Genomic DNA, 72089 nt, shown 5'->3' with positions numbered 1-72089 from the left:
TATAAGCATGTGGAGAGTTTAGCATAGATTGCATCAAGGAAATACATTCAATCATAGAGCAAGTATCATAATTAAATTCCTAGAAATCCAAATTAGTAATTTCACCACTATTCAAAGTTTTGATATCCTCTACTCCACTTTTAGTATTTTTAGCATCAAGATGAATAGACTCCGAATCATTGGAGCGTTTCTCAACCAAAGTGGATTCACATCCAGCCCCATCATCATTAAGATTGACATTAGAAAACAAGGATTCAATAGGAGTCACACCAAGCACTTTAAGATCATCGTGATTCTCTTCACGAGAACACGCCTTTTTAAGCCATTCATGTCTAGCACGAATTTGGGCGGTTTTTTCTTTACTCTCATTCATGGAAACACGCATAGGTTTAAAAGTTTCATACATATTAATATTGGGAGGAACACATCTCAATTTCAAAGCATCAATATCAAGAGACATTCTATCAACAGTCCTAGCCAAGTCATCAATTTTAAGCAGTTTTTCTTCTATGGAAGCATTGAAAATCTTTGGCGAATTAATAAACTCTTTAATATTACTCTCAAGATCAGAGGGTATTTTATTATAATTTCCATGAGAATTGTTGTAGGAATTGCCAAAATTATTAGAGGGATTACTAGGAAAAGGCCTAGGATTAAAGTTACCTCTATAAGCATTGTTGTTACCAAAATTATTCCTACCAACAAAATTAACATCCAAATTTTCATTGCTATTGTCAATCAAGGAAGATAAAGGCATATCATTTGGATCTAGAGGAGCACTTTTACTAGCAAACAACTTCATTAACTCATCCATCTTAGCACTCAAAGAGTTAATTTCTTCTATAGCATGCACTTTTTTACTAGTAGGTGACCTTTCAGTGTGCCGTTGAGAATAATTTGTCATGATATTATCTAGGAGTTTTGTAGATTCTCCTAGTGTGATTTCCATAAAATTTCCACCACAGGCGGAATCCAAGATATTTCTAGAAGCAAAATTCAAACCAACATAGAAAATTTGTATAATCATCCAAATACTTAGGCCATGAGCGGGACAATTTCTAATCAGCAATTTCATTCTCTCCCAAGATTGTGCAACATGTTCATGATATAGTTGCTTAAAATTCATGATATCATTACGGAGAGAGATAATCTTAGCAGGTGGAAAATACTTGTAAATAAAGGCATCTTTACACTTGTTCCATGAATCAATACTATTTTTGGGTAAAGATGAAAACCAAGTTTTTGCTCGATCTCGTAATGAGAACAAAAATAGCTTCAATTTAATCATATCATTATACACATTTTTCTTCTTTTGCATATCACATAAGTCAATAAAGGTATTAAGATGGGATGCGGCATCTTCACTGAGAAGACCGGAAAATTGCTCTTTCATAACAAGATTCAACAAGGCAGCATTAATTTCATATGAATCCGCACTAGTGGCGGGAGCAATTGGAGTACTAATAAAATCATTGTTATTAGTATTAGAAAAGTCACACAATTTAGTGTTTTCAGACATAGTGACTTAGCAAGCAGACAAGCACACAAACAAACAGAAAGCAAGCAAAAAAAAGGGCGAACGAAAAAGGCAAAATAAAGAAAGGCAAATATTTTTGTAAATTTTGTTTTAGAAGTGGGGGAGAGGAAAACGAGAGGCAAATGGCAAATAATGTAAATGCAAGAGATGAGTTTGCGATAAGTACTTGGTAGATATGCTTCACTTGAATACTCCCCGGCAACGGCGCCAGAAATTCTTCCTGCTACTTCTTGAGCTTGCATTAGTTTTCACCTTGAAGAGAAAAGGGTGATGCAGCAAAGTAGAGATAAGTATTTCCCTCAGTTTGAGAACCAAGGTATCAATCCAGTAGGAGTATCAACATGAGGCACCAAGGCACATGCCCAAAGACAAACAAACTTGCACCCAACGCGATAAAGGGGTTGTCAATCCCTTTATGATTACTTGCAAAGTGAGATATGCTAGTGATAATCGGTAAATATAAATAAATAAATAAAAGTGCAGTAAGGTATTTTTGGTATTTTTGTATGTAGATCTGAATATATAAGGTGTAAAATAGACCCGGGGGCCATAGTGTTCACTAGAGGCTTCTCTCATGATAGCAAGTATTACGGTGGGTGAACGAATTACTGTCGAGCAATTAATAGAATCGCCGCAAAGTCATGATGATATCTAAGGCAATGATCATACATATAGGCATCACATCCGAGACAAGTAGACCAATACTTTCTGCATCTACTACTATTACTCCACACATCTACCGCTATCCAGCATGCATCTAGTGTATTAAGTTCATAACAAACAGAGTAACGCCTTAAGCAAGATGACATGATGTAGAGGGATAAATTCATGCAATATGATATAAACCCCATGTTTTTACCCTTGATGACAACAACATGATGCATGCCTCGCTACCCCTTCTGTCACTAGGTGAGGACACCGCACGGTATGAACCCAAAACCAAGCACTTCTCCCGTTGCAAGAATTATAGGTCAAGTTGGACAAACAAAACCCATAACTCGAAGAGAATTACAAGGATATGAAATCATGCATATAAGAAATCAGAGGAGACTCAAATAATATTCATAGATAATCTTATCATAAATCCACAATTCATCGGATCTCGACAAACACACCGCAAATGAAAGTTACATCGAATAGATCTCCATGAAGATCATGGAGAACTTTGTATTGAAGATCCAAGAGAGAGAAGAAGCCATCTAGCTACTAGCTATGGACCCAAAGGTCTGTGGTGAACTACTCACGCATCATTGGGGAGGCAATGGTGTTTATGAAGAAGCCCTCCGTGTCCGAATCCCCCTCTGGCAGGGCACGAGAACGGTCCCCACATGGGATCTCGCAAAAACAGAAGCTTGCAGTGGCGGAAAAGTAATTTCGTGGCTCTCTCTGTTGGTTTGAGGATTTTTAAGGAATTTATAGGCGAAATAGGTAGGGCAAAGGAGGCACGGGGGGCCCACGAGCCTGCTAGGCGCCCCCCCTGGGGCGAGCCTAGGGGGCTCGTGACCTCCCACGAGGCCCCCTGCCTTGGTTCTCAAGTCTTCTAGATCCCTTTTGTTATGGAAAAAATCATCCCGAAGGTTTTATTCTGTTTGGACTCCGTTTAATATTCTTATCTGAAAAAGGTCAAAAACACGAAAAAACACAAACTGGCATTGGGCACTGAGTTAATAGGTTAGTCCCAAAAATGATATAAAATAGCATAGAAATACATATAAAACATCCCAAGTTCATAATATAATAGCATGGAAAAATCAAAAATTATAGATACGTTGGAGACGTATCAGTACCATACATACCAAGACTTTCCAAGGAATTTATTATTGATAACAAAAAATAAATTTTCTTTGCATTTCAGGATTCGGAATCCCTATTACCACCATACTCTCGTGCAATGACAAGTGAATAAACATTCATCTTGAGAATAACCTATTTAACATGGAAGATACTGACCACCCATTGAGCTCCCTTGGTTCTCACATTTCCTTCTGGTCCAAAAAATCTCCAAAAAGTTTTGTGGCATTTGGGCTTCATCTGATATTGATTATCCCCGAAGGAAAAAACAAGCAAAAAATAGCAACTGGCACTAGGCACTGTGACAATAGGTTAGTCGCAAAAAATGATATAGAGTTTCTATAAAATGATTGTAGAACATCCAAGAATTATAATATAACAACATGGAAAAATAAAAAATCATAGATACGTTTGCGACGTATCATCAGGTTGAACCCACTACAATGCACCCCACTCACTCAAGAAATACCAAACTACTTGGCCAAAGCAATTTAATAGATCAGAGAGAATTATGAAGATATGATGATCATGCAAATAAGAATAATAAAACTCATAGAATACTCAAATACTTTTCATGAATAATCTGAACATAAACCCACAATTCATCGGGTCCCAACAAATACACCATACAAAAGAATTACACCGGATAAATCAAAGCGAAGATGCGATGATCGTTGTATTGAAGAACAAGAAAGAGAGAGAGAGAGAGAGAGAAAGATAGCCATCTAGATACTGACTACAGACCCGTAGGTGTGTGGTGAACTACTCACACACCATCACGAGGGCGGTAAGGTTGATGAAGAGGCCCTCTGTGATTGATCCCCCCTCCGGCAGTGTGTCGGAACGGAACTCCAGATGGGATCACCATAGAACACACACTTGTGGCGGCAAAAAAGTGTTTCTCTCTGATATTTAGGGTTTTTGGAACATATGTGAATTTATAGGGCTGAGATTGGAGGAATTGGGCCACCAGGGAGGGACAAGCCATCATGGCGCGCCCACCCCCTAGTCACGCCATGTTGGCTTGTGCCTCCCTCGTGAGGCTTTTCGGCTTCCTCCCGAAGCTTCCAGGTCTTATTTTGGTCCAAAAAATCATAAAATAGTTTTGGGGCAATTGGACTTTGCTTGGTACAGTAAACCTAAAAAGTAAAAAACATGCAAAAACGGCAACTGACACTTGGCATTAGGTCAATAGGTTAGTGCTAAAAAATAATATAAATTGGTGAACTATGATCCAAAAAGTATCCTAGGATGATAATATAATAGTATGGAACAATAAAAATTATAGATATGCTGGAGACGTATCAGTATGCTCATTGAGATGTGCAGGAATGGTGTTGAAATCCCATGCAAAATTCCTATAGAAACGAGTGAGGCCAAGAAAACTCCTGAATTTTGTGACCATTTTGGGCTACGGCCAACTCTCAATAGCTTCAATCTTGGATTTATCAACTTCAATTCCCCATGGTGTAATGATACGTCTCCAACGTATCTATAATTTTTGATGGTTCCATGCTATTATCTTGTCAAACTTTGGATGTTTTGTATGCATTTTATATCTTTTTTGGGACTAACTTATTAACTCAGTGACAAGTGCCAGTTCCTATTTTTTCTGTGTTTTTGACCTTTTTCAGAGGAGAATATCAAATGGAGTCCAAACGGAATAAAACCTCCGAAAAGATTTTTCCGGAACAAAAGATATGCAGGGAACTTGAGAACCAAGGCAAAGGCTCCCGGGGGAGGCCACAAGCCCCCTAGCTGCGGCCTCGGGGGCGCGCACCTAGTAGGCTTGTGGGGCCCCCGTGGCTCCTTTGCCCTACCTCTTATGCCTATAAATTCCCTAAAAATCTGAAACCACGGGGAGAGCCACAGAAATACTTTTCCGCCGCCGCAAGCTTCTGTCTCTGCAAGATCCCATCTGGGGCACGTTCTAGTGCCCTGCCGGAGGGGGGGATTCGGACACGGAGGGCTTCTTCATCAACACCATTTCCTCTCCGATGATGCGTGATCAGTTCATCACAGACCTCCGGGTCCATAGCTAGTAGCTAGATGGCTTCTTCTCTCTCTTGGATCTTCAATACAAAGTTCTCCATGATCTTCATGGATATCTATCCGTTGTAATCCTCATTTGCGGTGTGTTTGTGGAGATCCGATGAATTGTGGATTTATGATCAGATTATCTATGAATCTTATTTGAGTTTCCTCTGATCTCTTATATGCATGATTTCATATCCTTGTAATTCTCTTCGAGTTGTGGGTTTCATTTGGCCAACTTGATCTATAATTCTTGCAATGGGAGAAGTGCTTGGTTTTGGGTTCATACCGTGCGGTGACCTCACCCAGTGACAGAAGGGGTAGCGAGGCATGCATCATGTTGTTGCAATCAAGGGTAAAAAGATGGGGGTTATATCTATTGCATGAATTTATCCCTCTACATCATGTCATCTTGCTTAAGGCGTTACTCTGTTTGTTATGAACTCAATACACTAGATGCATGTTGGATAGCGGTCGACGTGTGGAGTAATAGTAGTAGATGCAAAAAGTATCGATCTACTTGACTCGGACGTGATGCCTATATGTATGATCATTGCCTTAGATATCATCATGACTTTGCGTGGTTCTATCAATTGCTCGACGGTAATTAGTTCACCCACCGTAATATTTGCTATCATGAGAGAAGCCTCTAGTGAACACTATGGCCCCCGGGTCTACTTCACATCATATTTTCAGCTCCACACTTTTACTTTGTTGCACTTTCCGCCGTCAGATCTCACCTTGCAATCAATCCTGAAGGGATTGACAACCCCTTTGTAGCGTCGGGTGCAAGTTTGTTGTTTTTGCGCACGTACCTTGGAGACTTGCCTTGATACTCCTACTGGATTGATACCTTGGTTCTCAAACTGAGGGAAATACGTACTGCTACTATGCTGCATCACCCTTTCCTCTTCAAGGGAAAAACCAACACAAGCTCAAGAGGTAGCAAGAAGAATTTCTGGCGCCGTTGCGAGGGAGGATCAAGTCAAGAATAGTCTCTCGTCAATGTGCCAATTTCTGGCGCCGTTGCTGGGGAGCATCAAGTCAAGAATAGTCTTCCTCCAACGTGTCAATTTCTGGCACCGGGGACTATTCTAAGCAAAGCTTATCCAAGTAACTGTCGCAAACTCATCTCTTTCATTTACTTTTTTGCCTCTTTCTTTCCTCTCCCCCACTTCTGAAAAAACAAAAATATTTGCCTTTTTCGTTCGCCCTTTTCTTTCGCTTGCTTTCTGTTCGCTTGTGTGCTTGTCTGCTTGCTGAAGTCGCCATGACTGAAAACACCAAACATTGTGACTTCTCGAATACTAATAATAATGATTTTATTAGTACGCCGATTGCTCCCACCACTAGTGCGGAATCATATGAAATCAATGTTGCTTTGCTGAATCTTGTTATGAAAGAGCAATTTTCTGGCCTTCCTAGTGAAGATGCCGCATCCCATCTTAATACCTTTATTGAGTTATGCGATATGCAAAAGAATAAAGATGTGGATAACAATGTGATTAAATTGAAGCTATTTCCGTTCTCATTGTGAGATCGAGCAAAAACTTGGTTTTCATCTTTGCCCAAAAATAGTATTGATTCTTGGAACAAGTGCAAAGATGCTTATATATCCAAGTATTTTCCACCGGCTAAGATTATCTCTCTCCGTAATGATATCATGAATTTTAAGCAACTAGATCATGAACATGTTGCACAATCTTGGGAGAGAATGAAATTGATGATTAGAAATTGTCCCGCTCATGGCTTGAGTCTTTGGATGATTATACAAATCTTCTATGTTGGTTTGAATTTTGCTTCTAGAAATATCCTTGATTCCGCTTCCGGTGGAACTTTCATGGAAATCACATTAGGAGAAGCCACAAAACTCCTAGACAATATCATGACAAACTATTCTCAATGGCACACTGAAAGGTCACCTACTAGTAAAAAAGTGCATGATATAGAAGAAATTAACTCTTTGAGTGCTAAGATGGATGAGTTAATGAAATTGTTTGCTAGTAAAGGTGCTCCTTTAGATCCAAATGATATGCCCTTGTCTTCCTTGATTGAGAGTAGCAATGAAAGCTTGGATTTTAATTTTGTTGGTAGGAATAATTTTGGCCACAACAATGCTTTTAGAGGTAACTATATTCCTAGGCCTTTTCCTAGTAATCCCTCTAATAACTTTGGCAATTCCTACAACAATGCTCATGGAAATTACAATAAATTACCCTATGATTTATAGAGTAATATTAAAGAGTTTATCAACTCGCAAAAGATTTTCAATGCGTCCATAGAAGAAAAGCTGCTCAAAATTGATGACTTGACTAGGACCGTTGATAGAATGTCTCTTGATATTGATGCTTTGAAATTGAGATGTGCTCCTCCCAAGAACAATATGGATGAAACTTTGAAAGCTATGCGTGTTTCCATGAATGAGAATAAAGAAAGAACCGCCCAAATTCGTGCTAGACATGAATGGCTTAAAAAGGTGTGTTCTCGTAATGAGAATCACGAAGATCTTAAAGTGCTTGGTGTGACTCCCATTGAATCCTTGTTTTTTAATGTCAAACCTAATGATGATGGGGCTGGATATGAATCCACTTTGGTTGAGAAACGCCCCAATGATTCGGAGTCTATCTACCTTGATGCTACAAGCATTGAAAGTGGAGTAGAGGATATCAAAACTTTGAGTAGTAATGAAATTACTACTTTGGATTTCAAGGAATTCAATTATGATAGTAGCTCTTTGATTGAATGTATTTCCTTGATGCAATCCATGCTAAACTCTCCACACGCTTATAGCCAAAACAAGGCCTTTACCGATCATATCGTCAATGCTATGATGAAATCTCTTAAAGAGAAACTTGAGTTGGAAGTTTCTATCCCTAGAAAACTTCATGATGAGTGGGAACCTACTATCAAAATAAATATCAGAAACTATGAATGCAATGCTTTGTGTGATTTGGGTGCTAGTGTTTCCGCTATTCCAAAGTCTTTATGTGATGTTCTAGGCTTCAATGAGATTGATGAGTGATCTCTTAATTTGTATGTTGCGGATTCTACTGTTAAGAAACCTATGGGAAGGATCAATGATGTTCTTATTATTGCAAATAGGAACTATGTACCCGTAGATTTCATTGTGCTTGATATTGATTGCAATCCTACATGTCCCATCATTCTTGGTAGACCTTTCCTAAGGACTATTGGCAATGTCATCGATATGAAGGAAGGGGATATTAGATTTCAATTTCCATTGAAGAAGGGCATGGAACATTTTCTTAGAAAGAAAATAAGATAGCCTTATGAATCCATGATGAGGGCTACTTATGGTTTGAGCACCAAAGACAACGATACGTGATTCTATCGCCTTATGCCTAGCTAAGGGCGTTAAACAATAGCGCTTGTTGGGAGGCAACCCAATGAATTAATCTTTTCTTTTTGCTTTCTGTTTTGTTGTGTCCACACCATCATAATTCTGTTATTATTGTGTTTTTTGTGTTTATTTTTGTGTTTGAGCCAAGTAAAACCTTTATGACCAGTTTTGGTGATGGTTGTTTGATCTTGCTGAAAAAGACAAAAACTTTGCACTCACGAAATTATTTTTCATTCCTATCCAGAAAGAGCTTTTGAGTTGATTATTTTTGCTGATGGTTTATAAGACAATTCCCCAAAGTTTCAAAAAAATCAGAATTTTTAAGATACCAGAAGTATACAAAGTATACAGATTGCTGCAAACTGGTCTGTTTTTGACAGATTCTGTTTTTGTTATGTTGATTGCTTATTTTGATGAAACTATGGATAGTATCGGGGGGTAGTAGCCATGGAAAAGTGAGAATACAGTAATATAACACCAATATAAATAGAAATCAATTTTTCTACAGTACCTAAAGAGGTGGTGGTTTGTTTTCTTATGCTAATGATATCACGAGTTTCTATTTAAGTTTCGTGTTGTGAAATATTCAAGTTTTGGGTGATGTTCTCATGGAAAATGGGGTAAAGAGTGGAAATAGATCAAGCTTGGGGATTCCCAAGGCATCCGAAGCCAAAGTCAAGGACACCAAAAACCCAAGATTGGGGATGCCCCGGGAAGGCATCCCCTCTTTCATCTTCAATCCATCGGTAACGTTACTTGGAGCTATATTTTTATTCACCACATGATATGTGTTTTGCTTGGAGCGTCGTGTATTATAGGAGTATTTTCTTTTTGTTGTGTCACAATCATCCTTGCTGCACACCTTTTGAGAGAGACATGCACTCATCGTGAATTTGCTAGAATACTCATTGAGCTTCACTTATATCTTTTGAGTTAGGCAATTTAGCTCGCATGTGCTTCACTTATATCTTTTGAGCTAGATAAATTTGCTATAGTGCTTCACCTAGATACTTTTAGAGCACGAAGGTGTCGTATTTTGGAGAAATAAGAACCCTCTATCTTCACTTAGATCTTTTTGAGAGTGCTCTCTTTGAGTAACTTGGTAGTTGGCTTGTGCTATGAAAGTAGTCCTAAAGATGATAGGCACCCAAAGAGGATGTAATAAAAACTTCCATATTCACGTGGATTGATTAGTAAAGAGAAGTTTGATTCCTATCAATTAGTTTTGAGATTTGGATATGGTAACATTAGAGTTATGTTAGTAGGGTGTTGTGAATCTAGAAATACTTGTGTTGAAGTTAGTGATTCCCGTAACATGCACGTATGGTGAACCGCTATATTAGGAAGTTGGAGCATAATTTATTTATTGATTGTCATCCTTTGTGTGGCGGTCGGGATCGTGCGATGGTTAACACCTACCAACCCTTCCCCTAGGAGTATGCGTTTAGCACTTTGTTTCTATTACTAATAAAACTTTCGCAATAAGTATATGAGTTCTTCATAACTAATGTGAGTCCATGGTATAGATGCACTTTCACCTTCCGCCGTTGCTAGCCTCTCTAGTGCCGCGCAACTTTCGCCGATGCACAAAACCACCATATACCTTCCACAAAACAGCCACCATATCTACCTATCATGGCCTTTTCATAGCCATTCTGAGATATATTGTCATGCAACTCCCACCGTTCCGTCTCATGACATGTGTCGTCACTTTCATATTGCCATTGCATGATCGTAAGATAGCTAGCGAGATGTTTCAACGTCATACACTAAGCTAGATCATTGCACATCCCGATACACTGCCGAAGGCATTCCCTATAGAGTCATCATTGCTCTAAGTGTTGAGTTGTGAGTAAATAAAAGTGTGATGATCATCATTATTAGAGCATTGTCCCATGTGAGGAAAAATGAAAAGAGGCCAAAGATGCCCACCAAAAAAATGAAAAAAATGAGGCCAAAGAGCCCAAACAAAAAAATGAGAGAAAAAGAGAGAAGGGACAATGCTACTATCTTTTTCCACACTTGTGCTTCATAATAGCACCATGTTCTTCATGATTCAGAGTGTCTTGTTTTGTCACCACCATATACTAGTGGGAATCTTCATTATATAACTTGGCTTGTATATTCGAATGATGGGCTTCCTCAAAATTGCCCTAGGTCTTCGTAAGCAAGCAAGTTGGATGCACACCCACTAGTTCTCCCTTTGAGCTTTCACACACTTATAGCTCTAAGTGCATCCGTTGCATGGTAAAACCTACTCATTCACATTGATATCTATTGATGGGCATCTCCATAGCCCGTCGATACACCGAGTCAATATGACCATCTCCTCCTTTTTGCCTCACAACCTTCACCACACTCTATTCCACCTATAGTGCTATATCCATGGCTCACACTCATACATTGCATGAGAGTTGAAAAAGGTTTGAGAAATTAAAAGTGCGCAAACAATTACTTGACCAATACCGGGGTTGTGCATGATTTAAATTCGTTGTGTGGGGATGATGGAGCATAGCCAGACTATATGATTTTGTAGGGATAACTTTCTTTGGCCTTGTTATTTCGAAAGTTCATGATTACCTTGCTAGTTTGCTTGAAGTATTATCGTTTTCATTTCAATAGCAAACTATTGTTTTGAATCTTACGGATCTGAACATTCATGCCACATGAAAGAAGTTACAAAGGACAAATATGTTAGGTAGCATTCCACATCAAAAATTCAGTCTTTATCACTTCCCTACTCGAGGACGAGCAGGAGTTAAGCTTGGGGATGCTTGATACGTCTCCAACGTATCTATAATTTTTTATGGTTCCATGCTATTATCTTGTCAAACTTTGGATGTTTTGTATGCATTTAATATCTTTTTTGGGAGAAACTTATTAACTCAGTGCCAAGTGTCAGTTCCTGTTTTTCCGTGTTTTTTACCTTTTTCAGAGGAGAATATAAAAAGGACTCCAAACGGAATAAAACCTCCGAAAAGATTTTTTCCGGAACAGAAGATACGCATGGAGCTTGAGAACCAAGGCAAAGGCTCCCGGGGGAGGCCACAAGCCCCCTAGTCGCGGCCTGGGGGCGCGCCTAGCAGGCTTGTGGACCCCCCGTGGCTCCTTTTCCCTACCTCTTCCGCCTATAAATTCCCTAAAAATCTGAAACCACGGGGGAGAACCACAAAAATACTTTTCCGCCGCCGCAAGCTTCTGTCTCCGTAAGATTCCGTCTGGGGCACGTTCTGGTGCCCTGCGAGAGGGTGGGATTCGTACACGGAGGGCTTCTTAATCAACACCATTGCTTCTTCGATGATGCGTGAGTAGTTCACCACAGACCTTCGTGTCCATAGCTAGTAGCTAGATGGCTTCTTCTCTCTCTTGGATCTTCAATACAAAGTTCTCCATGATTTTCATGGAGATCTAACCGACGTAATCCTATTTTGCGGTGTGTTTGTCGAGATCCGATGAATTGTGGATTTATGATCAGATTATCTATGAATCTTATTTGAGTTTCCTCTGATCTCTTATATGCATGATTTCATATCCTTGTAATTCTCTTCGAGTTGTGGGTTTCATTTGGCCAACTTGATCTATAATTCTTGCAATGGGAGAAGTGCTTGGTTTTGGGTTCATACCGTGCGGTGACCTCACCCAGTGACAGAAGGGGTAGCAAGGCATGCATCATGTTGTTGCAATCAAGGGTAAAAAGATGGGGGTTATATCTATTGCATGAATTTATCCCTCTACATCATGTCATCTTGCTTAAGGCGTTACTCTGTTTGTTATGAACTCAATACACTAGATGCATGCTGGATAGCGGTCGATGTGTGGAGTAATAGTAGTAGATGCAGAAAGTATCGGTCTACTTGTCTCGGACGTGATGCCTATATGTATGATCATTGCCTTAGATATCATCATGACTTTGCGCGGTTCTACCAATTGCTCGACAGTAATTCATTCACCCACCGTAATATTTTCTATCATGAGAGAAGCCTCTAGTGAACACTATGGCCCCCGGGTCTACTTCACATCATATTTTCAGCTCCACACTTTTACTTTGTTGCACTTTCCGTCGTCAGATCTCACCTTGCAATCAATCGTGAAGGGATTGACAACCCCTTTGTAGAGTTGGGTGCAAGTTTGTTGTTTTTGCGCAGGTACTTTGGAGACTTGCCTTGATACTCCTACTGGATTCATACCTTGGTTCTCAAACTGAGGGAAATACTTACTGCTACTGTGCTGCATCACCCTTTTGTCTTCCAGGGAAAAACCAACGCAAGCTCAAGAGGTAGCATGTAACTTCCCAAGGTTACCAAACAAACATGCATCACGTAGAGCAATAAAAACAACACGTAAATGTTTCAAGTGTTGCTTGATACGTCTCCAACGTATCTATAATTTTTTATTGTTCCATGCTATTATATCATATGTTTTGGATGTTTTATATGCATTAATATGTTGTTTTATATTATTTTTGGGACTAGCCTATTAATCTAGAGCCTAGTGTTAGTTTCTGTTGTTTCCGTGTTTTTTAGTATTGCAGATAAGGAATGTTAAACGGGGTCCAAACAGAACAAAATCTCCGGAAAGATTTGTCTTGGACCATAAGACACCTAGGAGACTTGGAGTAGGGGGCACGGCACCTGCCGGGAGGGCACAAGCGTGCAGGGTGCGTCCTAGGGGGTGGACATGCCCCCCAACTTGTGGGTCCCTTGCAGGCCTCCTAACCTATTCTTTGAGCTATAAATTCCTAAATATTCCCGTATCGCAAAAAAGAGAGACAAAAATACTTTTTCGCCGCCGGGAGCCTCTGTTCCCGAGAGATCCAATTTGGGAGCCTTTTCCAGTAATCTACCGGAGAGGGAATTGATCATGGAGGGCATCTACATCAACTCCATTGCCCCTCCGATGAAGCGTGAGTAGTTCACCACCGACCTATGGGTCCATAGCTAGTAGCGAGATGGCTTCTTCTCTCTCTTTGATCTTCAATACCATGTTCTTCATGATCTTCATGGAGATCTATCTGATGTAATACTCTTTTTTCGGTGTGTTTGTCGAGATCCGATGAATTCTGAGTTTATGTTCATATTATTAATGAATATTATTTGAGCATTGCTACGGCAACAAAAGACCTTCCCTGGCAACGGCGCCAGGAATCCTCCTGCTACGGGCTACGCCTATAGGGACTTCCTTGGCAAATATGCAAAGGATTCCCCCGCGGCCTTGGAGCCTTGCGTTGGTGTTCCCTTGAAGAGGAAAGGGTGATGTACCACAGCGGCGGTAAGTATTTCCCTCAGTTTGAGAACCAAGTTATCAATCCAGTAGGAGGATCGAGTCAAGTCACAAGTACCTGTACAAACACAAAGAGCTTGCACCCAACGCTATGAAGGGGTTGTCAATCCCTTATAGATTGTTTGCAAAGTGAGAACTGAAAGCAAACATTAAACAAAACAAAGTAAAATTAAAAGTGGAGACGATAGTTGTGAATAGACCCGGGGGCCGTAGTGTTCACTAGTGGCTTCTCTCATGAAAGCAAGTAGACGGTGGGTGAACGAATTAATGTCGAGCAAATGATTGAACCGCACAAAGTCATGACGTTATCTATGGCAATGATCATATCTATAGGCATCACGTCCAAAACAAGTAGACCCATACTTTCTACATCTACTACTATTACTCCACACGTCGACCGCTATCCAGCATGCATCTAGTGTATTGAGTTCATAAGAACAGAGTAACGCCTTAAGCAAGATGACATGATGTAGATGGACAATCTCAAATCTATGATGAGAGCCCATCTTGTTACCCTTGATGGCAACAACATGATGCGTGCCTTGCTGCCCCTTCTGTCACTGGGAAAGGTCACCGCACGGTATGAACCCAAAACCAAGCACTTCTCCCATTGCAAGAATCATAGATCTAGTTGGCCAAAAAAAACCCAAGACTCAGAGAGACTTACAAGGATATCAAATCATGCATATAAGAAATCAGCAAAGACTCAAATATAATTCATAGATAATATGATCACAAATCCACAATTCATCGGATCTCGAATAACACACCGCCAAAGAGGATTACATCGGATAGATCTCCATGAAGATCATGGAGAACTTTGTATTGAAGATCCAAGAGAGAGAAGAATCCATCTAGCTACTAACTACGGACCGGTAGGTCTGAAGTGGACTACTCACGAGTCATTGGAGAGGCGATGATGTTGATGTAGAAGCCCTTCAACTCCAAAGTCCCCTCCGGAAGGGCACCGGGAAGGGTCTCCAGATGAGATCTTGCGGAAACGGAAGCTTGCGGCGGCGGAAAAGTGGTTTCGTGGACGCCTTGATTTTTTCTGGGATTTGAGGGAATATATAGGCGAAAGAGCTAGGGTCGGGGAGCGCCAGGGCGGCCATAAGCCTGGTTGCCGTGCCCCCCTGGCCGCGGCGTCAGGGCTTGTGGGCCTCCTGCCTTGGCCCTCAAGTCCCCCGATCTTCTTCTGTTCTGGAAAATTTTAGTTCGGGGATTTTATTCCGTTTGGACTCCGTTCCAAAATCAGATCTGAAAAGAGTCAAAAACACAGAAAAAACAGGAACTGGCACTTGGCACTGAATTAATAAGTTAGTCCCAAAAAAGATATAAAAGGTATATAAAACATCCAAAGTTGACAAGATGACAGCATGAAACCATCAGAAATTATAGATACGTTTGAGACGTATCAAGCATCCCCAAGCTTAACTCCTGCTCGTCCTCGAGTAGGGAAGTGATAAAGAATGAATTTTTGATGCTTTCATGCTACCTAGCATAGATGTCCTTTGTAACTCCTCTTATGTGACGTGAATGTTCAGATCCATTAGATTCAAAACAATAGTTTGCTATTGACGTGGAGACAATAATACTTCAAGCAAACTAGCAAGGTAATCATGAACTTTCAAAATAACAAGGCCAAAAGAAAGTTTTCCCTACAAAATCATATAGTCTGGCTATGCTCTATCATCCTTGCAAAACGAATTTAAATCATGCACAACCCCGGTATTGGCCAAGTAATTGTTTTCACACCTTTACTTTCTCAAATCTTTTCAACTCTCATGCAATACATGAGCGTGAGCCATGGTTTTAGCACTATAAGTGGAATGGAGTGTTGTGGAGGCTGCAAGGCAAACAAGGAGAAGATGGTCACATTGACTAGGCATATCAACGAGCTATGGAGGTGCTCATCAATAGATATCAACGTGAATGAGTAGGGATTGCCATACAATTGATGCACTAAAGTTAAGAGTATGTGAAAGCTCTTAAAGAAAACTAGTGGGTGTGCATCCAACTTGCTTGCTCACGAAGACCTAAGGCAATTTTGAGGAAGCCTATCATTGGAATATACAAGGCAAGTATTATAATGAAAATTTCCCACTAGTTATATGGTGGTGACAAAACGAGAGACTCTCAATCATGAAGATCATGGTGCTTAATAAGCACAAGTGTGGAAAGATAGTAGCATTGTCCCTTCTCTCTTTTTGTCTCATTTTTTTTTGGTGGGCTCTTTGGCCTCTCTTTTTTATTTTTTATTTTTTTTATTTTGGTGGGCATCTTTGTCCTCTTTTTGTAAATGGGATTCGCTGGCCTCTTTTATTTCCTCACATGGGACAATGCTCCATCAATGATGATCATCACACTTACAACTCAAAACTTAGAGCAATGATGACTCTATATGGAATGCCTTCGGTAGTGTACCGTGACAATGATCTAGCATGGCATAGACATCAATGGAACCATCATGCTAGCTATCTTATGATCATGCAATGGCAATGTAGAAGTGGTGGCACATGTCATGGTGGTAGTTGCATGGCAATATATCTCGGAATGGCTTTCAAAAAGCCATAGTAGGTAGGTATGGTGGCTGTTTTGAGGGAGGCTAATCGTGGGTTTTGTGCACCGGCGAAAGTTGCACGGCACTAAAGAAGATAGTGATGGTGGAAGGTGAAAGTGCATTTAAACCATGGACTCAACATTAGTCATGAAGAACTCATATACTTGTTGCAAAAGTTTTAGTAGTAATCGAAACAAAGCATTCAACGCATACTCCTAGGGGAAGGGTTGGTAGGTATAAACCATCGCGCGATCCCGACGGCCACACAAAGGATGACAATCAATAAACTAATCATGCTCAGACTTCATCACATAGCGGTTCACCATACGTGCATGCTACGGGAATCACTAACTTCAACACAAGTATTTCTAGATCCACGACACTTTACTAGTATAACTTCAATATTACCACAACCACAACTCAAAACTAATTGAGACGAATCAAACTTCTCTAACTATTCAATGCACATGAAGGTGGAAGTTTTCATATCCCTTTGGATAACTACCCCTTTTGAGACTACTTTCGTAGCATAAGCCAACTACCAAGCCACGCGCTTATGTGCTCTAAAAGATATAAGTGAAGCACATAGAGCAAAAATCACTAGCTCAAAAGATATAAGTGAAACACATGTGAGCTGAATTGCCTAACCAAAGGATATAAGTGAAGCTCGACAAAATCACGGTGAGTGCATATCTCTCTCTCTAGGTGTGCAGCAAGGAAGATTGTGACACAACAAAAATAAAAGACTCCTACGATACAAGACGCTCCAAGAAAAACACATAACATGTGGTGAATAAAAATATAGCCCCAAGTAACATTACCGATGGATTGAAGACGAAAGAGGGGATGCCTTCCCAGGGCATCCCCAAGCTTAGGCTTTTACGGCATCCTTGAATCAACTTGGGGTGCCTTGGGCATCCCCAAGCTTGAGCTCTTGCCACTCTTTATCTTTTTGTCCATAAGAATTTCACCCAAAACTTGAAAACTTCACAACACGAAACTTAAACAGAAACTCGTGATAACATTAGTATAAGAAAGCAAACCACCACTTCCTTAGGTACTGTAGCAAACTTAAATTCTACTTATGTTGATGTTGGGTTACTGTATTTTCAATATTCCATGACTAATACCCCCCGATACTATCCATAGTTTCATCAAAATAAGCAACCAACTCAACAAAAACAGAATGTGTTAACAGCAGACCAGTCTGTAGCAATCTGTATACTTCGTATACTTCTGGTACATCAAAAATTCTGAAACATTACGGAAGTATGAAGAATGTGTGTTGAAATCAGCAGCAAAAAGAATCAACTCAAAAGCTCTTACATAAAAAAAATGAAAATTCTTTTCGTGAGCAGAAAGTTTCTGTCTTTTCCAACATGACCAAACAATCATACCCAAGACTAATCATAACGGTTTTACTTGGTACAAATGTAAAAGAAACACAAAAACACAATCATAACAGAATTATGAAAGTGTGGAAAACACAAAACAGAAAGAAAAAGGATAGATTCGTTGGGTTGCCTCCCAACAAGCGATATTGTCTAATGCCCTTAGCTAGGCATAAGGTGATGGAATCACGTATAGTCATCTTTGGTGCTCAAACCATAAGTAGTCCTCATCATAGATTCATAAGGCAATCTTATTTTATTTCTAGGAAAATGCTCCATGCCCTTATTTAGAGGAAATTGAAATATAATATTCCCTTCCTTCATATCGATGATAGCACCAATAGTCCTTAGGAAAGGTCTACCAAGAATAATGGGACATGAAGGATTGCAATCTATGTCAAGTACAATGAAATCCACGGGTACATAGTTCTTATTTGCAACAATAAGAACATCATTGATCCTTCCCATGGGTTTCTTGACAGTAGAATCCGCAAGATGCAAATTAAGAGAACACTCTTCAATCTCATGAAAACCAAGAATATCACATAAGGACTTTGGAATCGCGGAAACACTAGCACCCAAATCACACAAAGCATTGCATTCATAGTTTTTGATTTTGATTTTGATAGTAGGTTCCCACTCATCATGAAGTTTTCTAGGTATAGAGACTTATAATTCGAGTTTCTCTTCAAGAGATTTCATCATAGCATCTACGATATGTGCGGTAAAGGATTTGCTTTGGCTATAAGCATGTGGAGAGTTTGCAATGGATTGCATCAAGGAAATGCATTCAAACAAGGAGCAACTATCATAATTGAATTCCTTGAAATCCAAAGTGGGAGTTTCATTACTACCCAATATTTTGATTTCTTATACTCCACTCTCCACACCTTTATCATCAAGATAGGTCGACTCCGAACCATTGCGGCGTTTTTCAACCAAAGTGGATTCATATCCTGCCCCTTCATCAATATGTTTGACACGCGAAAACAAAGATTCAAGAGGAGTCACACCAAGCACTTTAAGATCTTGTTGTAGGAATTGTCATAATTGTTAGAGGAGTTACTAGGAAAAGGCCTAGGAACATAGTTTCCTCTAAAAGCATTGTTGTTGCCAAAATTGTTCCTACCAACAAAATTAACGTCCAAACTAGCGTTGCTACTCTCAATCAAGGAAGATAGTGGCATGTCATTAGGATCTAAAGGAGCATTTCTACTAGCAACCAAATTCATCAACTTGTCCATCTTAGCACTAAGAAAGTTAATTTCTTCTATAGCGTGTATCTTTTTGCTAGCAGGTGACCTTTCAGTGTGCCACTGAGAGTAGTTGGTCATGATATTGTCTAGGAGTTTTGTAGCTTCTCCCCACGTGATTTCCATGAATGTTCCACCTAAGGCGGAGTGCAAGATATTGCGAGAAGCAAAATTCAAACCAGCGTAAAAGATTTGTATAATCATCCACAAACTCAAGCCATGAGCAGGACAATTTCTAATCATTAACTCCATCCTCTCCCAAGATTGTGCAACGTGTTCATGATCAAGTTGCTTGAAATTCATGATATCATTACGTAGAGAGATAATATTAGCCGGCGGAAATTACATGGATATGTAAGCATCTTTGCACTTATTCCAAGAATCGTTACTATTTTTAGGCAAAGAAGAAAACCAAGTTTTTGCACGATCTCGCAAGGAGAACGGAAAAAAGCTTCAACTTAACAACACCATTATCCACATCTTTCTTCTTTTGCATAGCGCAAAGTTCAATGAAAGTATTGAGATGGGATGCGGCACCTTCACTAGGAAGGCCAGAGAATTGCTCTTTCATAACAAGATTCAGCAAGGCAGCGTTGATTTCATATGATCCCGCACTAGTGGTGGGAGCAATCGGAGTACTAATAAAATCATTATTATTAGTATTCGAGAAGTCGCAAACTTTGGTGTTTTCAGCCATGATGACTTCAACAAACAAACAAGAACACAAGAAAGCAAGAAAACTGACAAAGGAAAACGGCAAAGGAGAAAGGCAATTGAAAACGGCAAATGTGAAGTGGGGGAGAGGAAAACGAGAGGCAACTGGCAAAAAATGTAAATGCAAGAGATGAGTTTGTGACACCTACTTGGATAGATCTTGACTTGATCTCTCCCCGGCAACGACGCCAGAAATACTTCTGATACGGCAGCAAAAGACCTTCCCTGGCAACGGCGCCAGGAATCCTTCTGCTACGGGCTACGACTATAGGGACTTCCTTGGAAAATATGCAAAGGATTCCCCTGCGGCCTTGGAGCCTTGCGTTGGTGTTCCCTTGAAGAGGAAAGGGTGATGTAGCACAGCGGCGGTAAGTATTTCCCTCAGTTTCAGAACCAAGGTATCAATCCAGTAGGAGGATCGAGTCAAGTCACAAGTACCTGTACAAACACAAAGAGCTTGCACCCAACGCTATGAAGGGGTTGTCAATCCCTTATAGATTGTTTGCAAAGTGAGAACTGAAAGCAAAAAGTAAACAAAGCAAAGTAAAAGTGGAGACGATAGATGTGAATAGACCCGAGGGCCGTAGTGTTCACTAGTGGCTTCTCTCATGAAAGCAACTAGATGGTGGGTGAACGAATTACGGTCGAGCAATTTATAGAATCGTGCAACGTCATGACGTTATCTATGGCAATGATCATATCTATAGGCATCACGTCCAAAACAAGTAGACCGATACTTTCTGCATCTACTACTATTACTCCACACGTCGACCGCTATCCAGCATGCATCTAGTGTATTGAGTTCATAAGAACAGAGTAACGCCTTAAGCAAGATGACATGATCTAGATGGACAATATCAAATCTATGATGAAAGCCCATCTTGTTACCCTTGATGGCAACAACATGATGCGTGCCTTGCTGCCCCTTCTGTCACTGGGAAAGGTCACCGCACGGTATGAACCCAAAACCAAGCACTTCTCCCATTGCAAGAATCATAGATCTAGTTGGCCAAACAAAACCCAAGACTCAGAGAGACTTACAAGGATATCAAATCATGCATATAAGAAATCAGCAAAGACTCAAATATAATTCATAGATAATCTGATCACAAATCCATAATTCATCGGATCTCGACAAACACACTCCCAAAGAGGATTACATCGGATAGATCTCCATGAAGATCATGGAGAACTTTGTATTGAAGATCCAAGAGAGAGAAGAAGCCATCTAGCTACTAACTACGGACCCGTAGGTCTGAAGTGGACTACTCATGATTCATTGGAGAGGCGACGATGTTGGTAGAAGCCCTCCAACTCCAAAGTCCCCTCCGGCAGGGCACCGGGAAGGGTCTCCAGATGAGGTCTCGCGGAAACGGAAGCTTGCGGCGGCGGAAAAGTGGTTTCGTGGACGCCTTGATTTTTTCTGGGATTTTAGGGAATATATAGGCGAAAGAGCTAGGGCAGGGGAGCGCCAGGGACGCCACAAGCCTGGTCACCGCCCCCCCCCCCCCCCCCCCCCGCCGCGGCGTCAGGGCTTGTGGCCTCCCTATGGGCCTCCTGCCTTGGCCCTCAAGTCCCCCAATCTACTTCTGTTCTGGAAAATTTTATTTTGGGGATTTTATTCCGTTTGGACTCCGTTCCAAAATCAGATCTGAAAAGAGTCAAAAACACAGAAAAAACACGAACTGGCACTTGGCACTGAATTAATAAGTTTGTCCCAAAAGAGGTATAAAAGGTATATAAAACATCCAAAGTTGACAAGATAACAACATGAAACCATCAAAAATTATAGATACGTTTGAGACGTATCATGCCTCTTCTGAATTCTTATATGCACGATTACATATCTTTGCAAGTCTCTTTGAGTTATTGGTTTTGGTTTGGCCAACTAGATTGGTAATTCTTGCAATGGGAGAAGTGCTTAGTTTTGGGTTCAATTTTGCGTTGTCCCCACCTAGTAACAAAGTAGGGGTAGCGAGGCACGTATTGTATTGTTGCCATCAAGGATAAAAAAATGGGGTTTTCATCATATTGCTTGAGTTTATCCCTCTACATCATTTCATCTTACTTAATGTGTTACTCTGTTCTTCATGAACTTAATACTCTAGATGAAGGCATGAGTCGGTCGATGTGTGGAGTAATAGTAGTAGATGCAGATTTATGATCAGATTATCTATGGATCTTATTTGAGTTTCTTCTGATCTCTCTTATGCATGATTTCATATCCTTGTAATTCTCTTCGAGTTGTGGGTTTGTCTGGCCAACTAGATCTATGATTCTTGCAATGGGAGAAGTGCTTGGTTTTGGGTTCATACCGTGCGGTGACCTCACCCAGTGACAGAAGGGGTAGCGAGGCACGTATCATGTTGTTGCCATCAAGGGTAAAAAGATGGGGTTTTCATCATTGGTTTGAGATTATCCCTCTACATCATGTCATCTTGCTTAAAGCGTTACTCTATTCTTCATGAACTCAATACACTAGATGCATGATGGATAGCGGTCGATGTGTGGAGTAATAGTAGTAGATGCAGAAAGTATCGGTCTACTTGTCTCGGACGTGATGCCTATATGCTAGATCATTGCCTTAGATATCGTCATGACTTTGCGCGGTTCTATAAATTGCTCGATAGTAATTTGTTCACCCACTGTAATACTTGCTATTTTGAGAGAATCCTCTAGTAAACACTATGGCCCCCAGGGTCTACTCCACACCATATTTTCAGCCTTACACTTTTTACTTCGTTGCACTTTCCGCCTTCAGATCTCACTTTGCAAACAATCTTGAAGGGATTGACAACCCCTTTGAAGCGTTGGCTGCAAGCTTGTTTGTGTTTGTGCAGGTACTCTGGACTTGACGAGACCCTCCTTCTGGATCGATACCTTGGTTCTCAAATTGAGGGAAATACTTACTGCTCCTGTGCTGCATCACCCTTTCCTCTTCAAGGGAAAAACCAATGCAAGCCCGATCTCCGTCAACGTGTCAATTTCTGATGTTGTTGTTTGAGAAGTAGCAGAAGGATTTCTGGCGCCGTTGCCGGGGAGGAAGATCAAGTCAAGAACTCATCCAAGTAAGTGTCGCAAACTCATCTCTTGCATTTGCTTTGTTTGCGAGTTGCCTCTCGTTTTCCTCTCCCTCACTTCACCAATTAGCCTTTTTCGTTCGCCTTTTCGTTCCCCCTTTTTCTCGCTTCCTTTTTGCTCGTGTGTGTGGGATAGTCTATCCTGATGGCTAGACCCACCACTTCGAACAATACTCCCGAGAGCGAAGTTCTAAATTTCAAACAAATTGAGGGAGAAAACTTAAAGGACGCTTGGTATAGGATTTGCAATGCTCAGAGTAGATCTACTCATAAGCAATCCACTACCGTCTTGCTTCGCAGTTTTTATGTGGGTATTTCTCCTTGGAATAGGTATATTCTTGACACCATTGTAGGTGGAAATTTCTTGGGTAGCCACACCGATGATTCTTACAGAGCTGTGATAAATTTGGTAGGCTCACCCCCACTCATGGTTAATGGAACTACCTTAACTCTGGAACATGTGATGCGTAGGCTGGACGCTATTGAAAATAAAGTCCCTACGATTGAACTCATTGAGAATTTGGATAAAAAGATCCACAATCAAATCATTCAGTACGGATTCAAGGTGGGAATGGTTTTGAAAAAATTAAAGGAGAAGGAACCCACAGTTAACGAAAAGCTAGGTCATGATTCCGCTAGGATTGGCAAACTAGAGGATGTTATAACCAACTTGGGTTCCGCTTTTGCCGCTGTGCAGAATACTCCAAATTTTGCCCACAATAAAATCACCAAGTCAGTCTTTGTTCCTAAAGTAGTGGTGAATCATCTAGCAAGAAAGATGAAAACCTCAAGATGATAAGTGATCATGCCACTTATGGTTTGAGCACCAAAGACGACGATACGTGATTCTATCCCTTCTATGCCTAGCTAAGGGCGTTAAACAATAGCGCTTGTTGGGAGGCAACCCAATGAATTTATCTTTTTTCTTTCTGTTTTTTTGCGTCCACACTTTCATAATTCTGTTGTTATTGTGTTTTTTGTGTTTCTTTTTGTGTTTGAGCCAAGCAAAGCCTTTATGATTAGTCTTGGTAATGGTTGTTTGATCCTGCTGGAAAAAGACAGAAACTTTTTGCTCACGAGATGATTTTTCATTTTTATTCAGAAAGAGATTTTGAGTTGATTCTCTTTGCTGCTCATTGATATGCTTTTTCCCCAGACCGTCGTAATTTTTCATATTTTTTGAGGTAAAAGAAGTATACGAAGTATACAAATTGCTACAGACTGGTCTATTTTTGAAAGATTATGTTTTTTGTTGGGTTGGTTGCTTGTTTTGATGAAACTATGGTTAGTATCGGGGGGTAGTAGCCATGAAAAAGTGAGAATACAGTAGCCCATCATCAATATAGATGGAATTCAAGTTTGCTACAGTACTAAAGGAAGTGGTAGTTTGTTTTCTTGTACTAATGTTATCACAAGTTTCTGTTTAAGTTTTGTGTTGTGAAGTTTTCAAGTTTTGGGTGACGTTCTCATGGACAAAGAGACAAGGAGTGGAAAGAGATCAAGCTTGGGGATGCCCAAGGCACCCCAAGACAAATTTAAGGACACCAAAAAGCCTAAGCTTGGGGATGCCCCGGGAAGGCATCCCCTCTTTCGTCTTCAATCCATCGGTAACATTACTTGGAGCTATATTTTTATTCACCACATGATATGTGTTTTGCTTGGAGCGTCTTGTACCATAGGAGTCTTTTATTTTTGTTTTGTCACAATCATCCTTGCTGCACACCTTTTTGAGAGAGAGAGAGACATGCACTCATTGTGATTTTGCTAGAATGCTCATAATGCTTCACTTATATCTTTTGAGCTAGATACTTTTGCTCTAGTGCTTCACTTATATCTTTTGAGCTAGATACTTTTGCTCTTGTGCTTCACTTATATCTTTAGAGCACAGCGGTGCGTGATTTGGTAGTTGGCTTATGCTATGAAAGTAGTCCCATGTGCTAGGTACCCAAAGAGGATGCAAAAACCTCCATCTTCATGTGCATTGAGTAGAAAGAAAAGTTTTGATTCCTCTCAATTAGTTTTAAGACATGGATTCGGGAATATTAAAAGCTATGTTAGTAGGGTGTTGTGAATGTAGAAATACTTGGGTTGAAGTTAGTGATTCCCGTAGCATGCACGTATGGTGAACCGCTATGTTAGGAAGTCAGAGCATAATTGATCTATTGATTGTCATCCTTTGTGTTGAGGTCGGGACCGCGCGATGGTTTACACCTACCAACCCTTCCCCTCGGAGTATGCATTTAGCACTTTGTTTCGATTACTAATAAAAACTTTTGCAACAAGTATGTGAGTTCTTTATGACTAATGTTGAGTCCATGGTATAGATGCACTTTCACCTTCCACCATTGCTAGCCTCTCTAGTGCCGCGCAATTCTCGCCGATGCACAAACCAACCAAATTCCTTCCTCAAAACATCCACCATACCTACCTACTATGGCATTTTCATATCCATTCTGAGATATATTGCCATGCAACTACCACCATTCCGTCTCATGACTTGTGCCGTCACTCTCATATTGCCATTGCATGATCATACTAGATCGTTGCACATCCCGGTACACTGCCGGAGGCATTTCCTATGGATTCATCATCATTGTGATCTTTGAGCTTTGAGTAACTAAAAGTGTGATGATCATCATTATTAGAGCATTGTCCCATGTGAGAAAATAAAAAAATAAAAATAAAAATAGGCCAAAGAGCCAAAAAAAGGTGAGAAAATAAAAAAAGAGGCCTAAGAGCCCAAATAAAAAAATGAGAGAAAAAGAAAGAAGGGACAATGCTGCTATCTTTTTCCACACTTGTGCTTCATGTTAGCACCATGTTCTTCATGATTGAGAGCTTCTTGCTTTGTCACTACCATATGCTAGTGGGAATCTTTTATATAACTTGGCTTGTATATTCCAATGATGGGCTTCCTCAAAATTATCCTAGGTCTTCGTGAGCAAGCAAGTTGGATGCACACCCACTAGTTTTCTTTTTGAGCTTCCACATACTTATAGCTCTAGTGCATCTCTTGTATGGCAATACCTACTCATTCACATTGATATCTATTAATGGGCATCTCCATAGCCTATTGATACGCCGAGTCAATGTGACCATCTCCTCCTTTTTGGTCTCACAACCACCACCACACTCTATTCCACCTATAGTGCTATATCCATGGCTCGCGCTCATGTATTGCGTGATAGTTATAAAAAGTTTGAGAAAGTAAGAGTGCGAAAACAATTACTTGGCCAATTCCGGGGTTGTGCATGATTTACATTAGTTGTGTGAGGATGATGGAGCATAGCCAGACTATATGATTTTGTAGGGATAACTATCTTTGGCCTTGTTATTTTCAAAGTTCATGATTACTTTGCTGGTTTGCTTGAAGTATTACTGTTTTCATGTTAATAGAAAACTATTGTTTCGAATCGTACGGATCTGAACATTCATGCCACGTGAAAGAAGTTGCAAAGTACAACTATGCTAGGTAGCATTCCACATCAAAAATTCATTCTTTATCACTTCCGTACTCGAGGACGAGCGGGAGTTAAGCTTGGGGATGCTTGATACGTCTCCAACGTATCTATATTTTTTGATGGTTTCATGCTATTATCTTGTCAAACTTTGGATGTTTTGCATGCCTTTTATTTATTTTTTGGGACTAACTTATTAATCCAGTGACAAGTGCCAGTTCCTGTTTTTTTCCATGTTTTTGACCCCTTTCAGAGGAGATTTTGAAACGGAGTCCAAACGGAAGAAAATCCCCGAAAAGATTTTTTCTGGAACGGAAGAAGATCGGGGGACTTGGGAGCCAAGCCAGAAGAGCCCCACGGGCCCCACAAGCCCCCACCCCGCGGACAAGGGGCCATGCCATGCAGGCTTGTGGGCCCCGTGTTGGTCCCCTGACCTAGATATTGCGCCTATATATTCCCAAATATTCCCAAAAAATCACGGGAGCATCATAATCATTTTTCCGCCGCCGCAAGATTCTGTCTCCGCAAGATCCCATCTGGAGCACGTCCTGGTGCCCTGCCGGAGGGGGGATTCGGACACGGAGGGCTTCTCCATCAACACCATGACCTCTCCGATGATGCGTGAGTAGTTCACCATAGACCTACGGGTCCATAGCTAGTAACTAGATGGCTTCTTCTCTCTCTTGGATCTTCATACAAAGTTCTCCATGATCTTCATGGATATCTATCCGATGTAATCTTCTTTTGCGGTCTGTTTGTCGAGATCCGATGAATTGTGGATTTATGATCAGATTATCTATGAATATTATTTGAGTTTCTTTTGATATCTCTTATGCATGATTTCATATCCTTGTAATTCTCTTCGGGTTGTGGGTTTTGTCTGGCCAACTAGATCTATGATTCTTTCAATGGGAGAAGTGCTTGGTTTTGGGTTCATACCGTGCGGTGACCTCACCCAGTGACAGAAGGGGTAGCGAGGCACGTATCGTGTTGTTGCCATCAAGGGTAAAAAGATGGGGTTTTCATCATTGGTTTGAGATTATCCCTCTACATCATGTCATCTTGCTTAAAGCGTTACTCTATTCTTCATGAACTCAATACACTAGATGCATGCTGGATAGCGGTCGATGTGTGGAGTAATAGTAGTAGATGCAGAGAGTATTGGTCTACTTGTCTCGGACGTGATGCCTATATGCTAGATCATTGCCTTAGATATCGTCATGACTTTGCGCGGTTCTATTAGTTGCTCGACAGTAATTTGTTCACCCACCGTAATACTTGCTATTTTGAGAGAAGCATCTAGTGAGCACTATGGCCCCCAGGATCTACTCCACACCATATTTTCAGCCTTACACTTTTTACTTCGTTGCACTTTCCGCCTTCAGATCTCACTTTGCAAACAATCTTGAAGGGATTGACAACCCCTTTGAAGCGTTGGGTGCAAGCTTGTTTGTGTTTGCGTAGGTACTCTGGACTTGACGAGACCCTCCTTCTGGATCGATACCTTGGTTCTCAAACTGAGGGAAATACTTACTGCTCCTGTGCTGCATCACCCTTTCCTCTTCAAGGGAAAAACCAACGCAAGCGCAATCTCCGTCAACGTGTCAATTTCTGGCGCTGTTGTTTGAGAAGTAGCAAAGAGCTAGTCAGGGGATTGCACCAGTGGGCCACAAGCCCTGGAGGCGCGGGCACCCCCCTGGCCGTGCCTACCAGGCTTGTGGGGCCCACGTGCACCCCCTCCACTCATTCTAGCTCCCATCTGCTTCTCCTACCTCTAGAAAAAAAATCGTTTCGCAGCTCAAACCCGTGTTCTTGCTCTTCTTGCTCGGATTTTTGATCTCCTTGTGCAAAGCACCATTCACCAAGCCGTTTTGGGGAAATTGCTCCTTGGTAAGCGACTCCTCCATTGGTCCAATTAGTTTTTGCTCTAGTGCCTTATACTTCGCGTATTTTTGCTGCCTTCGTAGCCCTGTTCTTGAGCTTTGCATGCTAATTTTAGCTGGTCCCAAGTAGTTTTGATGCGTAATATGGCCACTAGGCACTTGAGGGAGTAGTTGCTACGAGTTTCGTTGGGCCTTATTCACTTTTCCTTAGAATCACTAAAATTTCATAATTTTTTAGAGGTAGAAAAGGGAAAAGATGAGGAGGTTCTTAAGAGGCTCTTCAGGCCGTGACCCCAAAGATGATGGGAATGAGAAGAAGAAACCCAAGTATCCAGTCCCCCGAGTTGCAGAAGTTCGAGCGTGCGAGTGGCCAAGCGATGTGTTCTTACGCGTCGCCAGACTTTATGAGGACTTTTATTACTTGGTGGAGAACGCAGGCCTTACCGCCTTCGTTGAAGATAAGTGTCCGCAATACCTCCTCCTCACTAATATTTTCGTGCAAAGCTTTAACTTCTATCCGAGGAAGAATCCTCCTATGGTTGAGTTCAACTTATATGATATCCCCCAGCGCATGTCACTCTAGGATTTTTGCAAGGTTTGCAAATTGCCTTTTGTTGGGATATTCATGAACCTCGTCCACGGGACTTGGAGGCTTTCATAGATACTATAGTTGTAGGAGAGGAGAAATGAGTGTCTTGCGCCAAAGCTGCTAGCATACATTTTCCCGTGCTTCGGTACTTCTCACTATTCGTGGGAAAATGTTTGATTGGCCGTGGGAAGGCTGGGTCCCTTAGCTCCCCAGATCTTGCGGTCTTGCACAAATCCCTTTATAATGATAAAACTTATAGCTTGGGCGCTATAGTAGCTCAACGGTTGAACATGGACAGTTCTAAAGGCGTTGTCTATGGAGGTATCTATGCTACCCGTCTTGCTAGACATTTTGAGATTCCCATTAGACTGGACGAGGAAGAAGAGATTCTTCTTCCTAAGAGATATCTAGATTATGATAGCATGGTTCACTATGACTTTCTTGATAGAGATATAAATAGGAGGATGATTTATAACCTGGTATTTAGTCAGGGTACTCGTGAGACTATCACCTTGCATGCTCCTTCTTTGTTCAATCTTCATGCACGCAGGTACATTATTATGCCCTCGGACATCTACGCATATTGGGGCATAGCCCAACCACAGGTGCCCGTGCCCGAGCCACCAGTCGAGTACCAGACGCCAGTTTATCAGTGGGAGCTAGAGGAGCTCACACAGCAGTGTCTCCCTCAGTACACTCCGGAGTACCCTGGAGCTGGTTATTTTCCTCCTTCGGAGTAGACCAACTTAGGCCAAAAGCCTAAGCTTGGGGGAGTACGTGTTTCTCACCGACTTTATATTCTTGCTTACAGTTTCACTTTGTTAGTCGGTGTTCACACTTTGCCACTGTATCATCCATGCTAGTTTATTTATTTTTCTTGTTTTCTTTTCGTGTGTTTGTCTAGTTTGAGAAAACCCAAAAAGATTTTCTTTTTCTTCTTTTGCTTGTTGGGAGCTTTCCCGTGTAAATAGTTCTCTTTTTCTTTGGGTCAAGGTAGAAGACCATGGTTACAATGTTTAGTGGCTCTCGCATGCATATCTGTTTATCTGTTAAAGAGCCATATTACTTTGTCTTCTCCTTTGTGTTTGCCTGTAGATTCCAGCTTAGTCCAATGCACGAGCACTCTTATTATAGTTCACATCATTCGGTCATGCAAGTGAAAGGCAATAATGATGATATATGATGAAGTGAATGAGCCTGGAAAAGCTGGCATGAACTCAATCTATTTTGTTTTTTGTAAATATGACTAGCTCATCGTTTCTGATTCAGCTTTGTTGTGAGAGAAACATGTTTGCAATGACAACTTAGAGATCTTAGTTCCTGATGCCATGCTTAATTAGCTAGGAGCTTATAATGGTTTGTCTTGGATGCCAACATGAATTTTGAGATGACTATGATGTAGTATGATAGGATGGTATCCTCCTTTGAATGATTAAAGTGGCTTGACTTGGCACATGTTCACGCATGTAGTTTAAACAAAATCAACATAGCCTCTATGATATTCATGTTCATGGTGATTTATGTCCTACTCATGCTTGCACTCAATGTTGGTTAATCTCATTGCATTTTGATGACTGTTGTCGCTCTCTAGTTGGTCGCTTCCCAGTCTTTTGCTAGCCTTCACTTGTACTAAGCGGGAATACTGCTTGTGCATCCACTTCCATAAACCCAAAGTTGTTTCATATGAGTCCACCATACATACCTATATGTGGTATCTACCTGTCGTTCCAAGTAAATTTGCATGTGCCACTCTCTAAACCTTCAAAAAATAATCTGTTTTGCATGCCCGAACTGCTCATGTGGTGACAGGGGGCTATCAGTATCTTCCATGCTAGGCGTGTTATCCTCGATATGTGTTCATTCACTATCATTCACGAGAAAGGGGCCGGTAATTGGAATGCCCAGTTCCATGCTCAAATCGAAAAGATAATTGCAAAAAAAACTCCCCCTGGATTGATGTTGGTATGGACGGCACCCGAGGATTCAGCTAGTCGTGGAATGTGATTGATCGGTGGTGGGGGAGTCAAAACTTTACTTTTCTGTTTGGTAACCGCCTATAGCATGTGTAGCGTGGAAGATGGTGAAAACTCTTAGTCATTGTGTTGACAATGAAAGCATGCCACCCAAAATTATTATCTCTGTTTTCAAAGCTTGAGCTCTGGCACCTCTGCAAATCAATGCTTCCCTCCGCGAAGGGCCTGTCTATTTATGTTCGTGTTGAGTCATCCTCTTCTTATAAAATCACCAATTAGAGAGCACCTCTATCATTTTTATGCTTTGCTTTTAACTGTGATTGAGTATGACTGTGACTGGATCTTCTTTGCCATGAATTACAATGTTTAGTCAGCCCTTGGTCTTTGAAGGTGCTCTGCATTTATGTTTTACGGTCTCAAAAAGAGCTAGCGAGATATCATTTGTTCATACTGCTTCATGATTGTTTTGATTGAAGTGTTGACGTTTGAAACTTATTATTATTGCTCGCTAGTTGATTATGCCATTGATATGAGTTTACCGTGAGACCTAGATGTCATTTACTTATGTGGTTAGCTTGTGATCTTGCTGAAATTCTGGTTATCAGTTAGACATAGTTGCAACAACAAGATCAAACAGAGTTCGTAAAAGTTTTTCTTTTGTCTCTTTCAGTTTGTCAACTGAATTGCTTGAGGATAAGCAAGGTTTTAAGCTTGGGGGAGTTGATACGTCTCCATCGTATCTACTTTTCCAAACTTTTTTCCCTTGTTTTAGACTCTAATTTGCATGATTTGTGTTATATTTGTGTTGAATATTATGTACGCAAGGGGTTACGTGGACTTGGAGTTGTAATTGGTGTGGATAGGTACGAGTCGTGTAGGAGTCGGACACGTTGTATCCTAGGCCTCTTATATATCGAGGGGCACCACACGTTGTAACCCATGACGATCGGATAGCAATAGGTACGCGGGGGAGCCGGCGAGTTGTGCCGGCGCCCGGGCGGCCGGTGTTGCGTATCTTGGGGAGGAGCGCCCGTAGTCATGTCCCGGGGATGTAGCCATATCGGTGAACCTCGTTAACAAATATCGTGCCTCGATGTGTCGTCTATGATCTTGCATTAGGGTTTATTCTAACAAGTGGTATCAGAGCCCAGGTGCCCGGAATAAATCTCGGTGGACTCACGGGTGGTCGGTCATGGTAGGTGGGCTGGAACGCTGGTGTTAGCGGGCCCATGGGTGACCGATGTGTGAGGGGGAGATTGTTGGGTTTAGTCCCACATCGGTTGTGGGAGGAGACATAACACGACTTATAAGGGTGAGGGTGTCCCCTCCAAACAGGCTAGTCTTTTGGGGGGAGAGGGCCCAAGGCCTATCATAAGTCGGTGTTGCTCTCCGGTTGGGCCTGTTGACGCATGTGGGTCAGAAACACTGGTGTTAGCGGACCCGGGATTGCGTAACAAGTGGTACAGAGCAAGGTTACGAGAAGGTTATGTAGAAGATCATCTGGAGATACGAGGATCATGCTCGACGGGTGCCAGGGAACGTCCGATTGGCGCAAGGTGGATCATGGCAGCGATCGCGGATGCGGTCGGTGGTGTCGGACACTTCAGGCACGAGGCCTGGACCGTTCGATGGGTTGCGGTCGGAAAGGATCGGCTAGACGTGGCGATCGGACCGGCATAGTGGTTGTTGAAGACGTTGCGGGAGCGACAGATTCGGCTCGCGATCAGACCGGTGACTAGACGTGGAGACGGCCGGATAGATCGGAGTGTGAGAGCATCAAGATGATGCGCTCGGTGTTGTACAAAGGCGACGGTGCGGCACTGCGGACGGATTGTGTCGGCGACGCGGGTGGCCAGGGTACGACACGGCTCCTGCATGGATGATATGCGAGGAGGCGACTGATGCGACAGGGTTGGCGTACGGCGAGTACGCGCGATTACTCGCCAAGGTTTTTCAGATTGCTGGCAAAGAACCAAGATGTCGTCAGATACGGCGGCGATCTTTTCGGAGGCGAACGGAATTGAGAAGGTCAGACCTTGGTTGCGGTGCTGCGTATGCTAGCGGACTCGAAGCCACGAGGACGCGTGTGGTACTCGATCTCGGCAGCAACGCAACTCACAAGAAAAAGGACGGTTACTGTACAAGGCTGCGTACGTGAAGCATCGTGTCGTGCGGCAGCAGGACTTCTCGGATGGGGGTGCAGCACAAGGAAAGAAAATCGTGCTGAGGCAGGAGTTCTGGAGACTAGCGTACATGCAGAGAGCAGCGGATCAAGTTTAGTTTAAAAGGTAAAGTCATGTACGTGGACGTGGGTCCAGGGATTAAGCCTGCTGGTTGCGATTAGATGTGTGCGTGTATACTCCGGTAACGCCACACGTCCAACAGATAATAAAAGGCTGGGAGACGAGGCAATCAAAGCACACGAAAACAATTGTCTGCAAGTTCGGAAAACAAGTGGAGTTGTTCTGTAGCAGGGAGATTGATCGACGTTACAGGGAGACACTTCACGCAAATTTTCTGAAGGACGGACAGGGATGGTGTGGGTTAAATTTCTTGGTAGATCGTGTATTGCAGCGTGGCTTCAGATGAAGAATTTGGGATTAGAGATCTTTTTCGTGAGGAAGTCCCAGAGGCAAGCAAGGGCGGTCAGACCGGCGGCAACAGGTCGGTTAGATCGCGGCTCGGCATGGCGCCGGGGTTCACCAGATTTGAGGTGGAGAAATTCGATGGCATGGGTAACTTCGGTCTATGGCAGACAAGAGTCAAGGATCTTTTGGCGCAGCAGGGAATCTTGAAGGGTTTGCAGGAGACGAAGCCGGCCAAGGTTGACGACGATACGTGGGAGGATATGCAAGTGCGGGCAGCCGCCAACATACGATTGTGTCTTGCGGACCAGGTCATGTATCATGTCATGGATGAAGATTCTCCTAAGGGAATTTGAGACAAGTTGGCAAGTCGTTATATGTCCAAGTCAACGACCAATAAGCTGTATTTGAAGCAAAAATTCTATGGGCTGAAGATGCAGGAGGGGTTGGATCTTGTGGAGCATGTGAACGTCTTTAATCAGTTGGTCACGGATCTAGCACGGCTGGATGTGAAGATTGAGGACGAGGATAAGGCACTACTTCTTGTTTCGTTGCCACCGTCCTATGAGCATTTGGTCATTAGGTTGACACATGGAAAGACAACCGTCAATAATGAGGAAATCACGACAGCATTGCTTGGACATGAGTTGAGGAAGCAAAAGAATGTTGCTGAAAGGGATAGTACTCAAGGTTTGGGGTTGGCAGTTAAAGGTAATCATCTCAGAAAGGGACAAGAGGCGGAGAAGAAAAAGAAGAAAAAGGTGCAGTGCTACAAGTGCAAGGAATGGGGACATATAAAGAGGGAATGCCCAGAACTGAAGGGTGAGGCTAGTGCTAACATGTCTACTAATGGTGGTGACTCAGACAGCAGTAGTGATGCTCTCGTAGTATCAGACAGGCGGTCAACTAAAACGGAAGCGTGGATGTTGGATTCAGCTTGCTCTTTTCATGCGACGCCCAACAGGGAGTGGTTCTCTTTGTACAAGTCTGGTGAGTTTGGTTTCGCCTATGTGGGCGATAACACTAGTTATCATGTTGCTGGAATAGGTGACATCAAAATCAAGATGTTTGACGGAGTTGAGCGGATGCTTCGGGGAGTCAAGTATGTGTCAGTGCTAAGGAGGAATCTAATTTCGCTTGGTGTTCTTCGTGATGGTGGTATGGAATTCCGTTGTGGTCGGGATAAGAAGATCATGGAAATCATAGAAGATGGGGTGACCGTGATGATAAGAGAGAGGACGGCTTCACATCTTTACAAGTTGCAAGGGAGCCCTATTGCAGGTGGGGTCATGAAGGGTGGAGCTGCGGGAGTAGCAGTGGGGTCTCAGGGTGGCGGCGGGTTAGACCCGTCGGGTAGCTCTAAGTAAGCTACAAAGAAGACAACTCAAGTCCGGAGTACATGGAGGCTCGATGCATGGACGACTTCTAGGTGGTGGAGAATATTCGCCAAGGTGGAGTTTGTTATATTTGTGTCGAATATTACGTATGCAAGGGGTTACGTGGACTTGGAGTTGTAATTGGTGTGGATAGGTACGAGTCGTGTAGGAGTCGGACACGTTGTATCCTAGGCCTCTTATATATCGAGGGGCACCACACGTTGTAACCCATGATGATCGAATAGCAATAGGTACGCGGGGGAGCCGGCGAGTTGTGACGGCGCCCGGGCGGCCGGTGTTGCGGTATCTTGGGGAGGAGCGCACGTAGTCATGCCCCGGAGATGTAGCCATATCGGTGAACCTCGTTAACAAATATCGTGCCTCGGTGTGTCGTCTATGATCTTGCATTAGCGTTTTATTCTAACAATTTGAATGGAACTAACCCGGACTAACGTTGTTTTCAGCAGAATTGCCATGGTGTTTTTTTTGCGTAGAAATAAAAGTTCTCGAAATGACCTGGAAATTTACGGAGAATTTTTGTGGAATATATAAAAAATATTGGCGCAAGAATCAACGGAGGAAGTGGAGCATGGAGCCCACAAGCCCACCAGGCGCAGGCCCCCTGGCCGCGCGTGGCAGGCTTGTGGGGCCCACGTTACTCCACCGCCTCCAATCTGAGGTCCATTTTGTCCCTTTCGTCCGGAAAAAAATCAGGGAGAAGAGTTCATCACGTTTTACGATACGGAGGCGCCGCCACCTCCTGTTCTTCCTCTGGAGGGCAGATCTGGAGTCCGTTCTAGGCTCTGGAGAGGGGAGATCGCCGCCATCGTCATCACCAACCTTCCTTCATCACCAATTCCATAATGCTCTTCACCGTTCGTGAGTAATCTCATCGTAGGCTTGCTGGACGATGATGGGTTGGATGAGATCTATCATGTAATCGAGTTAGTTTTGACGGGGATTGATCCCTTGTATCCACTATGTTCTGAGATTGATGTTGCTACTACTTTGCCATGCTTAATGCTTGTCACTAGGGCCTGAGTGCCATGATTTCAGATCTGAACCTATTATGTTGTGGCCAATATATGTGTGTTCTTGATCCTATCTTGCAAGTTGTAGTCACCTACTATGTGTTATGACCCGACAAGCCCGGAGTGACAATAGCCGGAACCACTCCCGGAGATGACCATAGTATGAGGAGTTCATGTATTCACTAAGTGTTAATGTGTTGGTCCAGATCTTTATTAAAAGGAGAACCTTAATATCCCGTAGTTTCCATTAGGACCCCGCTGCCACGAGAGGGATGGACAATAGATGTCATGCAAGTTCTTTTCCCTAAGCACGTATGACTACATACGGAATACATGCCTACATTACATTGACGAACTGGAGCTAGTTACATATCTTTCCGTGTTATAATTGTTGCATGATGAATAGCATCTGGCATAATCATCCATCATCGATCCAATGCCTACGAGTCTTTTCCTACTGGTCCTTGCTACGTTACCTTGCCGCTACTGCTGTCACTGCTGCTACTGTTACTCTGTTCTACTGTTCTTACTTTGCTGCTACTGGTTACTGTTGCTACTGCTGCTATCGTACTACCTTGCTACTGATACCTTGTTGCAGATACTAAGTCTTTCAAGTGTGGTTGAATTGACAACTCAACTCCTAATACTTGAGAATATTCTTTGGCTTCCCCTTGTGTCGAATCAATAAATTTGGGTTGAATACTCTACCCTCAAAAACTGTTGTGATCCCCTATACTTGTGGGTTATCAGGGTGTCATATAGAAATCGAAAACAGGGAAGCAAATATTGCACTCGGACTAGGACTGGTGGCAGAGATGAATCTGGTGGAACTCAGAGTGGTGGCAGATCTATGGTGGTGGTATATGGCACTGGTGATGACGATGGTGTAGTGGTCGTATATGGAACCGTGATGATGATGGTGTAGTGGTGGTATATGGCAGTGTTGATGATGATGGTGTGGTAGTGCTATATGGCAGCGGCGATGACGATGGTGTGGTGGTGGTATACGGCAGCGGCGATGATGGTGGCGTGGTGGTGGTATATGGCAGTGTTGATGAAGATGGTGCGGCGGTGGCGTGACAACCTATGAACATAACTCGAAACTCTAAAGGACTATACGCTAAAACCAGCAACTCAACATGACGATGCAACCGCAAAATTAATAAAGAAAAACATCGAACAAAAAATTGCAAAAGGCTCCGATTAGTTTGGATAGGATGAACTAACCCTATTTTTTTGTGTTTTTTTCGTGGACTGTAGGTATGAAGACCATATGTGATCTAAACTATGAAAAACTGGTAAAATCTCACCGAGCAACCTCGGAATCTGATACCACTTGATAGAGGCAAAGGTGTCCCGTCATACGACAAGATCGAGGCTATCGCTTTTGGTGGAGTAGACTTTGACGATATGACTACAGACGTGTGAGGACGTGGCCCCTTGGCAATCGCTAAACCAACTCCCAGAGGTTATTGACCACGCCGCAGCATGATCAACTTGACCACAAAGGACTATTTCCTGCATGCAAACGAAGAACAAGCAAGAAATTGAAATTGAAAACTGGATATTGTGAATATAAGAGGAAAGCTTTATTGATGAAAGTGGGGTCCTATGACGTCTTGGTCTCGTCGTAGAACACAAATGAAGGACGTGAAGTTGTAGCTATGGCAAACTTTTAATCTAAACAAAAGCCAAGTCTAAATGGCGCCCTAAGGGCTGTATATACGGGGGAATAGATGGGAATTTCTTGACCCCTTGGAGGAGGGGCCCGAAACCAACCCTAACTTGGTTTCCCCCCACACATGCAGACTCTAAAAATAGCTTATAATGTGGTATTTCGAAATTACATGGGACTGGCCCAAAAATAAGGTGATACACAACCCATAACAGGCTATGGACGAAATTTATGAGGTGGCATCTTATATATTTTGTCCAAGCCTTCATGCTCTCATTATGGTGACTTCAAAGTGCAAAAAACACTACTATAAACTACATTGTTCTTTCTCGCGTGTGCACCTTCTTCTCCATGACTGATCCCGCTCCAATGGTCATCCTTCTTGTTCATGCTAGGTCCTTCATTCATAAGTAAGACAAAAGTAACTAATTTACTCAGCATTATATGTTCATTAACATTAGAAGGATTTCCAAGAAATGAAAGTACCTCGTAATTCAATTGGCGTGTGCGAGCTTTAGTAATTGGTCCAATATGAATAACAAGAGGGGTTGTGGGTGTGGCAATAGTATTGATGTCCTCATCAAATCATCAATATAAAAATTCAGAGATGACTCAAATAGTTTTCATGAATAATCCGATCATAAATCCACAATTCATCCGAACCCAACAAACACACCACAAAGAAGATTACATTGCATAGATCACCACGGGAATCACGGTGAACTTTGTATTGAAGAACATAAAGAGAGATATCCATCTAGGTATTAGTTATGGACTCGTAGGTCTATGGTTGACTACTCACATAACATCATGGGAGCAGCAATGTTGATGTAGAGGCACTCCATGATTGATCCCTCCTTCGGTAGGGCACTAGAATAGGGATCCAAATAGGATCATGGCGGAACAGATACTTGCAGCGGCAGAAAAAGTGTTTCGGGTGGCTCTCTGGTGTTTTCCCGATTTTAGAGAATATATAGAGGCGGAGTTAGGGTAAACGGAGTCGGGGGTGGCCCCAAGGCATCAGGGCACGCCCTGTTGTCTTGGCATGACCTCGTGAAGCGTCTGGCCTCCCTCCAAAGCCCGTGGGTCTTATTTTTGTCTAGAAAAAATCATCAAAAGGTTTCCTGGCATTTGGACTTTGTTTTGTACTAATTTCGTGAAAAGCCAAAAAAACGCAAAAAACAACAACTAGCACTAGACACTGGTGAAAGGACGTGGATGTCGCCTACAAGGGGGTGAATAGGCGCTTTAAAATAATTACGGTTTAGGCTTGAACAAATGCGTAATAAAACTAACGTTTAATTTGTCAAAGGCAAAAGCTAAAACAACTAGGCTCACCTATGTCCACTAACAACTTATGCTAAGTAAGATAAATAACTAAGTGATAACAAGATATATGAGAAGAAACAATATGTGTCACAAAGTAAAGTTCATAAGTAAAGGGCTCGAGTAAGAGATAACCGAGGCACGTGAATACGAGGATGTATCCCGAAGTTTACACCCTTGCGGATGCTAATCTCCGTTTGGAGCGGTGTGGAGGCACAATGCTCCCCAAGATGCCACTAAGGCCATCATAATCTCCTCACGCCCTCGCACAATGCAAGATGTCGTGATTCCACTAAGGGACCCTTGAGGGCGGTCACCGAACCCATACAAACAAGGTTAGGGCAATCTCCACAACTTAATTGGAGGCTCCGAACAATACTACGAAGCTTCACCATAATGGACTCTGGCTTCGTGATGACCTCAAATGCTCGGGGCAATCTCCACAACTGAATTGGAGACCCCGACGCTTGACCGGAGCTTTACACCATAATGATTGAGCTCTGAGGCACCACCAAGCTTCTAGGACGCCAAAGCATCCACGAAGAACAATCTCTAGGGTACCAGGCACCCAAGGATAATAAGCTTCTCAAACTTCACTTCCATGTATAACCGTGGAGAACTCAAACCGATGCACCAAATGCAATGGCAAGAATACACGAAGTGGCCAAGTCCCTCACACTCAAATCCCTCCACAACAACAAAAATTATGGAGGAATATGAGAGGAAGAACAATGAGCTCACAAAGAACTCCAAGATCAAGATCTAAGGGGTTCCCCTCACATAGACGAGAAAGTGATTGGTGGAGATGTGGATCTAGATCTCCTCTCTCTTTTCCCTCAAGAACTAGCAAGCATCATTGGAGGGACTGAGAGTTAGCAATCTCTAAGAAGGTCAATAATGGGGAGGAACACGAGCTCAACGGATAGAAAATCTGACCGTTTTCTGCCCATAAGTCGTGCAGGAGCGGTAGTATCGCTTGGGGGAGCGGTACTTCTACTTGCACGGAAGTACATGCCGGGCAACCAACAAACAGGCGATAGGGGGAGTGGTAGTTCCGCTGGAGCGGTACTAACGCTCCAACCAGCGGTACCACCGCTACTCACTAACAAGGAAGAAACATAGCAGAAGTACCGCTAAGGACGGTACTTCCGCTCCAAAATAATTGTAAGCAGAATCGAAAAGCTGGAAACATAAGCGGAAGTGAGGCCGTAAGTAGGGAGCGGCAGTACCGCCTAAGCGATAGTACCGCTCAACTCCAAGTTGTACTTCCACTTGAGAGAGAAAAATTGCCCTGCGACTAAAACCGTCATAACTTTCGCATACGAGATCCGAATTGAGCAAACTCAAACTTGTTGGATTCAGAACGACAAGGGCTATCCAACAATGATTGGAAATTTTAAGATCATGTAGTTATGAAAATGCCAATGATATAGAGATGTGAAACCTCTATGAATGAAGAACCGTCAAACACTCCATTCATCGAAAACTTCATAGAAGATGCATATGGACTTCGTTTTCGATGAACTTGAGCTTTTCACGAAGATGACCATAAGCTCTACAACTCATAGATAGAATCACCAAACAAGAACCAAGGAATATGATGCAAGGATGCAAACTGTTTGAGCTCTCAATGAATGATACGATCAAGCTACTCACTTGAGATCCCCCCTTGACAGTACGACAATCTATCCTAATAGAAAATCTATCAAGGGAAAACCTATACCTTGCACATAGTCCACTTGAGCTAGATGATGACGATCTTGACTTCCTCAAGATGGACTATCTTTCTTGATTGCGTTGTCTTGATGAAGACTAGTTGATTTCTCCCTAATACTCACCATGGGTGAGCCACTCTTCAGCACATCTTCACAAGTCCATTGCCACCATAATGGATGGCAAGCTTCAAGCATGATATCTTCGTGATGCTCCACTTGAACTTGCACACCGCAATCTTGATGGCGATCACCACTTGACGTCATACTCCATGGGTTGTATGATATCTTCCTCTTGACGAAAGCCCATGGAAACACACCTAACCCCACAAAGAACTCTCACAAAGACATGGATTAGTACACAAAGCGTAATGGACAATTCTTACCATACCATGGGATCACTTGATCCCTCTCGGTACATCTTGTATGCTTTGTGTGTTGATCCACTTGATTCACTCTTTGACTTAGTCTTGATCAACCTTTTGTCTTTATGACCAATCTTTAGATAAAACCTTGAATGCCTCCTTGGTCATCATATAAACTCCTTGAAACCAACACATGGACTTCAAGAAGTGCCTATGGACAAATCCTACAAATATAACTTAAGGCAACCATTAGTCCACATGGATTGTCATCAATTACTAAAACCACATATGGAGAAATATGCTCTAACAACTGGGTTAATAGATTAGTTTCAAAATATTATATAAAACTATATATAAACGCATATAAAACATCCAAGAATGCATATAGAATAATAGAAAAATTATAGATACGTTGGAGACGTATCACACGTGTGTGCCTCCATGATGTTGACCAACTCTTCCTTGTCTGATCCAAGGTTGGTACATGCCTCTGGCTCCCCCGCATAAGCTTTGACTGATGAATTCAAGAACAGGGGCCCGTAACGAGGCTAGAGCCGTGGGTTGGTAATTTGACTCCGCCAAATTATTCCTTCTAGTTGGCATTTACTGTGCTGTAGAGATCATGAGGCTCTGGGTGTGTGCAGATGACCCGAGACAACACACCTATTTTTATAATTGTATGCTTCCCAATTCTCATGGAATCTTAAGCGCAAAGTTGTGTAATGTATGTACGTAGTGTGCTACGATGTGGTAGGAGCTCGGGAGCTCTCATGTCTACTACACAACTTTATTTTCACAAATGTTGTTGGGCCTCCAAGTGCGGAGTTTTGTACGACAACAAATTTCCCTCAAGTGGATGCCCTAAGTTTTATCAATCCATGGAAGATGTAGGATGAAGATGGTCTCTCTTAAACAACCTTGCAGTCAAATAAAAAATTCTCTTATGTCCCTAACACACCCAATACAATGGTAAATTGTATAGGTGCACTAGTTCAGCGAAGATATGGTGATACAAGTGTGGTATGGATAGTAGATATAGGTTTTCGTAATATGGAAATATATAAAACAACAAGTTAACAAGTAGTAAATGTGAGAAAAACGTTATATAAATGCTAATAAGGCCTAGGATTCATATTTTCACTAGTGCAATCTCTCAGCGTTGCCAGCATAATAGAATCATATAACCATTCCTCAATGTGCGACAAAGAATCACTCCAAAATTCATATCCAGCGGAAAACATAAGATGAAATTGTTGTATGTAGTCAAACCACTTCAAAGTTATCTTTTCAGATCAATCTATTGAACCATTCGTATAAGTGTCACAAATAAGCCTAGTATTCATACTAAAACAACATCTATGATACGCATTAACCAACACTAGTGTCACCCCAAGTATTTGTGAGTTGATTATCCGAAATGCATCAAACAACTTCAAATTCATCATATTCAATCCAACAGAAAAAACTTCAAAAGTACGCCAAGATTTCTATCGGAAAAAGTTAGACAAGAATGCGTATCAACCCATGTGCATAGATTACCCCATTGCCACCACGGGAATCAACAAGTTGAATATCAAAACATATATCAAATGAATCAATAGAACATCCCATTATCACCACGGTTATCCACATGCAAGACACACATCAAGTGTTCTCAAATCCAATACAACATACGTAACCTCAAAGAAAAAGACACAATTCATCGCATCAAAATAACAAGGAAAGAACACCATATGATCCAACTATGTTAACAAAACCCGCGATACATCAAGATCGTGTCATCTCAAGAACGAGAGAGAGAGAGAGATCAAGCATATCCACAACCCCGAGGCTAAACTACTCCCTCCTTGTCATGGAGATCGTCTCGATGAGGAAGATGACCTCCAGTGATGATTACCCCCTCCAACAAGATGTCGGAACATGGCTTCGGATGAGATCGTTTCGAAACAGAAGCTTGCAAAAAAATCACCGATGAAATCACGGAGAGACACGTTGCACGTCCTTATGTGTGCATTGAAGTTGTCCTTACACCATGACAGTGCAAGTAAAATAAACATTTATGACAAAACCTCTACAGAGAAAAGGTAATGTGTGGCAGGAGTAATAAAAATGAAAACAAATAAAAAAATAGAGAAAGAGAAAGAAAATACAAAATGAAAGAAGAAGAAAAGACAATAACAAAACGATTCCACGATAACGTCGCCCAGGAGAGACTTTAATTAATTCACCACCTTGCGGCTTGCTCTCTCCCTCCCGTGCGCGTGCGGCGTTGCGTCATTCACCCCCACTTCTCACTTCTGCGTTTCTCGATTCAGTTCAAGTAACCAGCACCAGCCACCGGGAAGAAGCCGGGGGCAGTGGGAAAGGAAGAACACCGCCGCAACAGAAGGGGCACTGCGGCCGCGCTGCTCTTGTCAACAGAGATCCAGCGGCGCCGGCCGAATCGACAGCCATTATGAGGCACAGAGCTCGCTCTTCCCCCAGCTCTCCACTCACCCCATCCACCAGCATGAGGTGACCTATCCATTTCCTCAGCTCTTCTTCTTCCGAGGTTTTCTTCGTCAGTTCTTGCGATGAATGTTCCGAGCAAATTTATATGTGCCGCTGGAAGTTCTTACTGGAGCTGCTGATGCCTCGACCAGGCTTTTTCTTTTGTTTGCACCTTGGTTTTCAGTTATTATTTTTGCAAAGCATTGCTTGAAAGTATGAGCTAGTACTTGGAACCTGGAGTCCCTTTTGGTACTTTATTTAGCAAGACAAAAATCTAGGGATTACCTTTTAGTACAAAACTGCAGAAACAGAAGAAGAACACCAAGTTGGCGTGTTGCTTCGATTTCAGAACTCAGATTCTATATCAATGGCGGCCTTTGGCCAAAAAAAGAACTGCAGAATCATCACTCTAGTTGGGAAAGACGATCGGACGAGGGCAGATTTGCACAAGTCAGCCTCCGTCCCCCCTTCCCGTATTTTTTTTAAGCACATCACAAGGGGATCTCGGGGGTCGGAGCCTCTATGTCATGGAACCTGGTGGCATCGACATGGACCTGGCGTTGACATTTGGTGCAGCGCACTAACTGTTCGCTTCTACCCGTGTCGCAATTTCGGATAAGAAAAATGTGTTAATGATGTGTTCAGCACTTTAGTTTGCCTTTGAGTTGATGACATGCCCAGCACATCAGCTTGCCTGTGAGTTCAGGGCATCACCTAGCATATAGTGGATGTTGAGTGGAGAAGATGGGAACAGTAGTCTTCTGATTTCAATCGCTCCATTTTCCCCTTATCCAGTAGTATTTGTCAATAGCAAGAATCTCGTGGCTCTAGCTGTAGCAATCATGCTCATTTCAGGTTACACAATTGGATAGTGTCAGGGGGTTAACTTTTTAGCTGACATGAGAGACTCTTCCCATTAACCCCATCATCCACTGAATTAGAAATTAAACTGTTAAACAAGCATGTTAACGAGACAGGATTTTGATTCTGATAAAAGGCTTTTTTATTGGGTCATAATGTAGCATCAGGAGGATACAATCATAGTGAGCACACGCCCGGACTCTGGATAACAAAGATGCATACAAGCAACACACACACACACAAAAAAAAAAAAAACCGCCAACAATAAAGTCATACAAGACGAACACCATGCCTAAGGCAGAGGGGAAGCAGGGCCTATCTGTAGCTATGCTGCCACCCATATGCGATAAAAACATCCCTGGCCACCTGCTCTAATCTCGCACACACTACCATAAACAGCAGCTGGTTTTCCTACCGCTGATTGAAGAGTAGACCACAAACAGAGCTAGCACATACAGTGCTCTATAAACTTCAATGGGGATGGATTTTTACTACTAAAAACAATATCATTTCAACATAGCAATAGCGACAAAATGAAGGCTGATGCTCCAGCCAACTAATCCAAAAGTCCGAACTGATGAAGAGAGGTGGGCAGTATATTTCAAAAATCCCCCTCACGTCTAGGCTTATTTAGTCCTTATTAGACGTGACATCAATGTAGGCCACAAAATCTTTTTGTTTTAATACTTCGTTGGCAGGGTCTTGAACTCAAGACATCTTGACTCTGATACCATATTGAATTTATGCTGCAGCCAACTAATCCAAAAGACCGAACTGATGAAGAGAGGTGATCAATATATTTCAACAGTTCCCACCCTTATGAACGCGCCAAACTTGTGGGGTATACCATCGAGCCAGTGAATTCAAACATATTGGCAACACTGCGCATTGGATATAAGTTGGACGTGACTTGGATGACCATCCATGTAGCACGCGCAAAATTGCATTGGAAGAAGAGATGTTTTATTGTCTCGTCATTGTGACAGAAACAAACTCATTACTTCAAAGACAATTGCGGCGAGTTCGTAAGGGTGGGAGCATCAACCTTAATTTGGTCGCTATTGCTATGTTGAAATGACATTGTTTTAAACTGTAAAAATGTCATTTCAACATAGCAATAGCGACAAAATTAGGATTACGCCACAGTGAAGGCACCACAAGATTTTGTTTTTTGTTTTTTATAATGGTACATTACGAATCTTTTTGTTCTTGTTCACTAGTACAGTACTCCCTTTGTTCACTTTTATAAGACGTTTTAGACATTGAGACACTGCCTAAATCAGTGCAAAGCAAGCTGTCTGAAACGCCTTATAAAAACGAACAGAGGGAGTACCTCTGAGTGTGTGAGTGCCTTGTAAAGAGTCGACCGTGAACCCACCACTCCGAGTTAGGCTCCAGCAGTTTGTCTTGGCCTTGCATCAGCTGGACTGATGCCAACCGACCCAAAAGGGTATGCCATGAGCCCATGACACAAGGCAAGACCCGGCCAAAATCCCGCCTGAAGGAGATATTAGGCGGTGACGTGCTCATAGATTGTGCAGTTGTAGCACTTTTGTCTGGAGCAATATAGTATAGGGACAGGTATTCTTCCCGGAGTGTGGCATTACCTAGCCACTTGTCCTCTCAGAGGCAAATCTCTGAGCTGTCCCTAATTGCGGAAGATCAGAAGTGAAAGAAATGTTTTTTACTGCCATCAGATAATGAGCAATGATCCATCATCTGCTAGAAAATCAATGATTTGATCTGGCAAGGTGCCTACTAGTGTTGTTATGTTGATTGCTGACTGGGAGGCTTGTCCTTCCTTTTTGAAAAGAAAGTGTGGATGTCATAGCACTGTTGATGCAACAGTAAATGTAGTAGCAAATGGGCACACTAGCATGACTTTGTTAGAATTTATAATCGGGTGTAAAAAAATTATCATGCTAATTAGTTAACTCGTACTGCTATTATCTAATTAACAGACTGAAGACCCACCTAGCATGACCCAAATAATCAACATTACTTGCGATTACTTCAGCTATTTTTGTTAAAGGGTTAGAACAGATTGCTTGATCATTTATTAAATACTTTGAGTCGTATCATGTAGTGAGTTGATTTAACGAATGCAAGAATATTTCGTGAAATTTACTGGACTGTGTAGAGGGGAACATACCATGCATAGCTGCATACTATACCATAACCAAATTGCACCTTTTGCCCTTGCAGAGCGAAGAAGATATTTGGTTTCTCCGTATCTCTCATCCTCATCAATCTGGCTTCTATCATGGAGCGTGCCGATGAGAATCTTCTCCCAGCAGTTTACAAGGAAGTCAGCGTAGCCTTCAACGTTGGTCCCGCCGATCTGGGATACCTTAATTTCCTAATGAATTTTCTCAAGTCGGTAGCATCCCCCTTGGCAGGCATCCTTGCTCTCCACTACGATCGTCCAGCGGTGCTTGCGATAGGCACCGTCTTCTGGGCCTTATCAACAGGGGCTGTTGGTGTCAGCCAGCATTTTGGGCAGCTCGCATTTTGGAGAGCTGTGAACGGCCTTGGACTTGCCATTGTAATACCGGCGCTTCAGTCCTTCATAGCGGATAGCTACAAAGACGGTACACGTGGTGCCGGGTTTGGTCTGTTAAGCCTCATTGGTGCGGTGGGGGGTATAGGTGGTAGTGTTGTGGCGACACTCATGGCTGGGAATGACTACTGGGGGGTGCCTGGGTGGCGTCTTGCGTTTATTATGGTTGCACTTGTTAGCTTGATAATTGGCATTCTTGTGTACCTGTATTCCACTGATCCGAGAAGAATCCCTGACAATCATCTTCTAGATGATAACGACTACGAGAGGTATTCCCCTTCTTTTCTAATTTCTCAGTTTCGTTCTTGTTTAATTTATTTTGTCTTATCTTGTGAGGCTTCGTTGATCATAACTACTATCTTAATAGAAAATAATAATCAGAACTACTATCTTACTCTTGTTAAAACGAGTCTAAAGTACAGTGATTTGGTGGTCATATAGATCATATGTGCCTGATAAAATGATATCATGATTTTTTTCATTTACTTGCAGGAATTAAATTTGAGCTGTATGTTTTTTTCCTGCAGTGGTTAATATGTGACTTGGCTGATTCTAAAGCTGTATGTTTCATTACTTTGTCCCTTTCAGTTTGATTCTGCAAATAAAATTAAAAAAAAAATCCATGGTCAGTGAAGCTTGTTAACTTGAAAGACAGTATAGATTTCTTCATGCTCTAACTGAAATGTGTAGTAATTTGAGCCAAAACTAGCAAAGAGAGGTGGGACAGTGATGAATGAATATAAACATTGATATCCTCTTTCCCCAGGTTACATCTGTCCAGCAAAGACGTTCTTCCTCCGCCCTCCATCTGGATGGATTCTTGGGTAGCAATGAGAAGTGTCATGAAAGTGAAGACATTTCAGATCATTGTGTTGCAGGGGATAATCGGCTCATTGCCCTGGACGGCCATAGTTTTCTTCACTATGTGGTTTGAACTCATCGGTAGGGCAAAAAATCCGATAAACTCCTAGTAGTACTACATTAAACCGATAGTAGCAGTTCTCCAGAAGAAAACTGAATATTGACGGTGTTAACTCCTCTTAGGTTTTGACAACAGGAGCTCTGCAGCATTGAACAGCCTATTCGCCATCGGGTGCGCCAGTGGAGCTTTCCTCGGCGGCGTGCTGGCGGACCGGCTGTCGCGGCACTACCCCGACTCCGCGCGCATCATGTGCGCCCAGTTCAGCGCCTTCATGGGCATCCCGTTCTCATGGATCCTCCTCACAGTCATTCCTCAGTCCACTGACTACTGGTTCGCCTACGCCGTCACGCTCTTCTTCATGGGCATCACCATCAGCTGGTGTGCCACCTCGGCTAACAACCCCATGTTCGCGGAGGTGGTCCCTCCCAAGCACCGCACCATGATCTACGCCTTCGACCGCGCATTCGAGGGCTCGTTCGCTTCGTTGGCCGCTCCTGCTGTTGGCTTGGTCACTGAGAAGATATATGGCTACGACGCCAAGACTGTGAACATCGCCAATGGATCGGCGGAAGGAGCTTATGCGCTGTCAAGGGGTCTGCTCACCATGATGATTGTTCCTTTTGGTATCTGTGTCCTGTTCTACAGCCCTTTGTACCTTGTGTTCAAGCGCGACAGAGATAGTGCCAAGGTGGCCAGCTTCAAAGACCAGGAGCTAACCTGAAGAGGTAGCTTCTTTAGGCTGACGGATCAGAAAGGTTGAGTTCGTTCTTCAGGTTGATAGATAGATTCGGGCTGCTTGTGACGAGCCACTCGTTTTCCTCTTTTCTTGTGGGGAAGCCACTCGTTTTCAATGGCGATTTTTTTATTTAGAAAAGGACGTTTTCAATGGCGATATATTCATCTCAAGAAGAAAATGCCAAAATATTCTTCAGATTCAGCCGCAAGAAATCCTAGATAATGTTGTTTCCGTGGGTGTCACCTTGGGTAACACTAGCAAAGAAGTTTCGAAATCTATTAACGACTTACTGGACTTAGAAGTTGATAGGGCCGAAACTTAGCTGCAGTACAACCAATGAATGATGCGGAGATATCTAATATGGGGGGTCTGAATTTGCTTTGTGAAAATTTAGTCCCACCTGAGGATCTAGAAGAGCCTCGGGAAGTATTATATGATAATCATCAACCTAAATATCAACTTTCATGATAATGGCAAAGATATCCCTGGTTATATGGAACAGGAGTATGCATCTGAAAAGCCAAAACGAACTTCGAAACGGAGGGTATATTCGGTTTCTGCAGTACGTGGGAGTGCTAGATTTAAGACGGCTAATTTTTTTTATGATGAAATATGAAAGGAATGTTTTGGAATAGTAGAGGTCTGAGAGACTTGGCTAAAATTCGGTTCCTTGCAGAAACAACGTTAGAGCATAGTCTTGACTTCATCGCGTTGATGGAGACGGGGCAAGATACCTTCACATCGCAATTTCTAAACTCCTTATCAGGAGGAGTTGACTTTGACTGGCATTGTCTCCCTCCAAGAGGAAGGTCCAGAGGGATCTTACTTTGAGTTCGTTGCGACACCCTTCAAGTGCGAGAAGTGGTGCTCGGGGAGTTCTCGTTCAAATTTCGGATTAGATCCAAGAGAGATGGGTTTCAATGGGCTCTTGTTGCGGTTTATGGTGCCGCCCAGACGGAGCAAAAGCCAGCATTTCCTGCTGATCTGGTTCGAATTTGCGATGACACTCTACCACTGGTGATAGGTGGTGATTTCAATATCATCAGGAGAGCTGATGAGAAAAGCAACGATAACTTTGATGGCAGATGGCCCTTTATGTTCAACACAATTATACAGAGCCTAAACCTACGGGAGATTGACCTCTCAGGTAGGAAATATACATGGGCCAACTCTCTATATAATCAGACTTTTGAAAAATTGGACAGGGTACTTACTAGTGTAGACTGGGAACAGAAGTTTCCGCTAGTCACAGTTTGTGCACTTCAGAGGGCTATATCTGACCACACTCCACTTTTCCTAGATTCTGGCAATGCCACTCACAGAGGGAAAAAAAGATTATTTCTCTTTTGAATCAAGTTGGTTCACACGCGAGGGGTTTATGGACATGATTGCTAGGGAATGGAACAAGGATGTGGGTGGGAAGTCTAGCGTAGACATCTGGCAAAATAAGATCCGACACCTTAGACAATTATTGAGAGGTTGGGCTAAGAATGTCTCTAGGATATATAAGGATGAGTAAGACCAACTGTTTATAGATGCTCTAGATCGTAAGGCAGAGACCTGCTTGTTGGATGAAAATGAAAGGGTGTCAAAGAACGAGGTTGAACAACTAGTTCGAGTCCTCCTTCGAGAGGAGGAAATGAAATGGGCTCTTAGAGCCAAAGTTAGGGCAATTGTCCAAGGGGACAACAACACAATTTTTTTTCACTTGATTGCAAATGACAAGCATAGGAAAAAGAGAATTTTACAGCTAGAGCAAGATGAGGGTACAATAGTAGGTCATGAGAATCTAAAATTGTATATCTCAAATTACTATAAAGGATTGTTTGGTGCTCCGGCTCATAGTTTTGTGTCTATGGACGAGCACCAGGTTGCGGATATTACTCAAGTCGGACAAGCCGACAATGATAGTTTATCCGCCCCATTCCTAGAGAAAGAGGTGCTACAGGCGATTGAGGGTATGAAAAACGGTAAAGCTCCCGGGCCGGATGGGTTACTAGCTGAGTTTTATAAGAAATGTTGCCATATTATTAAGGAAGATCTTATGTCTATGTTTCATGATTTGTTTTCCGGACACCTACAACTTTTTCATCTAAATTTTGGTACGATTACGTTGCTACCAAAGAAAGAAGGTGCTTCGCGAATTGAACAATTTCGTCCCATTTGTCTGCTGAACATTAGCTTCAAAAATTTCACAAAGGTGGGAACTGATAGGCTAACTAAGATGGCACATTCCGTGGTGCAATCTTCGCACACGACCTTCATGCCTGATCGGAATATTCTTGAAGGGGTTGTCGTACTGCATGAGATCCTACATGAATTGCACTCCAAGAAACTCCATGGAGTCTTATTTAAAGTAGATTTTGAAAAGGCTTACGACAAAGTGAAATGGTCTTTCCTGCAACAAACTTTACGTATGAAGGGGTTTGGCGAGATATGACGTAAACATATTGATTGTTTTATAAAATAGGGAAGTGTCGGTATTAAAGTAAATGATGATGTGGGTCATTTCTTTCAGACACTTAAGGTACTTAGACAAGGGGACCCTATGTCGCCTATTTTATTTAACATCGTTGCGGATATGTTGGCGCTAATGATCAGGAGAGCTAATGAGAAAGACTTGGTAGGGGGACTAGTACCACATCTAGTTGATGGGGGTGTCTCTATCCTACAATATGCGGATGACACGATCCTTTTCATGGAACACAATCTCGAAAAAGCCAGAAACATGAAACTCATATTATGCTTATTTGAACAGCTATCTGGGCTGAAGATTAATTTCCATAAAAGTGAACTCTTCTGTTTTGGGAATGCAAAAGCAGAACAACACACTTATAATCAACTATTTGGTTGTGAGGGTGGTGAGATACCTTTTACTTACTTAGGGATCCCTATCCACCACCGAAAGTTGACCATTAAAGTGTGGAAATGTATCGAGGATCGTTTTGAAAAAAAACTGAGCTGCTGGAAGGGCAAGCTACTATCCTACGGAGGACGTCTGGTTCTTGTTAATTCGGTTTTGACAAGCATGCCAATGTTTCTTCTATCCTTTTTTGAAGTGCCAGTTGGGGTGCGGAAAAGGTTGGATTTTTATCTATCTCAATTTTTCTGGCAGAGCGATGAGGTCAAGACCAAATATAGGCTGGCTAGATGGAATATTATTTGTAGACCGAAGGATCAGGGAGGTTTGGGGATTGAAAATTTAGAGGTTAAGAACAGATGTTTGCTTAGGAAGTGGCTATTCAAACTATCTGTGGAATCAGAAGGTATGTGGATGCAAATTCTGAAGAACAAGTATCTACAGCAAAAGACCTTAGCTCAGGTCACCGTGAGACCGGGTGATTCACCTTTTTGGAAGGGTCTCATGAGGACAAAGACTGCTTTCTTTAACATGACTAGATTTATCACAGGTAATGGTGAATCAACTAGATTCTGGGAGGATACTTGGATAGGAGACAAGCCCTTGGCACTCCAGTATCCGCAACTTTACAATATTGCCCAACGCAGACATACGTCTGTTGCGACTGTTAGAGCATATATCTCCATATGTGGTTTTGGTAATTGATGACAACTCATATGGACTAATGGTTGCTTTAAGTTATATTTATAGGAATTTGTCCATAGGCCCTTCTTGAAGTCCATCTGTTGGGTTCAAGGAGTTTATATCTTGACCAAGATGTTATTCAAGGTATTATCCAAAGAATGGTCATAGAAAAACTAGGTTGATCAAGATCTCAAACAAAGAGTAAATCAAGATGATCAACACACAAAGCGTACAAGATGTATCGAGAGGGATCAAGTGATCTCATGGTATGGTAAGCATTGTCCATTACGTGTTTGTGTACTAACCCATGGTCTTTGTGAGACTCCTATGTGGGGGTTAGGTGTGCTTCCACTGGGCTTGCGTCAAAAGGAAGATCTCATACAACCCATGAAGGATGACGTCAAGTGGTGATCGTCATCAAGATTGTGGTGTGCAAGTTCAAGCGGATCAGCACGAATATATCATTGAAACTATTGTCAATGATCAGTGCTGACAAGGACAACCTCATGTTCTAACAAGGACAAGATCAAGATAAGCATTCCTGAGCACTACATGCTTGATTCTTGTGGATGTTCACATGGTGGACAGGACAAGATCAAGATAAGCATTCTTGAGAACTTCATGCTTGATTCTTGTGGATGTTCACATGGTGGACAAATGAAGATGAATACATAAGCTAGGCTTTCCGCATTGTGTATGGGAAAGCCACTTGAAGACTTCATCATGTCTTGCTTTCAACTTGAGCCAAGAAGGAACAACAATATCAAGCTCAGGTGAAAGGGCTAACTCAAAGGTATCAGTTCCTTTGACGTTAGTTGTGCGGAGTGATGATCAGCGAATAAAAGTATACACTCAAGTATGGATCATCAGTACTCTTTTATGATTCTTGAGTCCTTAGGGATCCCGCACTATTAAGAGCGGATCACAGGTTTTGCGATGAACTTGCTCAAACTACATCATCACTTTCTGCTCACACCACATCTCCACTGTTTTGTTGTTATCTGAAAACAGAACCAGTGCCTCGGACATCCGGCTTTCTCCGGACATCCGAGGACCGGACGACCGACTAGTTCGGAAATCTGGAATCCTATACCAGAGAAATCAGAGCCTTATACCTCGGACTTCCGGCTCTCTCCGGACGTCCCAGGCTCGGATGTCCGGCCAAATCCCGAAAATCCGGAAGCCTGCACCAGTAGAAGTTGAGTTCTATATCTCGAAAATCCGGCTCTCTCCGGACGTCCGAGCGCCGGACGTCCGACAGCGTCGGAAATCCGGAACCTACCACCAGTAGAAGTTGAGTTCTATATCTCGGAAATCCGGCTCTCTGCGGACGTCCGAGCGCCGGACGTCCGACACCCGTCGGAAATCCGGAACCTACCTCCAGTAGAAATTGAGCTGTATAACTCGGATTTCCGGTCCTCTCCGGACGTCCGTATACTGATGAATTCAAATATGTTCAGGCACATCTACAGGCCTCAGACGACCGACCCCTGTCGGACGTCCGGCCGCTGACGAATTCAGAAGAGTTCCAGTCATGCCTACAGGTCTCGAACGTCCGACCTCTGTCGGACGTCCGGCCCCTCGCGGACGCCCGGACTTCCGACAACTGTCGGACGTCCGGACCCTGTGTGACTTAAAAGTACCCCCAGCGGCTCTTTTTCTCTCTACACTATAAATACCCCCCTCCCACTTCGTGAGAGGGTTGCCCAACACAGCCTTATCCTCATAAGAACACACTTCCACCTCACACACATTTGCTCACTCCAAATCTTAGATCCCAAGAGCATTTGTGAGCCCCTTTGAGAGTTGTTCCAATCAAAAGATAGATCTTCTCCCTCTCCTTCTCCCAACCCAAGCTATTTGTGATTTGAGCAAGTTTTGAGCATTCCCAGTGATCTTATTACTCTTGGAGGTTGGAGACTCCTAGGCGGTAGGAGTTCTTCGGAGAGGAATCAATTCGTGTGATTTCCCCCGAAAAGTTTGTGAGGGTTTGGAAGCCACCTCAAAGGCTTACCACTAGTGGTTGAGAAACGCCTTCGTGGTGTTATCTCAAAGGGAGAATAGGGTGAGCCTTCGTGGCGTTGGTGTGCCTTCGTGGTAACATCCACCTCTCTAACGGTGACTAGCTTCCCTCCAAGGAAGTGAACATCGGGATACATCTTCGTCTCAGTGACCTTGGTTATCCTTAACCCTAACTCCTTACTGGTGGTTTACTTGTGTTATTTGAGAATACATACATTGCATATTGCTTGTGCTCATTATATTGTGTTGGCCATTTCTTGTACAATATTAATCATTCAAGCATACCCTCTATATCCACACGTACATACTTGCAACCTGTTGGGGAACGCCGCATGGGAAACAAAAAATTTCCTACGCGCACGAAGACCTATCATGGTGATGTCCATCTACGAGAGGGGATGAGTGATCTACGTACCCTTGTAGACCGTACAGCAGAAGCGTTAGAGAACGCGGTTGATGTAGTGGAACGTCCTCACGTCCCTCGATCCGCCCCGCGAACAATCCCGCGATCAGTCCCACGATCTAGTACCGAACGGACGGCACCTCCGCGTTCAGCACACGTACAGCTCGACGATGATCTCGGCCTTCTTGATCCAGCAAGAGAGAAGGAGAGGTAGAAGAGTTCTCCGGCAGCGTGACGGCGCTCCGGAGGTTGGTGATGATCTTGTCTCAGCAGGGCTCCGCCCGAGCTCCGCAGAAACACGATCTAGAGGAAAAACTATGGAGGTATGTGGTCGGGCAGCCGTGAGAAAGTCGTCTCAAATCTGCCCTAAAAGCCCCATATATATAGGAGGAGGGAGGGGGACCTTGCCTTGGGGTCCAAGGGATCCCCAAGGGGTCGGCCGAGCCAGGGGGGAGGACTCTCCCCCCCCCCCAAACCGAGTCCTACTTGGTTTGGTGGGAGGGAGTCCTTCCCCTTTCCCACTTCTTCCTTTTTTTTCTTTCCTTTGATTTTTTCTCTCTTGGCGCATAGGGGATTGGTGGGCTGTCCCACCAGCCCACTAAGGGCTGGTGTGACCCCCCCCCCCAAATGCCTATGGGCTTCCCCGGAGTGGGTTGCCCCCCTCCGGTGAACTCCCGGAACCCATTCGTCATTCCCGGTACATTCCCGGTAACTCCGAAAACCTTCCGGTAATCAAATGAGGTCATCCTATATATCAATCTTCGTTTCCGGACCATTCCGGAAACCCTCGTGACGTCCGTGATCTCATCCGGGACTCCGAACAACATTCGGTAACCAACCATATAACTCAAATACGCATAAAACAACGTCGAACCTTAAGTGTGCAGACCCTGCGGGTTCGAGAACTATGCAGACATGACCCGAGAGACTCCTCGGTCAATATCCAATAGTGGGACCTGGATGCCCATATTGGATCCTACATATTCTACGAAGATCTTATCGTTTGAACCTCAGTGCCAAGGATTCGTATAATCCCGTATGTCATTCCCTTTGTCCTTCGGTATGTTACTTGCCCGAGATTCGATCGTCAGTATCCGCATACCTATTTCAATCTCGTTTATCGGCAAGTCTCTTTACTCGTTCCGTAATACAAGATCCCGCAACTTACACTAAGTTACATTGCTTGCAAGGCTTGTGTGTGATGTTGTATTACCGAGTGGGCCCCGAGATACCTCTCCGTCACACGGAGTGACAAATCCCAGTCTTGATCCATACTAACTCAACTAACACCTTCGGAGATACCTGTAGAGCATCTTTATAGTCACCCAGTTACGTTGCGACGTTTGATACACACAAAGCATTCCTCCGGTGTCAGTGAGTTATATGATCTCATGGTCATAGGAATAAATACTTGACACGCAGAAAACAGTAGCAACAAAATGACACGATCAACATGCTACGTCTATTAGTTTGGGTCTAGTCCATCACGTGATTCTCCCAATGACGTGATCCAGTTATCAAGCAACAACACCTTGTTCATAATCAGAAGACATTGACTATCATCGATCAACTGGCTAGTCAACTAGAGGCATGCTAGGGACGGTGTTTTGTCTATGTATCCACACATGTAAATGAGTCTTCATTCAATACAATTATAGCATGGATAATAAACTATTATCTTGATACAGGAATTATAATAATAACTATATTTATTATTGCCTCTAGGGCATAATTCCAACACAACCCTTGATATATCGTGTGATATAGTGTGATCTAGTATCTTGTGTTATTTACCTACTTGTCGTGTGATATAGCTCAAGTAAGCTTGTGTAACTTACTTGTGCTTGTTAGTAACTGCATTGTGTCCATCTTGGTAGATCGTGTTGTTAATACACGTTGCAGTGCCTTGTGCATTTAGGATTTGTGCTTGACAAGTACCCTCTTAGTTTATTTCTGCATTAGGGTCAAGCCAAATCTGAAGAAGTTTTTAAATAGCCTATTCACCCCCTCCCTCTAGGCGTCATCGAGGTCTTTTCAGCGGCAGTGTTACGTGAGACTCCTCTAAACATTTAGTTTCGTAGAGCTTTGATTGGTAATAGATGGGTTAGATGGCTGCATTTAGTCAGAAGGCTGATGGATATTAGCCTCTCTGACTGCCCTGATAGTATTCATTGGCGGTTGACCACCAATGGTACATTCTCAGTGAAATCAATGTATGAGCATGTTATTGATTCTTCACATATTCCAAAATCCATGCATATATGAAAGGTCAAAGTTCCTCTTAAGATAAAAATCTTCATGTGGTTTGTTCACAAAGGAGTTGTTTTAACTAAGGATAACTTGGCCAAGCGAAATTGGAAAGGAAATCGAAGATGCAACTTTTGTCAGACGTATGAAACTATTAAGCACCTCTTTCTGGATTGCCCTATGGCTAAACTATTATGGCGCTCGATTCATATTACTTTTAACATTGCTCCGCCTACTAGCATTAACATGTTATTTGAGACGTGGCTGGAGGGGGTTAATGTTATTTACGCTAAACTTATTCGAGTTGGAACCTGTGCTCTTCTGTGGGCTACGTGGAACTGCAGAAACAATCTAGTTTTTAACAGACAACATCATATTCATTTTTTGCAGGTCATCTTGAGGGCTACCGCCTTGATCCGCACGTGGTCCTTACTCACTCCCGTGGAAACCAGGGAGCCTTTAGTTACTGGGTGTGCCCGATGGGAGATGGTAGCTCAGGGTATCTTCAACCGATATGGATGGTGGCATGCTGATAGGATAGGTGGATAGTCATCTAGTCCTATCGATATCATCGGTGCTGGCGTTATGGTCGCCTTGTAACTCCTTTTTTCAGTTTTTTGGGACTTCTTTGTGTTGGGGAACGTCGCATGGGAAACAAAAATTTTCCTACGCGCACGAAGACCTATCATGGTGATGTCCATCTACGAGAGGGGATGAGTGATCTACGTACCCTTGTAGATCGCACAGCAGAAGCGTTAGAGAACGCGGTTGATGTAGTGGAACGTCCTCACGTCCCTCGATCCGCCCCGCGAACAATCCCGCGATCAGTCCCACGATCTAGTACCGAACGGACGGCACCTCCGCGTTCAGCACACGTACAGCTCGACGATGATCTCGGCCTTCTTGATCCAGCAAGAGAGAAGGAGAGGTAGAAGAGTTCTCCGGCAGCGTGACGGTGCTCCGGAGGTTGGTGATGATCTTGTCTCAGCAGGGCTCCGCCCGAGCTCCGCAGAAACACGATCTAGAGGAAAAACTATGGAGGTATGTGGTCGGGCAGCCGTGAGAAAGTCGTCTCAAATCTGCCCTAAAAGCCCCATATATATAGGAGGAGGGAGGGGGACCTTGCCTTGGGGTCCAAGGGATCCCCAAGGGGTCGGCCGAGCCAGGGGGGAGGACTCTCCCCCCCCCCCCAAACCGAGTCCTACTTGGTTTGGTGGGAGGGAGTCCTTCCCCTTTCCCACTTCTTCCTTTTTTTTCTTTCCTTTGATTTTTTCTCTCTTGGCGCATAGGGGATTGGTGGGCTGTCCCACCAGCCCACTAAGGGCTGGTGTGACCCCCCCCCCCAAATGCCTATGGGCTTCCCCGGAGTGGGTTGCCCCCCTCCGGTGAACTTCCGGAACCCATTCGTCATTCCCGGTACATTCCCGGTAACTCCGAAAACCTTCCGGTAATCAAATGAGGTCATCCTATATATCAATCTTCGTTTCCGGACCATTCCGGAAACCCTCGTGACGTCCGTGATCTCATCCGGGACTCCGAACAACATTCGGTAACCAACCATATAACTCAAATACGCATAAAACAACGTCGAACCTTAAGTGTGCAGACCCTGTGGGTTCGAGAACTATGCAGACATGACCCGAGAGACTCCTCGGTCAATATCCAATAGTGGGACCTGGATGCCCATATTGGATCCTACATATTCTACGAAGATCTTATCGTTTGAACCTCAGTGCCAAGGATTCGTATAATCCCGTATGTCATTCCCTTTGTCCTTCGGTATGTTACTTGCCCGAGATTCGATCGTCAGTATCCGCATACCTATTTCAATCTCGTTTACCGGCAAGTCTCTTTACTCGTTCCGTAATACAAGATCCCGTAACTTACACTAAGTTACATTGCTTGCAAGGCTTGTGTGTGATGTTGTATTACCGAGTGGGCCCCGAGATACCTCTCCGTCACACGGAGTGACAAATCCCAGTCTTGATCCATACTAACTCAACTAACACCTTCGGAGATACCTGTAGAGCATCTTTATAGTCACCCAGTTACGTTGCGACGTTTGATACACACAAAGCATTCCTCCGGTGTCAATGAGTTATATGATCTCATGGTCATAGGAATAAATACTTGACACGCAGAAAACAGTAGCAACAAAATGACACGATCAACATGCTACGTCTATTAGTTTGGGTCTAGTCCATCACGTGATTCTCCCAATGACGTGATCCAGTTATCAAGCAACAACACCTTGTTCATAATCAGAAGACACTAACTATCATCGATCAACTGGCTAGTCAACTAGAGGCATGCTAGGGACGGTGTTTTGTCTATGTATCCACACATGTAAATGAGTCTTTATTCAATACAATTATAGCATGGATAATAAACTATTATCTTGATACAGGAATTATAATAATAACTATATTTATTATTGCCTCTAGGGCATAATTCCAAAAGTCTCCCACTTGCACTAGAGTCAATAATCTAGCCCTCACATCACCATGTGAATTACATTGTAATAAATCTAACACCCATACAGTTCTGGTGTCGATCATGTTTTGGCCGTGGAAGAGGTTTAGTCAGCGGGTCTGCTATATTCAGATCCGTGTGCACTTTGCATATATTTACGTCCTCTTCCTCGACGTAGTCGCGGATGAGGTTGAAGCGTCGTTTGATGTGTCTGGTCTTCTTGTGAAACCGTGGTTCCTTTGCTAAGGCAATGGCACCAGTGTTGTCACATAACAAGGTTATTGGATTCAGTGCGCTTGGCACCACTCCAAGATCCGTCATGAACTGCTTCATACAGACACCCTCCTTAGCCGCCTCCGAGGCAGCCATGTACTCTGCTTCACATGTAGAATCTGCTACGACGCTTTGCTTGGAACTGCACCAGCTTACTGCACCCCCATTAAGAATAAATACGTATCCGGTTTGCGACTTAGAGTCGTCCGGATCTGTGTCAAAGCTTGCATCGACGTAACCTTTTACGGCGAGCTCTTCGTCACCTCCATACACGAGAAACATCTCCTTAGTCCTTTTCAGGTACTTCAGGATATTCTTGACCGCCGTCCAGTGATCCACTCCTGGATTACTCTGGAACCTGCCTGCCATACTTATGGCCAGGCTAACATCCGGTCTAGTGCACAGCATTGCATACATGATAGAGCCTATGGCTGAAGCATAGGGGACGGAGCGCATATGCTCTCTATCTTCATCAGTTGCTGGGCACTGAGTCTTACTCAATCTCGTACCTTGTAACACTGGCAAGAATCCTTTCTTGGACTGTTCCATTTTGAACCTCTTCAAAACTTTATCAAGGTATGTGCTTTGTGAAAGTCCTATCAGGCGTTTTGATCTATCCCTATAGATCTTAATGCCTAGAATGTAAGCAGCTTCTCCTAGGTCCTTCATAGAGAAACTTTTATTCAAGTAACCTTTTATGCTCTCCAAAAGCTCTACGTTGTTCCCAATCAGTAATATGTCATCCACATATAATATTAGAAACGCCACAGAGCTCCCACTCACTTTCTTGTAAATACAAGATTCTCCAACCACTTGTATAAACCCAAATGCTTTGATCACCTCATCAAAGCGTTTGTTCCAACTCCGAGATGCTTGCACCAGTCCATAAATGGATCGCTGGAGCTTGCACACCCTGTCAGCATTTTTAGGATCGACAAAACCTTCGGGTTGCATCATATACAACTCTTCCTTAAGGAAACCGTTAAGGAACGCCGTTTTGACATCCATCTGCCAGATTTCATAATCGAAAAATGCAGCTATTGCTAACATGATTCTGACGGACTTAAGCATCGCTACGGGAGAGAAAGTCTCATCGTAGTCAATTCCTGGAACTTGTGAAAAACCCTTTGCCACAAGTCGAGCTTTATAAACGGTCACATTACCGTCAGCGTCCGTCTTCTTCTTAAAGATCCATTTGTTCTGAATAGCCTTGCGGCCTTCAGGCAGCATCTCCAAAGTCCACACTTTGTTCTCATACATGGATCCTATCTCGGATTTCATGGCTTCTAGCCATTTGTTGGAATCTGGGCCCACCATTGCTTCTTCATAATTTGCAGGTTCATTGTTGTCTAACAACATGATTGATAAGACGGGATTACCGTACCACTCTGGAGCAGCGCGTGATCTCGTCGACCTGCGTGGTTCAACAGAAACTTGAACTGGAGTTTCATGATCATCATCATTAACTTCCTCCTCAACTGGCGTCGCAATGACAGAGGTTTCCCCTTGCCCTGCGCCACCATCCAGAGGGATGAGAGGTTCGACAACCTCGTCAAGTTCTATCTTCCTCCCACTCAATTCTCTCGAGAGAAACTCCTTCTCGAGAAAAGTTCCGTTCTTAGCAACAAACACTTTGCCCTCGGATTTGAGATAGAAGGTGTACCCAACTGTCTCTTTTGGGTAACCTATGAAGACACACTTTTCCGCTTTGGGTTCCAGCTTTTCAGGCTGAAGCTTTTTGACATAAGCATCACATCCCCAAACTTTAAGAAACGACAATTTTGGCCTTTTGCCATACCACAGTTCGTATGGTGTCGTCTCAACGGATTTCGATGGTGCCCTATTTAAAGTGAATGCAGCTGTTTCTAATGCATAACCCCAAAATGATAACGACAAATCAGTAAGAGACATCATAGATCGCACCATTTCCAATAAAGTACGATTACGACGTTCGGACACACCATTACGCTGTGGTGTTCCAGGCGGTGTTAACTGCGAAACAATTCCACATTGTTTTAAGTGAGTACCAAACTCGAAACTCAGATATTCACCCCCACGATTAGACCGTAGGAACTTGATCTTCTTGTTACGATGATTTTCCACTTCACTCTGAAATTGCTTGAACTTTTCAAATGTTTCAGACTTGTGCTTCATCAAGTAGACATAACCATATCTACTTAGATTGTCAGTGAAGGTGAGAAAATAACGATATCCGCCGCGTGCCTCCACGCTCATTGGACCACACACATCGGTATGTATGATTTCCAACAAGTCACTTGCACGCTCCATTGTTCCGGAGAACGGAGTCTTAGTCATCTTGCCCATGAGGCATGGTTCGCACGTGTCAAGTGAATCAAAGTCAAGTGACTCCAAAAGTCCATCAGCATGGAGTTTCTTCATGCGCTTTACACCAATATGACCCAAGCGGCAGTGCCACAAAAATATGGCGCTATCATTGTTTACTCTAACTCTTTTGGTCTCAATGTTATGTATATGCGTATCTCTATCAAGATTCAATATGAACAATCCTCTCACATTCGGTGCATGACCATAAAAGGTGTCACTCATAGAAATAGAACAACCATTATTCTCAGATTTAAAAGAGTAACCGTCTCGCAATAAACAAGATCCAGATATAATGTTCATGCTCAACGCAGGCACTAAATAACAATGATTTAAGTTCATCACTAATCCCGATGGTAGTTGAAGTGACACTGTGCCGACGGCGATTGCATCAACCTTGGAACCGTTTCCTACGCGCATCGTCACTTCGTCTTTCGCCAGCCTTCGTCTATTCCGCAGTTCCTGCTTCGAGTTGCAAATGTGAGCAACAGAACCGGTATCGAATACCCAGGCACTACTACGAGAGCCGGTTAAGTACACATCAATAACATGTATATCAAATATACCTGATTTTTCTTTGCCCGCCTTCTTATCTGCCAGATACTTGGGGCAATTGCGCTTCCAGTGACCCATACCCTTGCAATAGAAGCACTCTGTTTCAGGCTTAGGTCCAGCCTTGGGTTTCTTCGGCGGATTGGCAACAGGCTTGCCGCTCTTCTTCGAATTGCCCTTCTTGCCTTTGCCGTTTCTCTTGAAACTAGTGGTCTTGCTCACCATCAACACTTGATGCTCTTTACGGAGTTCAGACTCTGCGACTTTCAGCATCGCAAACAACTCGCCGGGAGACTTGTTCATCCCTTGCATGTTGTAGTTCAACACAAAGCCTTTATAGCTTGGCGGCAGTGATTGAAGGATTCTGTCAATGATAGCTTCTTGCGGGAGTTCAATCCCCAGTTCAGCTAGACGGTTTGAGTACCCAGACATTTTGAGCACATGTTCACTGACAGACGAGTTTTCCTCCATCTTGCAAGCATAGAATTTATCAGAGGTCTCATACCTCTCGATCCGGGCGTTCTTCTGAAAGATAAACTTCAACTCCTGGAACATCTCAAATGCTCCATGACGCTCAAAGCGACGTTGAAGTCCCGGTTCTAGGCCATACAAGACTGCACATTGAACTATTGAGTAGTCCTCCTTACGTGCTAACCAAGCGTTCTTAACATCCTGATCAGCCGTAGCGGGTGGTTCATCTCCTAGCGCAGCATTAAGGACATAATCCTTCTTTCCAGCTTGTAAGATTAGCTTAAGATTACGAGCCCAGTCTACAAAGTTGCTTCCATCATCTTTCAACTTAGCTTTCTCTAGGAACGTATTAAAATTCAGGATGACACTTGCGTGAGCCATGATCTACAACACAAATATATTCAAAGTGGACTTAGACTATGTTCAAGATAATTAGAGTTCAACTTAATCAAATTATATGCTAAACTCCCACTCAAAAAGTACATCTCTCTAGTCATTTGAGTGGTTCATGATCCACTTACACTATCCCAAGTCCGATCATCACGTGAGTCGAGAGTAGTTTCAGTGGTAAGCATCCCTATGCTAATCATATCAGCTATATGATTCATGATCGACCTTTCGATCTCATGTGTTCCGAGGCCATGTCTGCACATGCTAGGCTCGTCAAGCTTAACCCGAGTGTTCCGCGTGCGCAACTGTTTTGCACCCGTTTTATGTGAACGTTGAGTCTATCACACCCGATCATCACGTGGTGTCTCGAAACGACGAACTGTAGCAACGGTGCACAGTCGGGGAGAACACAATTTCGTCTTGAAATTTCAGTGAGAGATCACCTTATAATGCTACCGTCGTTCTAAGCAAAATAAGGTGCATAAAAGGATTAACATCACATGCAATTCATAAGTGACATGATATGGCCATCATCACGTGCTTCTTGATCTCCATCACCAAAGCATCGGCACGATCTTCTTGTCACCGGCGCCACACCATGATCATCCATCAACGTGTTGCCATCGGGGTTGTCGTGCTACTTATGCTATTACTACTAAAGCTACATCCTAGCAAAATAGTAAACGCATCTGCAAGCACATATGTTAGTATAAAGACAACCCTATGGCTCCTGCCGGTTGCCGTACCATCGACGTGCAAGTCGATATTTCTGTTACAACATGATCATCTCATACATCCAATATATCACATCACATCATTGGCCATATCACATCACAATCATACCCTGCAAAAACAAGTTAGACGTCCTCTAATTTTGTTGTTGCATGTTTTACGTGGTGACCAAGGGTATCTAGTAGGATCGCATCTTACTTACGCAAACACCACAACGGAGATATATGAGTTGCTATTTAACCTCATCCAAGGACCTCCTCGGTCAAATCCGATTCAACTAAAGTTGGAGAAACCGTCACTTGCCAGTCATCTTTGAGCAAAGGGGGTTACTCGTAACGATGAAACCAGTCTCTCGTAAGCGTACGAGTAATGTCGGTCCAAGCCGCTTCGATCCAACAATACCGCGGAATCAAGAAAAGACTAAGGAGGGCAGCAAAACGCACATCACCGCCCACAAAACCTTTTGTGTTCAACTCGAGAAGACATCTACGCATGAACCTAGCTCATGATGCCACTGTTGGGGAACGTCGCATGGGAAACAAAAATTTTCCTACGCGCACGAAGACCTATCATGGTGATGTCCATCTATGAGAGGGGATGAGTGATCTACGTACCCTTGTAGATCGCACAGCAGAAGCGTTAGAGAACGCGGTTGATGTAGTGGAACGTCCTCACGTCCCTCGATCCGCCCCACGAACAATCCCGCGATCAGTCCCACGATCTAGTACCGAACGGACGGCACCTCCGCGTTCAGCACACGTACAGCTCGACGATGATCTCGGCCTTCTTGATCCAACAAGAGAGAAGGAGAGGTAGAAGAGTTCTCCGGCAGCGTGACGGCGCTCCGGAGGTTGGTGATGATCTTGTCTCAGCAGGGCTCCGCCCGAGCTCCGCAGAAACACGATCTAGAGGAAAAACTATGGAGGTATGTGGTCGGGCAGCCGTGAGAAAGTCGTCTCAAATCTGCCCTAAAAGCCCCATATATATAATAAGAGGGAGGGGGACCTTGCCTTGGGGTCCAAGGGATCCCCAAGGGGTCGGCCGAGCCAGGGGGGAGGACTCTCCCCCCCCAAACCGAGTCCTACTTGGTTTGGTGGGAGGGAGTCCTTCCCCTTTCCCACTTCTTCCTTTTTTTTTTCTTTCCTTTGATTTTTTCTCTCTTGGCGCATAGGGGATTGGTGGGCTGTCCCACCAGCCCACTAAGGGCTGGTGTGACCCCCCCCAAATGCCTATGGGCTTCCCCGGAGTGGGTTGCCCCCCTCCGGTGAACTCCCGGAACCCATTCGTCATTCCCGGTACATTCCCGGTAACTCCGAAAACCTTCCGGTAATCAAATGAGGTCATCCTATATATCAATCTTCGTTTCCGGACCATTCCGGAAACCCTCGTGACGTCCGTGATCTCATCCGGGACTCCGAACAACATTCGGTAACCAACCATATAACTCAAATACGCATAAAACAACGTCGAACCTTAAGTGTGCAGACCCTGCGGGTTCGAGAACTATGCAGACATGACCCGAGAGACTCCTCGGTCAATATCCAATAGCGGGACCTGGATGCCCATATTGGATCCTACATATTCTACGAAGATCTTATCGTTTGTACCTCAGTGCCAAGGATTCGTATAATCCCGTATGTCATTCCCTTTGTCCTTCGGTATGTTACTTGCCCGAGATTCGATCGTCAGTATCCGCATACCTATATCAATCTCGTTTACCGGCAAGTCTCTTTACTCGTTCCGTAATACAAGATCCCGTAACTTACACTAAGTTACATTGCTTGCAAGGCTTGTGTGTGATGTTGTATTACCGAGTGGGCCCCGAGATACCTCTCCGTCACACGGAGTGACAAATCCCAGTCTTGATCCATACTAACTCAACTAACACCTTCGGAGATACCTGTAGAGCATCTTTATAGTCACCCAGTTACGTTGCGACGTTTGATACACACAAAGCATTCCTCCGGTGTCAGTGAGTTATATGATCTCATGGTCATAGGAATAAATACTTGACACGCAGAAAACAGTAGCAACAAAATGACACGATCAACATGCTACGTCTATTAGTTTGGGTTTAGTCCATCACGTGATTCTCCTAATGACGTGATCCAGTTATCAAGCAACAACACCTTGTTCATAATCAGAAGACACTGATCATCATCGATCAACTGGCTAGCCAACTAGAGGCATGCTAGGGACGGTGTTTTGTCTATGTATCCACACATGTAAATGAGTCTTCATTCAATACAATTATAGCATGGATAATAAACTATTATCTTGATACAGGAATTATAATAATAACTATTCATTTATTATTGCCTCTAGGGCATAATTCCAACACTTTGTACTTCTTTCAGACCGGTTTCATATTTAATAAATGGTTGTATGCATCACTCGATGCAGAGGCCGGGGCGATGCCTCCTTTTCAAAAAAAATCTTCAAATTCAGCCAATGCTGATGTTTTTTCTACTAGCAGCTACGCTACCTAGCGGTAGATTTGAGGCTGTATCAGAATTGATTACATTTGGACAATTTGAGGCGGTAGATTTTTGATTGATTGCTCTGGAAAGGATTGCTACCTCTCGAATGCTTTATGATGAGTTTGCAGCATGCTATTTTGCAGCAGTTGAAGGAAATGACCTAGTCCCCACCTCGAACATGGGGGCGTTTTCCACATTATGTAGAAAATGAAGAATTTCCTGTGAAATTTACTAGAGAATTCGTGTGGATTTCCCGTATCCGAAATATAGCTTAACCGCATACGCTGAACTATTTCTGAAGATAAAAAATAACTATTGGAAGAATCCTTGTGAAAATAATCCTATAAGATCCAGTTGTAAGAACTAAACAATCCATGTAGGATTTTTTCATATGAAAATACTTTGAACCAGAGCAGCCCAACAATTCTAATCATACAAATCAAGCAACATATATAAAAGGAGATTACTAAACGAAAAATCTTTGAATAAAAAAAGGCCCTGAGAGAAATAAACCAGTATTTCTTTAAGCATTGGTGCTTATTTGTAGAGAGTAAACGATTAATTAGACTCTCTCTCCTAGGGATAGACATTGATGATTCAAAAAAAAACAGATTATTTTCGTAACCACCTCTCTAAGCAGCTATCAATGTACAAGGCCTTATGACGCTCTTCATCTCGTTTAGAATTTTCCCGAATCATAAGAATAGTGTATGGATCAAAAAATATTCTAAACCACATGCAGGAATAGAAAAAAATAGGAACATGATAGAAATGCACACGTAGAACAAAGAGTTAGTAAATATTGGAATTATATCAACTTTGTTGTTTGGTTCACACGAATGGAAAACACATGGATCCTATAAACATGATCAAGTCAAAGTCAAACTGGAAGGTGGATAGAGTGGTGGCATTTATACGTGGTCTAATAATCAACAGAATCCTACTTTGGAGAAACTGGATAGAGTTTTCATGTCCAAATCCTGGGAACATTTGTTTCCTTTTACTTTTGTTAGGAAGATTATTAGAGAGATTTCGGACCACTGTCCCCTGATTCTTAATACTGATGATAATATTCCCATTAATTTTGGAAAGAGGGAATTCAGATTTGATCTGAATTGGTTGAGCAAACCTGATTTTAGTACTTTACTGGCTAAAATCTGGATGCAACCTGTATATTCTGGTAATCCTATTGATATCATGAATATCAAATTGAAGAGATTCAAAAAGTATTTTAAAGGGTGGGGCTCAAATAATTTTGGTCAAGCCAGGAAGAGAAGAAAGTGGTTGAGAGAGGAATTAGGGCATATTGAGGAGTTGCAAGAAAATGATGCTTTGAGCCCTGAGCTTTATTGCAAAAAAGTGGAGATGCTAGTAGAATTAAACAGCTTGCTGATGGAAGAGGAGGTAGCTTGGCTACAGAAATCACATGACAATTGGTTGCTAAAGGGTGATAGTAACACGAAATATTTCCATAGGATGGTGAATGGGAGGAGAAGGAGAAATACTATCATCTCTCTTAGCTGCGGGGATATGATAATAGAAGGGAATAAGAACATGCTTAAACATGCTACTGATTTTTATAAAGATCTTTTTGGCCCTGCTCCTGGAAACCTATGTAAGATAGATGGGAATATGTGGGATGATAAAGAGAAATTGGGAGGTATTGAGAATTTTCTCTTACTTAGGCCTTTTTCGGATACAGAAGTTAAAAATGCTTTGTTTTTAATGAAACATAACAAGGCCCCTGGACCTGATAATATTCCAATTGAATTTTTTCAATCTTGCTGGGATATTGTTAAGGAAGATGTGATGTCACTTTTTAAATGGTTTCATGAAAATAATCTCGATGTGGAGAGAATCAACTATGGTATAATAACACTGATGCCTAAAGTAGCCAGAGGTGATAAAATGCAACAGTTCAGACCTATTTGCTTGCTCAGGTGTATTTACAAGTTGATTACCAAGGTGCTGACTATCAGATTAGAACCCCATGTAGACATCTTGTTTAGTCGACATCAGAATGCCTTTATCAAAATAGAGATATTATGGACGGGATTATGTCACTGCATGAGATTCTACATCATACTTATGCTCAGAAGAAAAAAGGGATTGTCCTTAAACTTGACTTTGAAAAAGCATATGGTAAAGTTAACTGGGAATTCCTGTTGGATTGTCATAGCAAAAGAAATTTTGACCCACGCTGGATTGATTGGATTAGGAGAATTCTGGTAGGTGGTACCATTAGTGTGAAGTTAAATGATGAGGTGGGAGAACATTTCCAGAGTGCTAAGGGAGTGAGACAGGGTGATCCCTTGTCCCCTTTCCTCTTTAATCTAGCTATTGATTGTCTTACTAAGATGGTCATAAAAGCACAGGCGAATGGCATGTTTACTGGGTTAGCGGCGGACTTAGTGGAAAACGGGGTAGCAATTCTTCAGTACGCGGATGATACTATTCTATGCTTTGAAGACAATGTTAATAATGCTTTGAATATTAAACTGTTGCTTTATCTCTTTGAGATTATGTCTGGTTTGAAAATCAACTTTGTGAAGAGTGAGATTTTCTCAGTTGGTGCGGATGATGATACTATGAGGAATTATGCTGATATGTTCAATTGTGAGATTGGGGCTTTTCCTATTAAATACCTGGGTATGCCTGTTAGTTATGCTGGGCTTAAATGCAGTGATTGGCTTTTTGTTGATGACAAGTTTATTAGTCATGGGGAATCCTGGATTAGTGAATCTTTGTCCAGTGGGGGTAGACTAATTAAAGTTAATGCGGTGTTATCTCATATTCCCTCATACTATATGTCCATGGCTTTGATAAAAAAAATATACACTGGAAAAATGGGACAAACCTAGAAGAAAATTCTTTTGGCACCGCAAAGGGAGAAAAGGGTATCATATGGTGAAATGGACCCGTGTTTGTAGATCTAAAGCAAAGGGGGTCTGGGGGTTAAAGATTTAAGGAAACAGAATATCAGCTTGCTAGCTAAATGGTGGTGGAAGTTGGAGAAGAATAAGGGATTATGGCAAGATATTGTGAAAGCTAAGTACCTTAGAAGAACATCTGTGGCTAAGGTTAAGCAGAAAGCTACTGATTCCCCCTGTTGGAAAAATATTTTGAAAGTTAAGGAACATTACATGGCTGGTAGAGGGGTGATGCTTAAAAAAGGTAACATTGCTAGCCTTTGGCTAGATGATTTGGGTGAGAATATCCTTCTTAAAGATAAATATCCTGATATTTTTGAAATTTGCCTAGATAAGGAGTGTACTGTGGATAAACTGGAGAGTATGAATCATCTAACTTCTTTTAGGAGAAGGTTATCTCCAGCTATGCTTCAGAAATGGGATGATATGAAGCAATGTGTGTTGGATAAAATTTGTGCACATAAAGATGATGAGATTTACTGGAGGTTAGATAACTCCAGAGAATATTCCACTAAATCTATGTATAGATGGTTAGAAAGAAATCTTGCGGGGGGCCATTATAAGTGGATTTGGGGGACTAAAATTCCTTTGAAGATTCAAATCTTCCAGTGGCAGCTATTTCAAAACTCCATTCTTACTAGAGATAATATGAGAAAACGACACTGGCACGGAGATCCTAAATGTTCTTTCTGTGATGAACTTGAATCGGCGCAGCATCTGTTCTTTAGGTGCTCTGTGGCCAAGATTGTTTGGAGAACGGTTGGTGCTGTTTTTGGTACCAGTTATATTCCGAAAACAATTTGGCAGATTTTCTCTTGGTTGTATGCTTTTTTGCGAGGCTTATGCGAGATCTATATTGTTAGCTTAGCTGCAGTTTGCTGGTCTATTTGGTTGGCTCGGAATCGGGCTACTTTTGAAAAGAAGTGGATTAAAACTCCTTTTGAAATTGCTTTCACAACGTGTGCGTTTATTGAATACTGGGCAGGTATGCAGAAACCGGCGATGGCACATAATGTTAAGAAGGGAGCTGAGTTGCTGAAAGAGAGCGCAACTCAAATGTTGCGGTTGTGTGGACCACCAAGGACAGAAGCGAGCGAGCAGGCTGATGAAGAAGAAGTCTGGGATGAATGGTAAATGCAGGAAGGAGATGTTCGATTCCCCCCCCCTCGTGATAAACTTTGCTGGTTGCAGTGCTGATGACTTGGTGTCCATGGTGATGTTTAGGCTCTATGTCCCAGTTGGTGAAAACTTTTCGTTTTATTTCTGTGCTCTTTTGTGAGCCTAGTTCGGTGATGGTTGTTGTGGGGCTCCTGGTAGTGGTGCTGGTACATGGCAGTGTAATACTTTTGGTCTTTGTTGCGTAGTTTCGGATGATATCAGGTTTTCGCCCCGCAGTTTGTGTTCCTGATGACAGGCATGAACGGTGGGTTTTCTGATATTGTCCCGAACTTGCTTTTTTTTCCTTTCCCTCTCTTTCTGGTTCTGGTCTCAAAACATTTTATTTCCGTTATGAAAGTAATGAAAAGGGAAGAAAGGCCGGTTCGAAAAAAAAGTCAAAGTCAAACATCACTATAGGCAGAAGTGATTATAGGAGTAACTGGGATCAAATGATTTATTTTTTATTTTTCCTTTTCCCCATTCCTTTGAATAAAATGCATGAAAAATAACACAATAATATTTTTCTTCTATTATTATGTTTTTTCTCTAATTTTCCTTTCGACCAAAGGAGGAGCCGCTCTTTCTCGGACGGAAACTGAGCAGAGGAAGTAGACCTGGGTTCTTTCAGTGATGACATGGCGCTCTGGTGACGCCGCTCCTTCTCTCCCATTGGCCCAGCCCACCACGATCTACGTGGCAAACCAGATCCACCTATCAACAAAATCAGCACGCTACTGACAAGCGGGTCCCGGTACAAAGCGCGCCCACCCGTCATGGACACATCCCGCATATACTGACAGGCCCGCCCCTCCGCATCCCGCTCTTCCGTATTGATCCGCACCGGCCCGCCCCCTCCCCCTCGACGACGGCGCAGATGGCAAGCGACGGCGCGGTGGCCACGCCGGCGAAGGTGACCCCGAAGAAGGCCAACCTCCTTGACCCCCACTCCATCAAACACCTCCTCGACGAGACCGTCTCCGAGGTACCGCAAAATACACACTAAACCCTACCCTACCCCCCTCTCCCGTTCGAGATCTATATTCCTCTCCTGTCCTCTTGGTTCCTCTAGATTTGGTCACTCCTGATTCAGTCCCGCGGTGCGATCAGGTCGTGAAGGCCAAGGGCTATGCGGAGAACACGCGGCTGGGCAACTGGAAGCTCCTCATCGGGACGGTCGTGATCGCCATCGCGCTCCTCGCGCAGTTCTACCCGAAGAAGTTCCCGCAGAACCGCGAGTTCCTGCTCGGCTGCATCGCGCTATATCCTTTGCAGTGATTGTTTTCTTGTTCTGATGAAACGGTGTTAGATCTGATTTTTTGTTGGGAACTGGTTGGAATTTGTTTTTTTGTTACTGTTGGTCCTTGACTTCATGGTGGATACGTATGTGGTGATGAATGTGGTGCTGCTGATCCTCAGCTACACCAAGGAGAAGGATGCCATCATCTTCACCCACCCTCCTGCTGTGAGTTCTATATATTCATCTCGATTCTTTGGTCCTGAATTCCAATTGTAGATCTCATCGATTACTC

General features: G+C 42.9%; 2 protein-coding genes across 2 annotated transcripts in view; both read left to right on the top strand.

Moving 5' to 3' along the window:
- The first annotated feature begins 43185 nt into the window (after positions 1-43185).
- LOC123426839 lies at positions 43186-48774 on the top strand. The gene is made up of 4 exons (XM_045110737.1): positions 43186-43488; positions 46531-47154; positions 47652-47827; positions 47930-48774. The coding sequence occupies exons 1-4, from the start codon at positions 43430-43432 to the stop codon at positions 48526-48528; spliced, it is 1458 nt and encodes a 485-aa protein (XP_044966672.1). The 5' UTR covers positions 43186-43429; the 3' UTR covers positions 48529-48774.
- A 22586-nt stretch (positions 48775-71360) lies between these two features.
- Positions 71361-72089, top strand: part of LOC123426838 (probable signal peptidase complex subunit 2) — a 2728-nt gene continuing 1999 nt past the window's right edge. The window contains exons 1-3 of the mRNA XM_045110736.1: positions 71361-71542; positions 71668-71819; positions 71941-72022. Of these exons, the coding sequence (XP_044966671.1) occupies positions 71435-71542; positions 71668-71819; positions 71941-72022 (342 nt within the window). The 5' untranslated portion in view covers positions 71361-71434. The remainder of the gene's footprint in view (positions 71543-71667; positions 71820-71940; positions 72023-72089) is intronic.

The sequence above is a fragment of the Hordeum vulgare genome, chromosome 2H (assembly GCF_904849725.1).
Source record: "Hordeum vulgare subsp. vulgare chromosome 2H, MorexV3_pseudomolecules_assembly, whole genome shotgun sequence".
NCBI classification, from domain to species: Eukaryota; Viridiplantae; Streptophyta; class Magnoliopsida; order Poales; family Poaceae; genus Hordeum; species Hordeum vulgare.
This window is presented reverse-complemented; position numbering and strand designations above follow the sequence as displayed.

Coding starts and splice junctions, on each gene's coding strand:
- LOC123426839 (XM_045110737.1), top strand. CDS start 43,430: ATGAGGCACAGAGCTCGCTCTTCCCCCAGCTCTCCACTCACCCCATCC. Junction 47,155..47,651: donor GATGATAACGACTACGAGAG/GTATTCCCCTTC, acceptor CTCTTTCCCCAG/GTTACATCTGTCCAGCAAAG. Junction 47,828..47,929: donor TATGTGGTTTGAACTCATCG/GTAGGGCAAAAA, acceptor AACTCCTCTTAG/GTTTTGACAACAGGAGCTCT.